The following is a 66,921-nucleotide window of genomic DNA, read 5'->3' as shown; positions in this document are numbered from 1 at the left end:
TCGACCACAGAGAGCGGTCTACAGTCCACAGCAATCCATCTCGCCAGTGAATTGGTCAGTTTGTCTGACGTGGACTTTGACATTTTGTATCTGAATGTGAACCCCGACATGTGGTCGAGTGTTGGCTGGCGACACTGTTTGCTCGTACTAGGAATACTATCACATTTAGCAGCTAAATTAACATTACTGACCTGCGCGCTGGCCTCAACATGTTTTTCGTTGAGGTAGTAACGAAGGGTGGAAGTGCTCCTGCGATAAGCAAACTCCTTCCTTTTGTTTGTATTTCCATCTGGAAGTTTCTTGTACTTAAATTTCCCATCCACCAGCGTAGCCTCTTCCGTCATCTCCATCATGCTCATCACATTGTGCGTCAATATAATCTGTATGCCTGGAACTCGTGCACCGGTGCAAAAGTGTGATTAAAACGCGTTAATTTTTTATTTCGTTATTTTTCCTGTAATTAATTAATCGAAATTAACGCGTTAAAGTCCCACCCCTAATATATATAAGTTCAGTGAATGATCTGAAAATGGCCCGTTTACGATGTACAGTATGTTCAATGCAGTCGTTTAGTTGTTTTGTGAAACACTTTTCAAGAGGCAGAAAATATTAAGCACATGAGCCAAGATGAATCAACAATGGCTTTATTTACCAAATGTATATAAATTCAAACACTAAGAAATCCTATGTACAAAGCAAATTAATTAAATTTGCTAACTAGATATACATTTAAGATCACTGTTAATAACAACTCAGTCGTTAGATGAAGTTAAATGCACTGGGATGCATTTAGACATGATTCGTTATATTGTACCAAAAAAAAAAAAAAAAAGTGCAGTTAAAGGTTTGAAGACGCAGTTTCAAGGAGAAGCTCAATCACACAAGAGTCAGCCTGCAATGAAGCCAGTGGGAAATGTGTCTGTAGTGCCTTATTTTCAACGTCCATAGACAGCAATGAATGGCCTTGGAGGGAAGAAATACCTTGTAGATGATCTGATTCACAGTAGCAAATTAAATGTACAGATAACTGTTTAACAATAATGATCAATAATTATACACTCAAATGGTGTCTGACTTCCTGGTCATGCCAGCATACTTGGATAACAAACTGTCAGGAAACCTCAGTATTTCAGTCACCAGGAGGTAAGTTTCTGCATGGTCAGTCTAGGGTCTAAAGCTTGACATTTGGTAGGTATTTGGTTTACATGGTTTGACCAGCAATTTTTTTTTCCCCTTTACACCAAAACTGATCTTTCACTTCAGAACAAAACGATGGAGTGTGTGTTTTCTTTTCCTGAAAACAACTTTAAAATAAAGAAAACCATTAGGTATTATATATACTATATTATATTAGGTATTGTATATTTAAAGAATATATACAAGTCACAGGATATAATGTCTTCTGAATTTCAATTTAGCCTAATCTGGCAGTAGCATGAAAGTTAATTCATTGAGGAAACTTTGCCCTAAACCTGGTTGTGGTTTTTAAATACACTGATCCTAATTCATCACCAGAATATTTATCCTCTTCTGAAGTTTTCCTTCAATCTTTGCTTTCTAAGCAACTGAACTGCAAGATGAATCTGAAGGTGGCAAAGCCGGCTTTGGGACAGCTGACCTCTTCAAGCAGGTAAGTTTGCCAGTCTTTTTCAGAAACTGCTAGGTGAGCACTACACACTTGCAAATCAGCAGTGAGAAGTGTGTTTACTGGGGTGTTTACATCTATATGGAAAGCGAATAAAAATAACTACAGTATTTCAAGTTCAAGTTCGGTTTATTTGTCACATACATAGTCATACACAGTATAACTCCCAGTGAAATGGTGGTAAGGAAGTGTGGTAAGGAAGTGTGGTAAGGAAGACAACAAAAACGGTTTCCACAATTTCTAATCATCTTATTACTGCAGTTTGTAAGTGCACAACCTCTGAGCTGATTGCTAGGAGCAAAAGCTGGTTTGCTTCTCTGCTGATATACATGTGCTGCCACTGCCTTCTTGATAGTGGCAGTTCGTTTGCTACCTGATGCTTGGAGAACTTTACAGTAGTCACATAATCCATTGCTATGCTTACCAATGACTCCAAAGTGGAGTGCAAAGCTGACCTCAGTATAGCTAGCAACACACTTCTGTTTCTTCTACTAAACAGCAGACTGTTGGTGACATTCTACGATGACAACTTCCTTGTTTTTGTACCACTTCCCCTACCAGGTGCCAACTAGCACTTTCTTTACTGCAAATCCATGAATATATTATATGCCCTGAATATGATTATATGCCATGAATATGATTATATGTGGATTTCAGGCAATATGATTATATGCCATGAATATATTATATGCCATGAATATGATTATATGTGGATTTCAGGCCAGTTGCAATCTCGTTACACAATATCCTCACAAGTGCAGGCATCCCACAAAATTGAACCTCATAGTACACTGTAATAAGGCTATGTAAAACAAAAAACAACAAAGGTTTCCCTTTCTGACTGTGCAGAAAAGTAACACTACTTTTCCTGTAACCATGGCCCTCTGTGGTGGTGTTCCAAAACCCTCCCTCCCCATTATATTGGTAGCCTATTAGCACAAATCCTTCCCTGGAAATGTAATTTAATTTCTGCAAGAATAACTTATGCAGATTTAGATGCAAATTTAATATATAAATACTTTTGAATGCAAGATGTCAATTGACTGTTTCGCATGAGTATCATTTTCTTTTTAGATGATCCACAATGGATTAGTCAGTGATTGATTTGACTTTCTATGCACCTTTAAGCAAATATTTTAAAGTTAAATTATGGAGTCCATTTTAACAACTGCACCAGCATTTCTCTCAGTTTATAAAACATGGGTGATGAGGTTGACATTGTAACATACAATGGTAAAAAATTTCGATTTGTTCACAATGACAAACTATTTAAGTCTACTTGTTTTCAAGGGGCAATTTTTATTTCACGATTTTATGTAAACAAAATAATTCTGAGTGTTTTGGTTTGGGGAGAAAACAAAGAACAGTTTTAAAATATTTTTAAAGCCCTGGAGAGCCTTAAAAGAAAAAGCTTAAAACAGACTGAAAGTGTTCTGGAAGAGTGCAATCAACTTAAAGCCATTTTATGCAATCTACACAACCACATTGTGTACATTGAGTCAAAACATGATGAACTACATCATAGGTACAGGAAGCACTGAAAATTAATAAAGAAAAGATTGAGAAGGATGAAAATGTTACCTTTACTGTCATCAAGTCTCACAAAGAAAAAGTCCCCATTGAAGATGCTTCATTGTGGCACAGAAAGGCAACATGCTGCTCTGTTTGTGAGGAGAACTGTCATGAGTACGACTTCTGGTGTGCTCCAAAAATGAACACTGTGTTGTGTGCACAAAGAAGTGCCACCACTCTAAACATATCAAAGAAGACAAGAAGTATGTTACAAAGACCGAAAGAGTCTCAATGACACATGAAGACCTGAAAAAGGAATAGGAAAGCAAAAGGACTTTAAGAGAAAATATTAGTTTTGACAAAGAACAAAATAAATAAAAACAGACCAGGAAGAAAACATAGAAGTCAAAAATACAAAAATGAATTTAGAGAATGAAGTAAAAGCAGGCCTTACTAAGACTAACTGGTAGAACAGGCCAGCAGTCCATCACTAGACTGTCTGAGATTTCACTAAAATCAGAATCTGTATTCTTTGTTTACTGTCTTGACTACTTGATTCCCCAGGCTGAGGAAACTCAAAAACATGAGTGGGCTGCAAAACTAAAGCAGCTCAGAAAAATTTAACCCGAAGCACAGGAACGTATTCAGGCAATAGTGTGACATTTTAAAACAGGCTTTGATAAAGTGACCAGTCTCCTGCCTGCTAAAAAATAAATGGAATGCATCTAGGAATTCAATAACAACACCTGTCTGAAGCCTGATGCAAATTTGTTCTTTTATCTTGAGTGTGTTCTACAGTACAGGTGGCCTGGGAGTAGGGGAGACCTTTAAATCATCTGTAATCATCTAGCAGACATTCTACTAGTGGGAAGGACTTTGCTCTTTAAAAACCAATGAGTTTGATTGACACTTTTGGTTTACTCTTTGGCATTGATAGCTGTGATTATTGTGTAGCTTGATTATATGTGTTTGATGTGTTTGTATCTTTATTTGCCTAGTGCTCTATGTCCCTGTCTGTAAGGCTTTTTCCCCCCACATACCCCCAAAACCAGTGATGGGCAGATGAAGCCTCTTGAAGCTTTTGCGGCTTCTTCCTGGAAAAGGTCTGACGCTTTGAGGCATTCAGAACTCAGAGCACAGCGAAAAAGTGTAACAGTGATTTAAACATGGAATGGAATTTGATGACTTCTTTGTTGTAATGCTGTACGTACATAATTAAAAATATACTACAAGGCTGTGTCTTCATTTTGACATATCATGCTCAGCTTTGGTGTGGATAACAGCAGAAATGCAATGCATACAATTTAATATCAGAAAATTGGTCAATACACTCACTAACCTGAAGAAATACTTCACAATAAACATCAGGATCAACAGATTGGAAACAAGTGAAAATCATCAGTATTCAGGTGATGGGGGACCAGGAAGTGGGTCGTATTTGACTGGCTGTGACAGATTGTTTTGAACTATTAGGATATTGAGAAAAGGTTATTTGTCAGTAATAACAGTTGAGTAATATATATTTGCATATAGTCCTAGAATTATTCAAAGTGTGTTGGACAGCAGAACGAAACAGAGGGTGAAGTATGTTACCACTAATTCTGCAGATAGTGGAGGAGCAGGACTACCACTGGTCCTGTGTTCGTCCAGTTGATCAGGATTGCAGAGTCCAGTGAACAATGAACAGGTGAATATCTAGAGGAGCGACGGCTGTGTCAAGTGTGGCAATGTCAAGTGTCTGGACTCACACATGTAGCAGAATACAGATAAGGGAAGAAACTAAATCTACAGGAGTGTGTCAGAACACCATGGCCCAAAAGTTCCACCATCTTACAGAATGAGTAAAAACCTCACCCATTGAAGAAGCTTCCAGAAAAAAGATCTCACTACACACAGGGAGATGAAGTTGGAAGTGAATGCAGCACAGAGCAGAAGACAGAAAAAACAAAGATATCAGTACAAGTGCCTTGTATCCATCCAGTCACTCCCAAAGGCATTTGTGTGACTGTTTGCTCAGTATTTAATTAAGAGCCATGTAATGCATTACAGATCTAAGCTTTTGATTTTCTTCTCTGTGACCCTGGTTTCCAGGACAGTGGGCTGTCTTAACATGCCCCCAGGATAAGCATGACAGTACAGTGGGAGATAAAACCAATAAGATGATTAAAAGACTTGCATGGACCTATAAAAAACCAAAAACAAAAAAACAATAAGTTAGTAGCCATCAAATCATATTCTTCCAGTGGGTCGTTACACTGCACTGGCTGGAGGAGCTGCCAGGGCAGAGGGAGTTTAACCAATCCACTGTAGAACTGATGAATGTAATGGACATCATCAGTGAATTCAGTTCATGGTGATGGTCATCAAATTGGCTTATCACTTTATATGTCTATAAACATCCTGCCCACGGCTTTAAGTGAAAATTGGAATAATTTAAGGATCCGATTTTTGCTTTCCAGTGTTAGTGCTGAAGCTAGTGCCAAAATTTATCTGATGACCTATTAATTTCAAAAGATCACAGAAATTTAACCACAATAATCCAAACATTACTGAGTAAAGCATAAGCATTACTTCAGTACCATCACATGCTGTTTACAACTTTGTCTTATTTCATACAGTTAAACTGACCTGCAGTTTAGTGGGGTAAATATTTACCAAGAATGACCACATGGTGAAGACAGAGGTCACCCGGTTTATTCTCTGTGCGGGAGTAAGGATGTTTCCTTATAATTTGGAGGTTTCTAGATTCTTGTTTCCCTGTAAACTTTCAGACAACACACAATCTAACGATTGAAAGGTAAAATGAAATTAATATTTCGCTGTTTCTCTTTAGTGAAAAGTTCTATTAAAGGGCCTACAAAGCGCAGTTCCGGCAGCCCAGGGCTCACTTGTACAATTATGTTTTACTGACTTTTGCATGTGTGCATGTATATTCATCATTGCATATCATTAGTCATACCAGATGTAGTAGGGTTGGTTGCTGTTTGTCTTGAGATTGGGTCTTTGTTAGTGTGTTTTGTGGTCAGTGAGGAAGTTAGCTAAGAGAGTTTTTGGTTTCCATTACAGATGGGGCAGGACTCGGGCTTGTAGTTAGTAGGGGTTTTTGTTTTTGGCATTGGCCAGCCTGATGTCTGTACTGGGGTGTGTGTGCGTGTGTGTGTGTGTGTGTGTATCATTGGCCAGACTAACATCTGTACTGGTGCATGTGTCTTTTGTTGAGCATTTGGTCAACAAATATTACAGACAGTACACTACTATCCAGTAGTGTTACCATTTCATCTTTATAGTCTGATTATCTAGTCTTTTAGAAACCACCATACTGCTGAAATTGAATCTGGGACAAAAATATCTGGTTCAAGAAAGAACAAGTTAAAGCTCAGGATATGATTTTTTTATTTTATCAAAACTGCTCAAACAACTTTTGTCCAAATATCACTGAGTAAAGCACATTACTCCAGTCCCTGCCAGATAAAAACCAGTGAGTTATGATTTTATGATAAAAGATGCAGTGCATGGAGACGATTGTTAATCATCATCCAGCCACGCTTTCAGCTTCAACTGAACTCCAGTATGAGAGCAGATTATTTTCTCGAAGCCCACGACCTTGTCCTGGCTTCCCACAATCATGGTCAGTGTTCACACATCCACAGGATAAATGCAACATTATAGTGGCACTTAAACCCATAAGAATTGCTAGACTCCAGATTGCTATCACATCCAAAAATAGGCTATGAAGCTACTAGCCACCAATCAGTGGTCGCTACATAGAACAGCAGTGTTAGGAAGTTTCAGTCCAGACGGTTTTCTCAAGACAGCCTGGAGAGGTCAGATTTTCCAACCCTGCCTGCACTCCATTCCGTTCTTGCCCTGTTAAAGCCATCGAGTGAGGGTCCAGGCCCTACCGGCGGGCCGTTACATTGTACCGACTGGAGTAGTTGCTCGGCAACGGGGCCTCCGGTCTTGGAGCGCCGTCGCTTATAGGACCTCTGCTCTGAGTGGCTCTTCAGGGGCGGGAGACCATCGCACAGGCGGCTGCACGGAGTGATGCCGCAGAAGGAAGGCTCGTCCGACTGGGACGAGGCTTCGGAGCTGCCCTCAGATGGAGGGTCCCCGAGGGAGAAGGGAAGGGGGCCCAGGACACAAGCCGAGGACGGTTTTAAGTCCAAGCCTTGGGGAGGGCAGCCATTACATGGCAGTGCCCCATTGGGGACAGAGAGGAGAGTGGGAGTTATCGTCTCTGGTATCCCTCTGGATTTCATTTTACAACGTTTCTTCTGAAAGAGGAAAGAGAGCAAGAGTGTTACTCAAAAAATGTAAAAATGGCTTAAATCTGTCTGCAAAGTGGCCATAGTGTTTGCTGCCCCTTTGGGACTAATTGCAAGCATCTTTAACATGGAGCAAACTTGAAGGAAGATCATTTCATGTAAGTAGTGTCATGTGTACGTGACCCCTGGAGTTCCACACTGGAGAAATCAGTAAAACAGAAACACAATCATACCTTTTTATTTCCAGTTACTACATTGCAAGCTTCATGTGGACCTACAAAAAGGGCACAAAATAAACACCAATTGCAGCAAATGAATCACAAAGCACTTTGAATCACTTCAGCTCCTCTAGAACAGAAAACCCTCTCAATACACCTGACAGAGCAAAACTGATGATCTGTTTTTAGAGACATCATTTATATCAAGAGAAATAAGCGTTGCCATTGCTAACTTTAGAAACTTCTTTCTATCAGTTCAACAAAATATAATACTAATTCCATGAGTGTTATGCAGTATTTTAAAAGGCTGTTAGCTGTAGGTTTGCTTTACAACAAAACACAGTTTTACCTTCAGTAGGTAGAATCTGCCCTGATGACTGTGTAAGGGGAAAGGATGCCCTCCTCTTTGGACTCACATCTTCATAACCAGGGGAAGCTCTGAAATGAGAACATCTGGACACAACTACCCAAAGAAATGCCAACACACGTGTGTGTGTGTGTGTGCGAGCGCACGCTCTTGCACGCTCTCGCACTCATGTACACGAGTAAGCATGTAGAGTGTTGGGAGACTGACCGCTCAGGGCAGCAGTAGCTGTAGGTCTGTGTCAGGGACACATCATGCTCTGTCGATGGCCTCTCAGTTGACACGCAACAGAAATTGGTGCAGACCACCAGGCCGAGCAGCAAGCAGAGGATGAGACAGAGCAGCAGGTAGCTGTGTCTATCAGAGACCTGCACAACAACAAAGAGGATGAGACAGAGCAGCAGGTAGCTGTGTCTAACAGACCTGCACAACAACACAGAGGATGAGACAGAGCAGCAGGTAGCTGTGTCTATCAGAGACCTGCACAACAACAAAGAGGATGAGACAGAGCAGCAGGTAGCTGTGTCTAACAGACCTGCACAACAACACAGAGGCATGTTTAGATGGTAGTGGTGCTTGTGAAAAGGCTCACATCACAGCCTAGTTATCGGCTACCTCTGTCTGTAGCTGGCTCACTCGCGCAGACAGATTCAGAAGAAGCTGAGTCACGTTCTCCAGCTGCCCCTGCAGGACCTGGATAGACTCGGTCTGTTTCTGGTCCTACAGGGAATAAAACAAATGTAACAGCGATCTTCAGCCAGCCTTCACTGATTGCTATACTGGAGAAAAATATATGAAAGCAGTGTCCGCAATAACTGTTCACTTAACTGCGCCAACACAGAGAAATGCCGTCACTGAACTTTGCTTCATTTACTTTCTAGTCTGTTAGGATCTCAAGTAGTTAAAATAGTTAAGTAATTTTAGATCTTGCTGACCTGTTCTTCTGCCATCCTTGACGTGTTCTGGAGTTTAATAATGGTTTTGTTGAAAGCCTTCTGCATCTCCTCCATCTGCCTTCGATACCTGTGAAAGCCGAGACAACGTATATATTAAAAAGAAATTTAAATAAAATTAAATTAAAATGACTAAGGACAAATCAAGCACATGTAGTATAAACTCTAGAGGTTAGAGAGTAACCTGTAAAGTTCTGGGGCTTCCCATTCTCACCTCTGACTGAGCTGTTCTAGGTATCGGCCACTGAGAGACATGTTCATCTCCAGGGCCTTGATGCGGTTGTTGAGTCTCATGAAGACAGACTCCTTCTGGTTGGAGCCAGGGACTGGCGCGTCCGTAGTGCTGAGCATTTCAGCATAGAACTCAGTGGGGGATGGCTGGCTTGGCTGACCATTTGCAGCATGGCCCCCGAGAGTCATGTCCTCCAGGAGCTCCTCACCTCTGGGCTCAGCTCCAACCGCCATCCCATCCACGGGTGCTGTTATGGGCATAGGAGTAAATGTCCCAGCGGCAGCTGCAGTCCTGGTCATAGCTGGTTGAGAGGACTGACCTGAGGGGGTGGAGACAGGGCTGAAGGGTGCCTGGTCCATGGTGTCGGTCATCACACTCACTCTTAAGGTGTCTTTTTCAGCACTTGATTTCTCCGGTGCAGACTGGGGCTTGGGGTCATGACCTGCTTCATCCATTCTGGTGGCTAAAACTGGAGCGGATGTTGATACTAAGTGGGAGGTAAGGACGGAGGTGTTTTTGAGCTTTCTTGGTTTCTCTCTGCTCTGCACCTGTGGTGGGAGCTGCTGGTCAGAAAGCTCCGTGGCTGAAGGGGCTAGGAAGTCTACAGCTTGGGTGGCTCTGGAGGCAAAAGTGTGGGCGGACGCAGGCTCCAGCAGGGTCGAGGTTAGACTCGGTGCAAGATCCACAAGTCCCACTTCAGGCTTGCTTTCACTCTCAGGGAAATGTGGAACCACTACCTGTGAGGTGGAAGCTTCCGGAAGGGAAGAAGCCTCCACCGTGTGGAGCTCCTGCGTTATAGATGATGAAACCACAACTGGAACTGGTGTGTGCGTTTCCTGCCGATCCATGCTGGGTTGAGATTGTGACTGCTGTCCATTCTTCCTCATCTCCTTTTTCCTCTCGAAAGGCAGCAGTGGGAAGCACTGCTGCAGAAGGTGCTCTTGAAGAGAAAGGACATAAGAACAGCGGTGAGGAGTCAGTTCATGGCACCTCACACTCTCCCATACTCCTGAGTACTGCCGATCCCGTTCTGCCTTCACTCTCTGCTCCTCCTCCTCTTGTGTCACGGAGCCAGGGGGCTGTTCTGATTGGTCTGAGGCCTCTGATTCCTCCCCTTCCTCTTTGGGCAGCAAAGTGACAATCTGCTGTTGGTCAGGGGACTCCGGGACAAGGGACCCTACAGCTGGCAGCACTGCTGAGGGAGTCTCTGGGAGCGAGGCCTCACCTCCTCTGTCTTCTATGATAGGAAGTGTCTCTGTGATTTCATTAAAATTATGCTGGTCTGTCTTCAGCATCTCTAGCCTGAGGAAATAAGAGAAGTGAAGGAATGTTTACCCAAAGAACTATGAGTAAATAAACGCTTACACAAGCTAATTAGCCTCTATTGGTCAAGTAATCTTAAGTTTTTATTAGCATATTGGCAAAGCTCTCCTATATGCCATCCAATAAATAATGCAACCTTAGTAAGAATAATAACACAGAGTAATAAGTAATGCATCAGAGGCTCCTAAGACAACAAGACAGCATCCAAGTTGTTTTCCAATTAAATTTCCAGTCTTTTAATGTTAATAGGCTTCATATTTACAGAACTCACATAATATCAGAGGGGGTGGTAGGGGTTGCCGGTGTTCCTGATGTTTCTGTCAAATTTAGATCTAGAGAGGAATAATTGCCTGCCAAACATCAAAGAAAGATGTAAATACTTTTATGTTTTGGGCCTATTTGGCAATTTTATTGGCATTTATTTTTCCATGCCCTTATAGAAGCAAAGTGTACCTCATGGGTCAAACTCTTTAAACCATTCACTGGTGTGTGTGTGTGTGTGTGTGTGTGTGTGTAGACTGTACCTCCAATCCCATCTTCTGGATTTCCACCCAATACATTGGAAGCAATGTTGTTCACCATATTTAGAATAGCATCTGTAAATATACAGCATAGTCTGTGTTTATAAACAGTACAAATAACCCAATTATGCTATAGTTTATTAACCTTTGGCTACTAGTGGTTATGTAAAAAAGCCAGTATACTGTAAATGTTAGTTTTATTTTACCCTGTAATGGTTCATGCTGGACTTTTTTTTTTTTGTTTTATTGCCAACATACACTCTTCAAAAAGAAACATAATGTCTATTATTATGCATTATGTATCCGCACTCCATAACTCCCTCTTCCCTTACTTCTACTATTTTGTCCACTCTTCCTCACCCTGATGCTCTGTCTTCTCTCTCTTTGGATACAGTTACAAATTCTTTCATTTCTACACTCTCTCCTCTAGACCTGCTAAGTCCTCCCCACCTGCCCCCAGCCAACAGAAACACTTCGCTGCTACAGGAGAGAACTAAGGACTGCAGAGAGGCAATGGAGTAAATCTCACGTAGATTCAGAACTCAGCTCATACCAGTCTCTCCTTTCCAATTTCTCACTGGAAGTAACATCCGAAAATTCATCCTACTACAGAGAAAAATTCGAATAATCAGCATCTGATCCATGCAAGTTCTTCACTATTTTTTCTTCTCTCCTGAATCCTCCCCCTGCCCCTCCTTCCTCATCTCTTATTCCAGAGGATTTTATCACCTTCTTTGAGAAGGTTGCAGCAATCCAACAGTCCTTTTCCTTTGTTCCCACTCCTCCAACCAATGTGTATTCCCCAACATCCAACTCTCTGACTTCTTTTTCTCCTCTCTCCTCAGATGAAATTCTTCAACTCCTGACTTCCAGCAATCCAACTACATGTCCGTTGGATCCAATTCCTTCCGCTCTGTTCCAGACAATCGCAAGAGATCTGCTTCCTTTCATCTCTGTCATAATCAACAACTCCTTATGTTCTGGATATGTGCCAACTGCATTCAAAACTGCCAGGGTGGTACCAATCCTCACGAAGGCCACACTTGACGGCTCCAACGTTACCAACTACAGACCGGTATCACTTCTCTCTTTCCTCTCAAAAGCCCTCGAGTGTGCAATTTATAATCAATTGTCTCTTTTCCTCACCCAGAACCACCTGCATGAGCCCAATCAGTCTGGCTACAAACCAGCACATTCTACAGAAACAGCCCTCATAGCAGTGACGTAAAAACAGCTGCTAAAGTGTCATCTGTTTTTATTCTTCTAGACCTTTCAGCAGCCTTTGACACAATGAAAAACAACATTCTTCTCTCTGTTCTCTTCAGGCTTGGTGTGACTGGCTCTGCTTGGAGATGGTTTCAGTCCAATCTGGAGGGACGGTCCTATCAGGTGACATGGAGAGGATCCACATCCAAACCATGTAGACTCTCTACTGGTGTTCCACAAAGCTCAGTATTGGGCCCCCTTCTCTTCTCTTTGTATACTCTTTCTCTTGGTGATGTAATATCTTCTCATGGTTTCTCCTACCACTGCTATGCTGATGACACTCAATTACTTCTTTCTTTTCCACCCTCTGACATACAGGTCTTGAGATGTATTTCTGCATGCTTGACTGACATCACATCATGGATGACAGCCCACCACTTGAAGCTCAACCCCAGTGAAACCTAGCTTCTGTTCATCCCAGGTACTCCCAACCGTTACCATGACCTCACAGTTTTCTTCAAGAACTCCCTGGTATCACCATCCGAAGCTGCCAGTAGCCTGGGCAGAACTTTGGACAACCAGTTGTCGTTCTCAACTCATGTTTCTAATTTAACCCAGTCTTGCAGATTCCTCCTTTGTAGCATACGAAGGATTCTGCCCTTTCTCTCGCAGGAAGCTACCCAGGTGCTTGTGCAGTCTTGTGGTCTCAAAACTAGACTACTGCAACTCACTACTTGCTGGTCTTCCTCTAAGAGCCATCAAACCTCTACAACCTGTCCAGAATGCAGCAGCACGACTGGTCTTCAATCTTCCGAAGTTCACACATGTTACTTCACTGCTGTGCTCCCTTCATTGGGTCCCTGTAGCTGCATGCATCAGATTTAAAAGCTTGATGCTTGCCTACAAAGCCAAAAATGGACCAGCCCCTTTATACATGAGGTCAATGTTCAAAGCCCGTGCCTCGAGTACTTCAAACCTCAAAAACGGCTCGGCTTGAAATACCTTGCTTCAGGTCTCATGGATGACAAGCATCAAGACTATTTTCTGTCCTGGCTACAAGATGGTGGAATGAACTCCCACTTGCTGTCTGGACAGTAGAGTCCCTTGCAGTCTTCAAACGCAGACTGAAGACCCATCTATTTACAGAATATTTAAAGGACAACTGACCCTGCTCCTATATTGACTGACTAAATTAATACTTATTGTAGGGTATTCTTGATGTTGTTTAACAAACTCTAGCGCTTATTGATTATTGCACTTATCATTGCTTAAGATAGACATTATGTATTTTGTACTTCTAGGTATCAACATTAATCCCTGTATTCCACAGTATTCTAGTTCAATGGTATGTCGGACTCTAACCTACTGTACTGTTTTAGGATATATTCTATGAGTAAATGACAAAGCCCTTTTGTAAGTCGCTCTGGATAAGAGCGTCTGCTAAATGCCGTAAATGTAAATGTAAATATTAAACACAATGCATTCATTCCTGTAATCAAATCAGGCCAAGAAACAAATAAGACATAAACAAGATGTCAAATACCATGACACTCACCTTTGGCAGACCCGATTAGATTTTTTGAAGTTTTGTCATCTGAATGTGCATATCTAGGTGGGTCATCTACAGTTAAAGAGAAACATTTAAATTGTAGTATGACAGTACTTTCCTATATGCAACTGCCAATAGCTGCTAACATTAAATCGGTGACTCTCCACCCCAAGCACAGAAAAGACATATTCAAACTGACAGCTGATTCTCCCTTGTAATGCATATACAGAAGGATATCTCAGAAGGTTAAACCAGAAACCAGAATGTTTGTCTGGAGTCAGCATTTCTGTGGATCATTACTTGACTACTGGAGCGTAACAGCTAGGCCTCACCATAGTCGTCATCCTGGAAAGGGAGTCTCTCCGATGGCTCTGAGTTAAGTTCATACTCCTCCATCATACTTGTGCCAAAAACCCTTACATCACAAAACAAAGAGGCAGACACAGACCTTAAAGCAAACCGCACTTGACTCCTACTGATACTGATATCATTTTATAAGAGTTAGCAATGCACAGCTTAAAAGTGATTTACATTATTAAACATGTGCCAAAGTAAAATGGGCAATGTGGTATAATGAACAAAAGAAGGCAGAATAGTTTGAAACTATTAGGCAGCCATGATAAACCATGTTGGCACAATCTATTTAACATTTAACATAACATTACCTACATGTAGAACAAAAATGACTAAGAAAATCTATGGATTTTTATTCTTGCTGGTACAAAAGAGTCTGATTTTCCTTCCCCTATATCTACTTAAGGTTACAGCATTTTGATTTTCCTTGTTTTGCTTACACCAAAAGATTGACTATCATTTATTATTTTACAGGCAAAAGAATTTAAACTAAAATGTCATGTTTTACTTCAGTCAAGCGAGGATAGTACACGTAACCTAAATCATTAATTAGACAGAATGCGTTCTTCAGTCCATCCTGTTTCGTGTGTTATGAAACATTTGGCATCCGTTACCTGATGAGGCTGAGGGGACAGAAGTGCTCTGACCCGAAGTGTGATAGCAGCTCCACCTACAACAACAACAAAAACAAGAATGACACCACCCAAAAGCACCGCCTCTATTCAGACACCAACCTGTGAACAAACTATAGAATAATAGGAATATTATTCATAAAGCAGGTACACACCATTAATTTCATAAGTATTGCAAAGTCATATAATGGGAGATAATGATGGACATTTCGTTTCCCTAACCTACTCTACTGAGAGAAGCACGTGCTGAACAGGTACGGGATTGACCAACCTGATTGTCCAAAGTACTTCAGAACCCCCAAAATTGTGTGTGTAGTGACACAGAACTGAACAAATGAAGGGAAGCAGAAAAACACTACCAAGTTGCCAACAGAAGGAACCAGAGAAGGTGGAGTTATTGAGCTGCAGTCAGGTTGGAGTTTATAAGCACTCGACTCAGAGCCTCCATTACAGGTCTTTGTTCTGATTGTAAAATACAAAATATTTGAACTTTTATCACAAAAAGGGCCCATAATGGCTTGAGTCTCCTCCCTGAGTGCAGCTTGTGTTGCAAATGGCCCACTTAACATGATTTCAAAACCATGTGGAACAATAAAAAAATGAGTCACCTTAGATAAGAGCACCCATTTACTATGTACAACACATAATTCAAAGTTAGTCAGTGAAACAAATAGAGTGAGTGTATAAGTATTGTTATTTTAAAAACAACACACACCCAACACAGCCTGCCTCATGAAGAAATGACCTGCGTCGTGCATAGTCACATGAATAATTTCATAGTGCACTTCGGCCCAACACGCATGACTACCAAGAGTCACTAAAACAAAGCCTCCAGCAGCAGTGAGTAACTATTTAGCTGAGTTGTAAGGAAATATCTACTGACCACAGGGCATCATCTGTGCCAAAGTCAACATCAGACAGCCTCACCCAGGAGACCCAGCTTTAGTTTCACAGGTAGGTGCACAGTTCAGAGGTCATCATTAAAGTATTCAGGTGTTTACTCAGTAGCTGCTGTTAGGTCTGAGATACCTAAAGAGGCTCATCACATTTTCCTGAGGGGCTGAGTTTAGGAAATGCATGTGGGAAATGACTTCAACAGATGAGTGAGAGCCTCATACCACTACTGCACTCTGCTTTCAGGACCTTTTAAACATTTCTACACATTTGGAGATTGTTTGCGGCCAACCTGTAGCAGAGGTGTAATTCAGCTAAGTAAATGGTGACTGACTACATTACAGTCCCCCAACACCACACTCAGCTTTGATCTTTTCATCTATGCATCCAAGCACATCTTAGGAAAAGAGGAGGGCAAACCTTAATGTACTTGGTGAACATCTGAAGCAGAAAAGAGAGAGAGAGAGAGGGGGAAAAAAGAGAAACCACTGAGAGGAGAGATACACTAGTAGAATAAAAGAATGGAGTTGCTGATTATGGCTTTAAACTGACAAATGAATCCTACCCAAATACTACCCATGAAGAGTAAAGAGATAGGAGTAATGTATCAGAAGATATGTGAACCGATCATGAATTAACACTCCAATTCTGAAAAAGTTTATACTAAACATGAGATACCTGTCTGAGACATTCACAAACCTTAACCGCAATGTGGTGAAAAGCATAAATCTAACCCAAAACAGTTCTGTGCAGATATGATTCTTTGTGAATGTGGCCAGAGAAGCGGCCAAATTAGGTTTAAACACAAGCGGCTCCATTCCTTAAATCCTCATGTACCTTGACGTATTTTGCATATAGGTGCTCATCCAGGGGAAAGCTCTGAACTGTGCGCTCATCACGGGCATGAAACGTCCCAAGCTTGGCCCATTTGCTGGTTGGATATCTGTGGACAAATCACTCCATTATTTCCTGACTATTTGCACAATACATTTGTGGAATATTTAAACGAACACTGATCATGCACCTATCAAAATGTCATACTACTGTTGAGTAACTGAACACATTGTTTTGTATTGTTTGGTATTGCAGTTATAGTGGTCTGATGTAGTTTATGCTTATTTTGCATTTCTTCTAGGTATCAGCATTGATTCCTGCATTTCATCAGTATACCAGATGAACTGTATCTTGAACTCTTGACATACTGCACTGGCTAGGATACATTCTATTAGATGACACACATACATACATATATATACATACATATATATATACATATATATATATACATACATATATACATATATATATACATATATATATATATATATATATACATATATACATATATACATATATATATATACATATATACAAATATATATATATATATATATATATATATATATATATATATACACAAATATATATATATATATATATATATATATATATATATATATATATACACAAATATATATATATACAAATATATATATATATATATATATATATATATATATATATATATATATATATATATATATATATATATATATATATATATAAAATTATTCTGTATTTACAATTACAACCAATACCGAAGACCAGTAAAATAAAGACTGAGGCAAGCTCACCGAGATCAATAACAACAACTATAACACAGTAGGAAAGGAAAGATACAGCCCCTCTCTATCTTAAAGGAAACTTTTTAACCTGGTCTCTCCGGCATTCTGATACACTAGATGGTTGATAATGGGAACTAAAGAGTGGCTGGTAATGATAATGACAAAGAGAAATACCAGTGCTATGAGGAAAACTACCACCAGTGATGGCTGAGTTTTAGATCATGTACATCGTAAGTGAAACTATGTGCCAAAACTGTCTGAGGAATCAGAGGGCCTAACTGAATCTATGTGAACATCATTTCAGCCAATGTTTTCTGAACAGAAAGCTAATGGACCAACGTATTCAGGCAAGAAGATCAGCCAATGATCAACTAACGATCAGCCAATGATCAGCCAATGCAGGCCAACAGAGCAGACCATTCAGTGAAAAACCAAAGGTTCTGACCTGTCACTGATTGAGACCAGGAAGTCTTTGGGAGTCGAGGAGAAGAGCTCAAAATTGGCAATGTCCAGCTGTTTCACCTGAATGGGCTGACAGAGTTCAATGACAAACCTGGAGGTGCACAGAGAGGAACAGAATGGCTGAACTTGAAGAAATGGTGAGTTCTGTCATTGGAAGAGGAGCAGTGATTGAAAAATGGGGAGGGACATGAAGAAAGATCAGGAGAAAGGCAACGGTGAAGTATAGTGTGTGGAGCTGAAGAAGCAATACCACTGCCTTGTGTGCCACAGACTGTTTACAACACATGCTGACTTGCACTACCTGCTAACCAACAACATTACAGCAACCAGGTTCCATCCTAAAGGTAAGACAGATGTAGCAAGCCACTTACATTTAAATAAAAGGATTCAAAAAAACTATTACTAGTCCCACAAATAGTCTAACTACTAGTTCTAAGTCTTCCTCTACTTAGTTCAGGAGAGGCTGTGCTTGAATAAGTCTGACATATAGCAGTATAACAGGAAGCAATCTGATCCTGGAACAGTACTCCCACAGTAAGATTTACTGCGTCAATTCAGCCACAGGAAGCACATTCTGCATGCAGTAATTAGCTCACCATATCTTATTGCTGCAGGGGTTCAACATATACATATCCATGTTCTCCATTAGGATGGCCGAGGTGCTCTACCATATAAACAAGCAAACAAACAATTAAAAAAGGCTACACTATGACAACAAAGATTATTATTCTGAGGCTAGACTTCGGTCTGCTAAAAAATTATAGTTTGGTTACTTTATAGTTGTATGATGAACTTGCTCTATCATGTATAATAAACTACTGCTCACACTTTTTGGAGACTTACTCTTCAGTGAAACAAGGCATCATCACTATAAGCCTGCCAGCTGTTTAACATCAGTGCCATATACAACCCTTACAATCTGTTATATAGTGAGATGCTTTGAATACCTTTGCCTCAGGATTAGAACACAGGATTTTGGCTCCACATTCCACAGAGGCATAGTTTGTAGTCTTCTGTACTTTCTTAACAGTGCTGGAACCACCATTACAGGAAGTGTGTGTAGTTTGACCTGGTGGAGTTGAAACAAAATAGTGTTATTTGAGTAATTTAGACACTGAGATCATTTCAAGGAAATAAGAAGCTGAACATCAGAGAATTCACTCAGATTAGTAATTGTGTTCATGTGAAATAGAACAGAGCTGTTGTAAGTGTTAACTGAGTACACAATCTTACTTTTTTCATTCTCTACCTCCATCATTATCTTCTTCCACTCATCAAAAGTAGGAATGTCTTCCGGGTCTTTGCTGGGAACAGACGGATCTGATTCCATAGTGGTGTGAACATCCTGTCAATATTAAGAGATGTTCAAGTTACTCACAGTGCCTTGATCACAGGTACAAAAGCATGCAAACAAGAAGACTAACATCAGAAACCACAGAAATGTCTTGACTGCGCCAATGGGCTACAAGACAGCTTTAACATATTTCTGTAGGACCACCTACAGTGATGAGTTATTTGCCAGCCACATTCTGTGTTATTCTTTTTTCTGTTTCTTCTTATAAATGTAAGTAGCATAGCTACATCTGCAAAATGAACTTAGCGAGTAGCAGGGATAAGGGGCATCAAGCCAAAATGTTCCCATGGGCATTAGTTCATGGTAGCCATCTCGGATAACATGGGTCTGTGTGAGGCTTTCATTGTTTAATTATGACTCATGTTAGCATTTGGACCTACATCCATCATTATAACATGAGTCATAATTACATTTCATCTTAATTATGAATCATGTTAGCATTTGGACCTACATCTGTACACTGTTCAGTGTTCTTGAGATGTGCACCTGGCCAGGTTCTCGCAGTGCTACTGGAAGCACTCACCTGTACTTCCAACCTGCTGGAAGCATTGGTTCCTTGGTTTGCTCGGTCTAAAATGCCCTTCGTACCCTTCTCTGCTCCAGGAGTGCTGACATTCTCCAAAACCATGGGAAGACCACTGTAGCACAGGAATAGAGCAAGGCAACAGAACCTGTGAGTGAGGATTACTAGCAAATAGAGCAGATTATATCATGCTGACTTCTAGTTACTAGTTTTCTTACCTAGTTACTTGCCATTTAGGTCAGCATTTTGATTCAGCTACTTCCTTAAATGTGTTCTGTAAATTTTGCTCACACCATGTATGGTGAAAATACTGTCTCACTGGAATAATAAGCAGGTGTTGCATAATCTATTTTTCAAACTTGCATAACCTGACTTGCAAAAGAGATATTCTAATATTCCAAACCCTGGGGACCCTTTCATACTTTGGCAGGGTTTTTTAAAAAAAAACTATTTCATGTGTTTAAGCCAATCCAGAAGCCAAAATCTAATCGAACCAAAAAAAAACAAAAAAACAAACAAACCCAAACCGCCATTTCAAGAGACTTGCAGCCTGTTGCCATGAAGAGTGTAAATTCATTATAAAAAGTTTGATCCAGCACAGTTATCTGTGCCAAGATTTGAACTGCTGCACATTCAGCATTCTATCCAATCAGATTCCTCTTGTGAAGAGTTTCTCAGCTGGGTGAGGAACTAAAGGAGATGAGCTAAAACTGCACAGTAGTGGATCTTTTAATAAGCAGCTGTTGTCTTTTGGATTTTTAAACTACACTGATGCAAGGTGCTGTGTTGCTGGCATACCTGGCGAGGATTGTGTCATATGGAGGGCTTTCGGCTGCATCACAGGCAGCCGTGGAAGAAACAGTGTTGATGGAAGCAGAGGTGCAGGAGTCATCAGCATCACTGCGAAGGAAAAACAAAAACAACCAAATGTGGGAGGAGAAAGAAATTACAAATGGTTCACAACTCTGGTCTGTTTTCAGTAGTATTCACACATAATAGAAAGAAAGGAGATGCCTGTGTAAATGTATATTCAAAAGGATAAACACAGAAAGACATTTTGCTGAAGTTTTCTGGCTAGATATTAGTTGGTGGATTATAAAAAAAAGCCTTGAAATAGACAGATTTCACAGTTTAGTTCAAATCAAGGGCAAAACGTGTTTGATCTGGTTTTTGGCCAATTAAAAACAAAACAAAACAAAACAAAACAAAAAAAAACCAAAAAAAAAAAACTGAACAGCTCTCACCCACAGGGGACCAGCCCAGATAAGGCAGTGGCCCCGGAGGACAGGATGTCAGAGACAGGTGAGGACTGGCTAGCAGTTCCAGGCACATCAGGGACAAATGGGAGGTCTGTGATCCGAGATCGGATGTTCTGCTCTTGGGGAATGGAAGACTCTGGAACAGCCTGGTCTGGGTCAGGCTCAGGAACCCCTGTCTCTGGAGTCAACTCCACCTCTGCTGTGGTCCTCTCCACCTGCAAATACCAGATTTATTAAAATCATGCACCAGTAGCTCATGTGACCAAGCAGGTCACAGTAAGATGCTAGCAAGACTGAGGTTATGGGTTTGACTGCCAGACAGCACACGAACTGTCATACTGATAAACATACAGGTCACCTGCAAGATGAGCATCTGCCAAATGCTGTAATTGTAAATCCTTCTGATAGCATTTTGAAGGCTGTTTACTGGTTTCCTAAACAGAATCCTGGGTAGGTCAATAAAGGAACAGCTGTTGAACGCCCTGGTGGTGTGTGTGTAAATGTTTGTTCTTCGATGAAGCTGAGAGAACATTCTACTGAACATTCTCATGCATGTTTGATCAAAACAGTGAGCTTAAGATATCTTTTCAAGAATGCAGGATTTTAAAAAGAATCTCGCAAGTCAGATGATAATGGCAGCAGATAAATGTCACACCCAGTATGGTCATACCTTTTCACCTTTCTCTTGCAGTCCATTTTCCAGAGCTTGTTGCTCCTCTACTGGACCCATGTCCATCTGTGAGCTGTGTACACTAGTATGAAGGGCAGGTAGCTCCAAGGAGACCGTCTGTTTAACATTCACATCAGAGAATTAACAAAAAGTGCTCCAAAATGTACCGGCATCAAAAATCTACCTAAAGGTCTCCGAATTAAAACTGCATTAGAGCAGCAAGTCTTTTAAAGTGGCCTATGTAAGTGTGTATAACATTAAAAAAAATTTTAGTAGGTGCTATTAAGTGACTCAAACCTGGCATTCCAAACTAATGCTTAGAGTGGATATAGAGATTAGCAAAATAGTACAAGGCAGATTCCCCACACACAGATTATGTCAAATGTTGGAGAGGAACGAGATCTGCCACTAACAATGAAAACCTTAATGTGTAGGAGGAAATGTCCACTGCAGAGATAAATGTGCAATATGCCCTAAAAGAGAAACATGAGGAAAACGCATTATAAGAGGCTAGTGTACCTCGTCATCCCTGCTGTCCTGCTTGGCCTCTTCCTGCTGCTTAGTGATGTCCGGTGTTGTCTTGTTCTGTGGTCTGGGTTTGTCCTGCTCCGAGCAATGGCCATGTTGAAGAGGGTGCCTGAAAAGAGTCCACACTCTCCCTGTTCAAATTACCAATAATGCCCCATACACCCTAGCAGCAGAAGCAAGCAAGATCTCCAACAAATATTTCATTTCTGCTTTTGTCATCTTATCAATATGCACAATTTACACACATCACACTGTAAGATCACACCCATGACCGCTGCAGCAAGCATCATTGCCCATTTGAGTACATAGTGGTGTTGGGTACCTCATACCACCACTAATTTAAATATTACAGTTCAAGTGTCACTATGCTAAATAATGGCCTAACAATTGGGTGCTCTGCAGGGTACCATGACACAGCACAAAGTAGAAATGCTTTGTCCCTCAAAAGGCGACTAATAACCAGGGGGTCTGCATGACACTTATGATCTCAGCTTACGTTAAAACACAATGTCATAGTTTAATGACAGCACCTCAAACTGCATTCTCAAATCAGAAGACACGAAGGACAATGTCTTGTCAGTGAAGAAGTGAAGGAACCTGGGAACCATTGCCAAAGCTGTCTTGGCTAATTCACCCTCTCCATCAGTAACACAGCCTCACTGCACTACCATGTAATGCCAGCTGCCTGAAACAGTCGTCCAATGACAGGTTACATTCCTTCCAGAGAAGGGTATTATATTCCATCTCCTCTCTCCTGAACACTGGTGGTTTTTCCATGAAAGACTGGCTCGATGTCAAATGGTTGGGTGAAGTCCACCTTTTAACCAGACCGCAAACGTGGCATCAACCACACACATGGTGCAGGTGGTTGGGTGAAGTCCATCTTTTAAAGAGACCGCAAATGTAGCATCGACCGGATACATGTACTCTATAATCTGACTTGTCACCTAGACTTTCAACCTGAAACTACAATGTGAACTATGTAGTGCCGGAGCAAGTTCATGTCTGGGTTTAACAAACAGAATTAATATGTCAATCACTGATCTCTTGCAGTTCAAATAAGAATGTTCTATGGCTAAGGTATCTGGGGAGAGAACTCCCTTTTCAGCCTTACACATTGCTGTTAAAGACATCTAATCTATTTGGATTAAGACACACAACATGACCTTCTGAACTGCACTGCATGTGTAAGATTCGATAAGATACGGTTTTGCTCCTACAGCACTTGTGTGTGTGTGACGATGACTCCACACATCCTGACAGTAACACTAATCCTAGCCTTCATAGATATATACAGAAAATACACATAGCTATCCAAGTCGGTTTCTTTGCATCATTGCCTAGCCTATATTTGTTTTGCTCAGTGTCCCAATACAGGAATGCCAATCACTCTACATGAAAATCTAAACGAGCTCACCCATGTTCAGTAAAGCATGCCCCGTTGTGAATGAACTGTCTCACGGTATCTTAGAGTGGCTAGCCCTAAAACGTTCATTTTCAAATAGAAGATACACATATTCTGGCTTTGGACCGTTAATGTACCGTATACACTTCCTTTCTGGAACCACTTGTAAATTAGTTAGCGATAACTTCGAAGCTGACAGGTTGATCTTTAGGAAATTTGAAATGACAACTGTCATGTATTATCGGGAGATACGTTACACCACGCTAACTATCCAGCAGTCTTCTTCAACATGCTAACGTTTGTCTATGAGTAATGTTCTAAAAATTAGATACTAGCTCTATCTTGCTAGTTTCTATGTTAAGTTATGAGACAAACGTTACTCTTAATCGTGTGTGTGTGTATGTGTATGTATGATTAATTAACGTTAAATGGCTAGCTAGCAAGATATAATCTCTGAGAACCTACCACACTGTAGACTGAAAGCTAGCCAAGTTAGCTAGCTGGCTAGCTAATGCTAGTGCGGGCAGGAGTTAATATGACAGCTGTCAGAGGAATACCTAGCTAACCTAGTTAGGATAGCTAGTCTAGGTAGCCAAAGCTCTCAACAAGTTTGAGAATAAACTGTGCTTACTTAGTACTAGACGTACATTTGGCTACTCACCAACGACACAACAATACGACGTTCAGACAAAAAAATATTAATTTGAGGTTCTTCATTATAGTCCAAAAGTGGGAGGCAACATTGTTGCTATCGTCTTCTTTTATCCAATAACGTGTTCCAACTGTTACAACCAGTTGTCAGAATTATGTCACAACTATATAACAGTTTAGTTTGTTAAATTAAGTCAAATCCGAATTCTACACTATAAGGATAAGTCTGCCTACCTAAAGTTAGACGTAGCTAGACAGAGAGCTAGCAGGGTTTTCTTAGCTGAGTCTGTTTACGTGGACCACGAGAAACACCGCGCGACTTCACGCGACCGTGTCGCCTTGACTCCAAGGACACGTGTATGTCACGTGGTACACCAGTTACGGAAGTAGCTATATCGCACGGTCGTATCAAATTCTGTTATTTTACACAACGGGGTGCAAAAAAAGCACCATGATGTGGGGATCAGGATCTAAAAGTGTATGATAATGAATGTTTCTACACTATATTTGGTAAATAGGCATATCCATCAGCTTTTTACCTTCCTATGGTATTTACAACGGTCCAAAAAGTCACGTGACCTTCCAACCAAGACAACTATTTAAATATAAACAGGGAAATAGCTACGAACAAAATAAAAATGAATTTCTTAGATAAGGAATTGCTTGCTTTTTACATTAGTCGAGTTAAAAGTACTTATTGTCATATGCATAAGGTGTAATAAAATAAATCGATAAATGTCTTTAAAGTAAAACAGTATCTGCGATGGTAAATGTATGACAGAAGAGTGCAGCACAGTCTAGCAATACACTAACAGTTCTTCGCTGGTTTGAGATAGCATATGCAAGTTATAACATACGACTGTTCAGTGACTTAAGTCCAGATAATAATGTAATAACTATGATCTAAACTAATCTAAAGACTGAATGTTCATTTTAATGCTGTGTATTAAACTAAAGCTGGCAGAGGCTTACTTAAGATGAAAGACCTTCAGGGATAAACTGCTGCATGGTGAGAGTCCCACTTATTTATTCAGAAATTTCTGAATTTATGGCAGTGATGAACTAACCTTTCAGTTCCTGCCATCTTAGTGTTAGTATGTCATCACTCTGACTCACTCTGGGAATAAATGGCTGCCCTCTGCTTTTGGAACAAGTACAACTATGGGCCTATGGATGCAGAGTGCACCTGGGGGGGGGTCAAATAATATGAAATGTGATGTCATCTGTGCAGGACCTTACCAGTGGCTGCAACTGCAGCTGAAGGGAGTCATCCACATGCAAACAGCCTGCAGGCTTGGGGAGGAGATGAACACTTAACACATACACTCCAGTTCTTGCCTCACCAATCTCCTGGGGCGTCATAAAGCGAGTGGAGTCCAGTCTGTCCAGTGGGGAATTGCAGATGAGCAGGAGGCACCGAATGTCTTTGAGAGGAGGACAGAGCTTAGAACAAGGAACTGTACTGTGGCGTGCCACCTTTACGCAGACCTTTTATCTGTTCCCACTATGAAATTTCAAGTCAAGATTAAGTTTATTTGTCATATGGTATGTATGTCCAGGACAATGCTTGTAGTGAGGGTCAGGTAACTAAATGTTTTTTAGAGAAATGACAGACATGCACCTGCCAGCTTCCACTGAGTAGCTTGTCTGAACAACTAGGAAAAAGAACACTTATATTTATCCTTCGCTCTTTAATTCGTGACACTTCTGAAGGATGTGCCTGGTGGGAAGTCTGGGACAAAACACGGGACCATTCTGGGACAAAACATTGAACATTCTCCATACTTGCTGTGAAAATCGTTTACCTTGTTCACTACACACCAAATGCTTGGCAGAGGCGAATATAGCTGAGTGCAATGTGGTATTTGTATCTAAGTCCTAAGACATTGCTTTTTCTTTTCTTTTTTACTTTAAACTGGTTTATCCATTACCCCTGCACCGTCATATCTGAGTTGAGCTGAATAAAGATAAATACATTAAATCCAACTACTCTGAAATGTCTGTTTTAGAACTAAATAGCCAAGCTTGCTGTTTGAATAGGATATAAACTCTAATCAAGCTGTGAAGTAGCATAATCATTGATGGCTCTGTCTCTGGTCTTATGGAGTATTGGTAACTTTGACCAGTATACCTCAGAATATTTTATTTTACTTGTCTTTAACCATGTCTGTCCTCAAGTTATTGTACACGGTTGTCTTGTTTCAGATTGTTCATGCCCTAACCAAGCTTATCGTGCCATCTTGTGTGTAAAACAGATATTGCAGTAAAGTAGAGCTCATCCGTAGCATTAGGCGAGAAAATCAACAGCTAAGCAAAGATCTGTCATATTCTTAAATATGGGCATGCATAAGGGTAGCGCACAAGCAAAAGATATTTAGTACAGCACAAAAAAATGAACTTCATTTTATGATCTGGTAAAATATAGCATAATATTTTACTTCCCAAACACATATTCTAACTTTATTTCCCCTTTGTTGAATTACTTCTAAAATATAGTGACTGAATTCTTGGCACAACTCAAAAATCATTTTAATAAATATAAAACTAAATGTGACTTCAATGTATTTGCAACACACTTATCCTCATTTAATAATTGTATTGCTACTTCTTTAATTTTTCTAATGTTTAAACTGAAGCAACACAGGTGTAAAGTTACTTTGCCATGAATCACCATGTTATATCACAGTGCTATTATTACCCTTTTTCCTCCATAGCAATGCTGGACCTCATTATGCACCTGAGTGCACACCTTTACCTGACTGACTGTACACTTTTATCTCCCTGTGTATCTTAATCTGACTGTGTACCTTTACCTGACTGCGTACCTTTACCTGACCGAGTACCTTTATCTGAGAGTACACCATTACCTGACTCTACACATTTACCTGAGTAATTTTATCAGAAATTACACCTTTACCTGAGTAACTTTACCTGACTGTACACCTTTACCTGAGTACCTTTATCTGAGAGTACACCTTTACCTGACTACACATTTACCTGAGTACCTTTACCTGAGAGTACACCTTTACCTGACTGTACACCTTTACCTGAGTACCTTTATCTGAGAGTACACCTTTACCTGACTACACATTTACCTGAGTAACTTTACCTGAGAGTACACCTTTACCTGACTGTACACCTTTACCTAAGTAACTTTACCTGAGAGTACACCTTTACCATGCTGACAAAGTACACACAATGATAGCGGTCTTCATCACGTTTATTGAATTACATAAAGAATATAATCACTATTACATGTCCCTCGAAAGAAACACATTTACAAAAGGGAGGCAAATGTCTTGATTTCCTCCACTGAACAATATTATTCCTTTATATATATATATATGTATATATATATATATATATATATATATATATATATATATATATATATATATATATATATATATATATATAATATATATATATATATATATTATATATATATGTATATATATATATGTGTATATATATATATATATAGAATATATATATATATGTATATGTATATGTATATATATATATATGTGTATATATATATATATATATATATATATATATATAAAATTTATTTATATGTATCTATGCATATGTATATGTGTGTATGTGTAACACTGTTGCGCTCTGTTGCATATTATGTAGATTGTTTCTATTACTAGCTTTGGCAAAACTGATTTATTCATGCCATTAGTAGTATGAATCAGAGTTCTGAGATACAGTAAGAGACAGTAAAAACAGAAGACAGATTTCAAGTACCATTGTGTACAAACAAAATCAACTGCTTGGCTCAGCAGTACACTAACGTACAGAGACTCACAGAAACAACACGTCAACTGCCCACTTAAACTGGTACAAGTCTAATTATACTTCTAGTACACAATTTATTGGACCTTTTAATGGGTATGCATCATATGGAATGAAGGTCTAGGTAGCCATCATGGGGTAAAAGCAGATTTAGGAACAGGAATTTGAAAAATACGTGAATATATTTAAAATTGAGACAAGGTGAAGAACTGAATATATTCAAACAGCTTTGTTAAAGGGCATCAGAAGAAAAATAACATTCACTCCCTTCACAAAAATCCATTCTAACAACTCGATGACAATCCATTCTGAATTGATGAACTATCCAGTGTCTAATTAAAATGATTAGTTTTTAATCTAAACACATTTATGGCTCGTATATGCCACGTTGCACAGTTACTGTATTACACTGAAGATACTGTATTTTATGAAGCTGTAGGGATCTTATTGTAGAAGGTTTCCTGGAGCTGTGGGGCATGTGTGGGTTGTGAGCTAATGTGTACAGTGGCACAGAGTGCATGACGACGAGGCAGTAACTGTGGGCCAGGTTTCTCTCCTCAGCCTGCCTTCGGGCAGGGCTTCTACAACAACACACGCACATACACAGAATCACAACTAGGTAAGCTAAGGGTTTCACGTTTCAGCATCAGCAGTAGTCATGGTGATCTTGGAAGCAAAAAAATAAAATAAAAAGCACACTAAGTAAACACACTGGCAAAACAAACATGCCATCAAACAGGGCGTGCACACCACAAGTCAGCATACAGAACACCCCCACACACACAAACACACACACACACAAACACACACACACACCCTCATGTACACTTACACAAACACATGCGCACACAAATCGTAATTGTATTCTTTATCATTTTCAAATTTGTTCAAACATTGTCACTTAGAATCACTCATTTCACTCATTACATTACATTACAGCATTTAGCTGATGCTTTTTCTCCAACGCGACTTACATTTATAACACACTTATTCTCTCTCTCTCTCTCACACACACACACACACACACACACACACACACACACACACACACCTACCTACAAAACACACACGCTCACAAACAAAACATGCACTACAAGCAGCCTCAGTGCCTAACTGGAGGCTGGTGAGCCCAGCACGGGTGCTGAGGATTTCAGCCCAACAGGAGGCTCGGTGCTCGGAGCCTGGCTGGCAGCCGGCTCGGGCCCTGGCCCAGCGCATCCGGATCACAGGCGCAGAGACACGACACGGAACGAGCACGGCTAAAAACACGGACACTAGCACACTGCAGCAGGGAACACGCACATGAATGCACCGGGTCAAAGCAGGACCGGTAGAGCTCTGGGAAGAGCAGTGGGGAGATAAAGAGTGGGCCATGCGGGAGAGGAGGCGAGGGGAGGCGCCGGGCGTTAGGGCCGGGGAAACGATGTGGGTGCCTGGTCCGAGGGGAGCGGTCCTGCCGGGTGGCTTAAGGAGGGACCTGCCTGGTGGGAGAGGGCGGAGGTCTGCGGCTGAGGCGGACCAATGAGGAGGAAGAAGAAGCATGTCAACAGGAAGGGCATTAAAGACGGATGGCGGGGAGGGTGACGGGGGCGAGAGAAACAGGAGAGAATTAGTGAGACAGAACAGTCAGCTGAAGTACAAAAGGTTTTGTAGAAACAGGCTAGCACGTACATTAGTAAAGAAATGAGCAGCCCAGCCAAATGCAATTTCCTCATTCTGCACATTTAACAAACTTGGATTGGATTTCCTCGAACAACATCGCTGCTACCGCTATCGTAACATTTGTATCGTAACCTTTCTTCTTGAAGCTACTTTTAAAGCTTGCTGCTGTCGTCCCTGGACCGTCCTACAGATGATCAGCTGGTTAATACACAGATTTGAAATGCATATGAAGAGCAGAAGAAAGACAGACCCGGAGCAGAGGAAAGGGAAGACAGTAACACCATGGCGTAACCAGTTACACCAGTAGCACCATTCTCCAGGGTTACATTTCATCCCATAGAACCAAATGGAACCGAGTCCCATAAGAGTTCAGCTCATTCTAGTTGGTGTTTTGGTCTGCAAATTCTAGCCATATAGTGCTTATATTCACTCCCATAATGACTGCCCTCAGCACCATCAAAAGTACATAAAAGATCAATGTAGAATCTAACGTCTGATCTGTTTCATATACAACAGGCGTGAACCTTTGTAAACATGGTCATTTTACCAATATACTGTATTTGAGCATTTTAGGAAGTTATTCTGACAACTTTTGATTTCTTTCGAGATTTTTCTAGCTACAAAACATGGTTTGCTTTTTGTCACAAATAAACTGGCTTGTAGATGTTTGTTTACAGTGTAGGGAAGATGAAGTTTGTTGTTTGAATTCAACTACTTCCTATGTGTGTTAAATTATTGAGCAGCTCTATTCTATCCAGTACTTCTATCCAGTACGCGCACACACACACACACACACACATACACACACTTATTCACTCAGACTCACTGAGCACACTACTGCCTACTCAGATTTCTCTTGCAAGAACTGCTCTAGGAAAGACTGAATTCTTGAGGAGATGTGGGCGAGTAATCACAAAGGGTTGGTAGTCACAAAACAGAGAATCGGCTGCTAATTTCCTTCCTCTGCTTCAAGTGTCTTTCTTTCACCTGGATGCTTCTGAAAGGTGTTCAACATCTCAGTAGTCAACCAACCAGCACACTTAAATCTTCTGGAACTGACGCTTCTAAAAGACTGTCCAACTCTTGCAGCAGCGTATGTGATGCTGCATTGTTGTCTCGGTGACAGGCTGAAGCACACAGGCTGGAGGCTGTGCCTGACCTCTCCAGTACTGTCAGAGTGAGCTGCTCCATTATTTAATTCACCATCAAGGCCTGAGCAGTATCACTCATTATCCAGAGTGGACACTCTGTACTTAACCAAAACCTCACTAACCTCTCTTACTGGGTCCCCTGTAGCCCAATGCAAACTGTACAATGTCCACATAAATCTGTAATATACTGCAAAAACTACAATTACAGTCACATAACTGTAATGTTCTGTAAATAATAGACAGTTATGTTTCTTCAGATTCTGCTCATAATCTAACACTCAAATATTCAACACACTTGACTCATGTACCCTTGACTCATTTAAACTTATTCTCTTTACCCTTCTTATTGTATACTCTTTTCTCCTTCTCTCTCTCTGTGTTTAATGTCTTACTTTCTCTTGAATGTGTGTAATAGTCTGTGTGCTTGTCTGGTCCAACTGGTATATGAGGTGCGCACATACTAACACAAATTCCAAACAAAGTGATTCTGATTATGCTACCTATCACAGCATGTATCCAACACTTCTTATCTAATACATCATCTCAGCTCATCTTAAAACATTGCCTCTGACAAGAAATAAGATCCAATGTGGCAGCTATTTTGCTGAATTTCTCCAGCTCTTTATCATCATTTTGGAAGGCTAGTTCAAGTAATACTAATGAGACAAATGAATATGCAAATGCATATGTAAATAGTAATTAGTAGTGCCAATCAGCTTGTTGAGAATTGTTTTTATTATCTGTTAGAGATCTTAGAACTAAGATCAAATCAGCAGTAAGCATTCAGCTCATACTCCATTAAACATCTCCCAGTTAACCATCTCCCACTGTGGGCTATAAAGCCTGGTCAACACTACATACCTGAGCCTCAGGTAAGAGCTCACCTGGGAACACTAGGGGGAGCCCGGTTGGGGCGGTTGGGCACCTGGGGGCTGTCGCCGCTGCTGTTGAAGGGTCCCAGAGGCCCCGGGCGTGATGGAGGCGGAGGGGCCCCTCGACCAGCAGGCCTCTGCCCTGCAGACATCCGGCGTGGAGCAGTGGGGCTGGGCGGAGGAGACCTGGGCAGGAGGGTACGGGAGGCATGTCTAAGCCTGAAGCCTTAACCAGAACACACAGAGCACTGGAAGAGCTGCGAAGGTCAGGACTTGGATGATGCCACAGACAGTGACAGGCTGACCAAATCCAGCTCTAACAGCAATAACCACATCCATAATTAGTTTTTGTCACAGGTGTTGATTACCGGTACCTCTGGTACACCATGACATGGAGAGACTGGAGATCAAAGGTCCAAACATGAACATGATCGGCGCGTTCACCTGCGCCCGCCCCCCTGGCCAGTCTGCAGCCAGGAGCTGTCCACGGGCGGGGGCAGAGGAGTGGTGATGGTGGAGGTGGAGATGTCCCCAATGATGGCTAGCGCCTCCTTCAGGGCGTGGTGTGTACGCAGCACTTCTTCGCGGCGCTGCACCTGCTCCTGGGACTCATCCATCAGCGCGTTCTGGTCGCCGGCGGAGTATAGCTGCGCCAGCAGCTCAGCGTTGATGAAGTCCTTCACCTGAGGAAGAGCAGGCAACACAGTTTCCTCATTGCTGTACCAGGAGCCTTTTTATGATGTGGCCTAACACATAAAAAGAAACCAGCATTCATTATTTTGCACCATATTAAGTGCTGGCAATAAATACTTCAACCCCTTTACACTGGGCATGGTGAGCTAATGTTTTTCCAGCTGTAAAAAAACACCAGATTCCATTAGGTTTGAGACCCATTATATTAAAAGGTGCTATGTAAATGCTATATATTATTAGTAATAGTGGTGTCATTAAAGATAACTAGTACCAGTGGTCACAGTAGTAGCAGAAGTAACATTATAATTAGGAGTAATGGTTAGTTCATGAAGGAAAGTAATCCGGTGTGTTAGGAAAGGGCTATGCTAAGCTGTCTAGGGTGATGGCTCTGTAGGAGAGGAGTTCCCCATCTGTGCCTAACCCACTGTAGGGATGAACCTCACATTAATGATCATCAGGTGCATGATGGTCTTGGGCATCAGGTCGCGGATGCACTTGTTGACAATGGCCATGTAGGACTCCACCAGGTTACGAATGGTCTCCACCTTCCTCTCCAACTGGGGGTCCATAGAGAAATTCTCAGAGGCGCCAGAACTCTCACTCTCCACCTGAAGAAAGAGAGGAAGGGAGATTCCAAGAGAAGTGGGGGAGGGGGTTATGAGGGTGAGATAACAAAGAACAGGGCCCCACTAATGATGCATAAAATGTAGTTTATCATATAGGGTTAAAAAAAAACAACTGAAAACCATAGTACAGCCAGTCAACATTTGCTACCACACTCATAGCTTAGTGTAGAAACCTTCCACAACATCACTTTATTTCCATAATGAGCTCTCCTCTTAACAAAAAATGAAATACACTTAGTGAAATCAGATGTAGCCATGTTCTACCCCATGTTCAGTGATGTGTCGAATTTTGCGTTTTTCTGCTAGAGTTAAACTTAACATATTACACTCCTTCATCCACTGTGGGGAGAGCACAGAACTGCATCTGTCCTATGAATTTTAGCCCGTGCTGACCGAAGATTTCTCGGGGTACACGCCAGCTCTTAGCAGAGAAGCTCTCCAGCTGTCCACCTCCTCCTGGGTGTTGCACGCCAGTTCCAGGAAGCGATTGTCCTTGAAGACATTCCTGAGAGGCAGAGCAGACTGATCAGCAGGAACTGTTAGCCCAAAATGCTAACAGGATGTAAAAGCTAAAGTCATTAATCATGGCGCAAGGTTACCAACAGTTACCAAGGAAGCCTTCATTTATTTATCGATTTATTAAAATGTATTTCACTACAAAGTAAAACAGAAAACAGAATGCATAAAACGTGCCTTTAAATGTGATTTAAATGTAATCAAAGTAATATATTTTAAACGCATTTTAAAAGTAATCCTCTCACCATTGCTGACATGGTTACTGAAATGTGGTTAATCCATTTTCCAAACACCGGCGTTTTAACTCGGACGAGTGTCAGAGGGTGACGGGCCTACCGTTGCTCTGTGTTGAAAATGGCAAACATGTGCTTGCTGGACATGAAGCCCTTCTCCACATCCCTGACCTTCAGGTTGTCCAAAGGCAGCATGTACTTCTTCTCCTTCTCCTGCGGATTAAAACCAAAGCATCCAGCAAAGATGTCAGCAATGGCCTTTAAGGACAACGTGCCAATTCACCCACTAACAAGTTATGTTCGGCCTGGTACGTTTTGTCGAGTGAGGTTCCAGCCTATTGATCTGAGCCTTTCAGAAGAAAGTGACTCCTGTGGAGAGTGCAGCAGAAACTCCACATTACACCCTGCTACAGTCTCTGAGCTCAAAATCTAGTGTCCACAGCACGGAGGTGCCACTTTGTTCCTGAACAGCTCTAACCCTGCCCACTTGGGTGATTTCCCTGCTCTAACACAGCTAATAACCTCGCAATTAACCGATGAGTCAATATGAAGTGTCTGAGCAAGGGAATGAGCAAACGGTGCTGGCCCCGGGCCCTCCACGGCTCCAGAGGGGCCCCGCTGTTCCAGCCAGCACGCTCTGATGTGCATTCAGGACATTCCCACCCAGCTACATCACATCACTGGGACGAAACTCTGGACCTGCAGAGCAAGAGCTGCATGGCAGTTCCAGCCATGACAGGAGTGAACAAAGTGAATAAAAGTGATTAGCGCAGAGGCCTGGAGGTATGAAAACACAGAAAGAGGGAATCTTTAAAAGAAAGAGACATAAAGTGTTATAGGAGGAGCAGAAGGAGTACAGGGGAGTGCAGGGGAGGTATGAAAGATCAAAGTCAGAGAAGGGAAAGAATGAGAATGAGAGAGAGAAATAACACATGTGGAAGACATTAAAACACGCTGTGGTTAAGGAACACCATTGTTTCCCCTCTGAGCACATGCGTGTGTGTGCGTGTGTGTGTGTGCGCGCGCGTGTGTGTGTGTGTGGTGGTGTTGGGGGCTTGTGGTGTCTATGTGCTAAAGCATCCAGATTTTACTGTGTTAGCTTACTGTACTGTAGAGAATAGGGAGTAATATATATGGTTCACAGAAATGAGATGAGGGACTTCTAACTGCATACACCAATGACAACAACCTAGGTCAAAGTAAAGGCTGTTGTGGTGACATTGTGATATTGGACACTTTAACAATATATGGTAGGATTGTTTCAAGATTTGTAGTTTTACCCAAGTTTAAGCCAAATATTCTCCACTTTCCTCTTGATTTATTTCTTAAATGTGCCCCCTCCCCCTCCTGAGAGGGCCCCACTTCCTGCCCCAAGTTTTTCTTGGGGAGAGAGAGTGAGGGAGAAAGAGAGGGAGAGAGGGAAAAAGACAGAGTGAGAGAAGAAGAGAATGAGACGGAAAGAGAGAGTGAGGTGAGAGAGAAGGAGAGGCAGAGAGCAACAGAGTGAGGAGAGAAAGATTAAATGACAGCTTGGCATTAAAGTCTAAACATCTGGTAGTACTTAACAGCAGCAGGAGAGAGAGAGAGAGAGAGAGAGAGAGAGAGAGAGAGAGAGAGCACAGTCAGAGTGTGAGAGCCAAGGTCCGATGGGGAAAGCCGGGAGTGACTCCGCTAAGCTGACACAGGGAGAGGGATCCCAAGAGGGCAGCGGTGTCTGGGGACGGCAGAACGATAACCACCACAGAGTCCTGCAGAGCACTCTGTGTCTGGCAACTTGGTGGAACCGCTACACGTCCATGCCATACGAGGAGGTGCAGCTCCTCCCTTTTCTCTTGCTCACTCCCACTCTCCCTCTTTTTCTCTTTTCTTTTTTTTTCCCCTATCCCATGAACGCCCCGCATCCCCCGCACTCGTCCGAGCGAATGTGCCACGTCAAGGGTGGACAGTGCTGGTGCAGGACACTGACAGGACTAGGGGAAGAAAACCAACAAACCTGGGGCAGGGTAAACAAACAAACAAACAAACAAACAAACCGATGCGTCGAATGCTGAGAAACGGAAACTGCAGCTCTGCTCTCTGCCCAAAAAACGACGGACTACTCGCTGTCTCCAGCTCCCTGAAAGGAGGAGGAGGAGGAGGAGGAGGAGGAGGAGGAGGAGAGGATGAAGAAGAGGCAGCGGTGTTCCCCTGCTCCGTCTGCCCAGTGTTCAGACTACCTGTTCATGGGTATGCTAGTGTACAGTAGTCTGCACATTGGTTAGACTGGGTGAGGATGCGACGCCGCTAACCGCCAGGCGCTGACTCACAGCCCGCGTAAACGACAGGACTTGTCTGCTTTCATTCCGGCTCTTCGGTGTGTCAAAACTGTACGTCAAACTTTCACAGTTCTCTTCTGTACTACACTACCTTTCACACATCCAACACCGCTTTAGGCTTTGAGCAACCCGGTCACTCGCACATCGCTCAGAATTTGATTTGAACGTTTTGGTGGAAAACCTTTAGCACCACTAAGCAAAAGATTAAATTATGTAAAATGTAAGCTGCTAACATCCTTAACTAAAAGTTAATTTAAATTTGTGTGAATTATCTGACAATGTGCCATGACAATGCTTTTAAAGTGTAAAGTATCCAAATGAAACACAGGAGGCCCTGACTAAGAATACCCTCTGGTTCGCACTGATCAACTGTTGAAAAAAACCTTTGGAATGCTGCGGTTTTCCAAATGTCAGTGAGTGTAGACTGTTTTGCAGCCAGCTCAAACACCCTGCAATTTTATTGCCATCAAAGAACAACCAAATCCGAAGAATGGATTACTTGAAATATCTTGACTATGTAAAAACATAACATATTTTATTTTTATGTTTGAGTTACTAACATCAAAATAAAATATAGTAATTCCAGCTCAGCTATTATTATAATCAAATAATTTTACACAAATATAAAGTGGTTGCTTACATTAAAGTTCAAATTATTGATTAAAAACAATATTTAAATCATTTAAAACATGGAACCTGTTTCAAGGTTCTGCAAAATCTAAACCAAAAAGCTGAAGTGATGACAGTGATCCAGCTATGATTCTTAAATCTTTTCATAATTGCAATAAAAAGTCTCCTCAGCATCCCAGGAATGTGCTGAAACCTTAACAAACAGCCACTTCTAGACCAGTAACTCTAAGAAGAAATATTTAGTGAGTTTCACTAATCCTTAAACTGACGCTTGTACTTCTACACTCTGTGGATTGAACCACTGCTGAGTTTCTCGGTCTGTAGCTGTTTTCAGACACATCCAGGCTACATTTTATTATGACCGCTCAACAAGTATACGGCTTGTGTCTGGTCCGTATGACATGTTCATGACTGGATTTTTGTACAGCAGAGTAGGTGGAAGAGTTGAGTGCACCATTTCCCCTGCGACTGTGACCTATTATAATCACAGTTAAAAAATAAAATAAAACATTTTTATAACCATGATCAAGTCATGGTATAGCTTGGCCCCTTTCACAATCATTTAGGCACCTTGAACAAATGAAAGTTAAAGGAAAATAGTTTGGTCACCGTTTTTTTTTTTTTTTTGACTGCCAACATAAACTCTCATCAGCTAGGCAAACACAAATATTATAGAAGAGGGACTGGCTTTGGCAATTTCCTTTAGCAAAGTCTTATTATCTTATCTTGTCTGACCTTATATTGTCCTGTGTTTTAAATTAAATTAAATGTAAAACCTCCTTTGTGAAGATCAGTTAAAGGGGTCCAGTACCATTCTGTGTGAGAGGCTGAATGTTCCCATTTTAAGGAACGCTTCACCTAATGCTACCATTGCTAGTGAGGAAGCAAATATAGTGGACTCATGCTATTTACATTAACAAGCCTCCATTAGCCAGTGATGAAGTGCCCCTTTAAGATAATGATTCTGGCAGCTGCTTGGTGTTAGTTCACATGTAAATATGAATGTGGTGTAGTGCTCGTGCATGTGTGAACACGAATATGGTGAATGTGGTGTAGTGCACATTCACGTGTGAGGATGAATGTGGTGAATGTGGTGTAGCGCTAGTGCACGGGTGAATATGAATATGGTGAATCTGGTGTAGCGCTAGTGCATGTGTGAATATGAATATAGTGAATGTGGTGTAGTGCTTGTGCATGTGTGAATATGAATGTGGTGTAGTGCTCGTGCATGTGTGAACATGAATATGGTGACTGTGGTGTAGTGCACATTCACATGTGAGGATGAATGCGGTGAATGTAGTTGTAGTGCTAGTGCGCGTGTGAATATGAATGTGGTGTAGTGCTTGTGCACATGTGAATATGAATATGGTGAATGTGGTTGTAGTGCTAGTGCGCGTGTGAATATGAATGTGGTGTAGCGCTAATGCACTTGTGAATATGAACAGTGTGAATGTGGTGTAGTGCTTGTGCACATGTGAATATGAATATGGTGAATGTCACTAAGATCCTGTCCAGTGAGTGAAGTAGTGGATCTTTTCTCAGGCTTTAGATCAGTGTTGTTAAACACTAGACTGCATGAGCTGGATTTTATAGCCGTTCTCTGAGAGCATGTGGGGCTCACAGATTGGTAAAGGTGACATGTGGAAACTGTAGGGCTGTGTAGGATTTGCTCAAAGCAAGTTGATTGGCTGCCGGCATTTTACATAAGGCAAAAAAAAGGAAAAAACTATAGATTTCTGAGCCAAGAATGTGTGTTAGCTCAGAATGGCTGACAATAAATATAGAGCAGGTATGTTTTTTAGTCAGCATGTGTGCATGTCTGTATGTCAGCAGCAATATGAGAGAATCCAAATGAAGAGAGCATTATATAATTGGATTCAGAGAATATTTAACAAAGTCATCCAATAAAGCAATCTTTTATCATCATCACTGACAACAGAATGGGTCAAACTCTTTAAACCATTCACTGGTGTGTGTGTGTGTGTGTGTGTGTGTGTGTGTGTATGTGTGTGTGTGTGTGTGTGTGTGTGTGTGTGTGTGTGTGTGTGTGTGTGTGTGTGTGTGTCAGCTCCAGTGAGCTCAAGAGCTCAAGCAAATGCTTCAAGTCTAAATAAATTGGAATCAGAAAGCAAGGAGGGAGAGAGAGAGAGAGAGAGAGAAAGATAGAGAGAGAGACAGAGAGAGAGAGAGAGAGAGAGAGAGAGAGAGAGAGAGAGAGAGAGAGAAAGCAGTAAAGAGAGAAGAGACAGAGAGGAAGTGAGAAAAAGACAAGGAGAAAGCAAGACGGAGAAAAGAAAGAGATTCAAAAAGAATCAAGAGAAAAACAAAGCAATTGTTCTTAAAAAGTATTCAGTCAATGCAAGCTACAGGGAGAAGTGTCCACTATAGGGAGAAGTGTCCACTACAAGGAGAAGTGTCCACTCCAGGGAGAAGTGTCCACTATAGGGAGAAATGTCCACTACAGGGAGAGGTGTCCACTCCAGGGAGAAGTGTCCACTATAGGGAGAAGTGTCCACTCCAGGGAGAAGTGTCCACTATAGGGAGAAGTGTCCACTACAAGGAGAAGTGTCCACTATAGGGAGAAGTGTCCACTACAAGGAGAAGTGTCCACTCCAGGGAGAAGTGTCCACTATAGGGAGAAGTGTCGACTACAGGGAGAGGTGTCCACTCCAGGGAGAAGTGTCCACTATAGGGAGAAGTGTCCACTACAAGGAGAAGTGTCCACTATAGGGAGAAGTGTCCACTACAAGGAGAAGTGTCCACTCCAGGGAGAGGTGTCCACTACAAGGAGAAGTGTCCACTATAGGGAGAAGTGTCCACTACATGGAGAAGTGTCCACTCCAGGGAGAGGTGTCCACTACAGGGAGAAGTGTCCACTATAGGGAGAAGTGTCCACTACATGGAGAAGTGTCCACTCCAGGGAGAGGTGTCCACTATAGGGAGAAGTGTCCACTACATGGAGAAGTGTCCACTCCAGGGAGAGGTGTCCACTACAGGGAGAGGTGTCCACTATAGGGAGAGGTGTCCACTACAGGGAGAAGTGTCCACTGAACTCTTCAGTCAGTGCTGCATTTTGAACATCTAATGCTTTAGCTGCACTGTCATAATATAGAATTACAGGACACGGCAGAGAACATATTATTTAATTTCTGCCACAATGTATGCTGGTATAATTGTACATTAAATATTAGTGAAGTAGGTTACTCTCTCTGTGTGTGTGTGTGTGTGTGTGTGTGTGTGTGTGTGTGTGTGTGTGTGTGTGTGTGTGTGTGTGTGTGTGCATTTTTGCTACTGCTGTGTCTCAGTGGCTTGATGGTGGTGCACAATTTGTTTTTGTTTCTTTTCCCAGTGCACAATTTGGGTGATGAGGCTAATGAGACAGCAGGGGCCAGAAGACAGACTGTGTGGGGAACACCAGACTAGGTGGACTTGGAGCAGCAGTTGTGGTGTGTCTGCCTGTCTACACTTGCTGTGCAGGACATCAGGGAGGCTGTACAGCAGGCACAGACAGGCAGACAGACAGCAACCCACCAGGAAGGACAAACAGACACCTGGACCAGCCGGTCCCACACGGAGCCCTGGATTCAGCAATCAGCAAGAAGGCAGCACATACGACTCTCTCGTGGCTCCTTTCCTTTCTCTGTATATCCTCACCGTGACTCACAAGTACATAAGGCCAGCCTGAGCTGGTGGTTGTGGGAGTCCTTCCCTTGCACAAAGGCACCTAAGCCTGAGCTGCACTAGTGGTGCTGCGATAACATGCACTGCTCCAAGCAAACGCGTCAGCTCATTATAAACGTGCTCGAGTTCTGCCTCTGGAATTGGAAAAATGAAAACTGAAATGAAAAAAAAAAGAAAAAATGGGAACATGCCACAGAACCACACAGGACTTCAGCACTGGGGTCCTGCATGCATGCGACACAGCAGTGAGACCCACACGGAGACACACCTCGTCATCCTTGAACCAGGACAAACTTTCTGCCGTCAGCACGAACCAGTACTCCTTGGCTCCACCTTTCATTATGCTGATGTTGTTGATGGTCAACCAGCCCTTGCGAATAACCTGATCAAAGGTCAAAGGTCAAATGTTAGGCAAGTCTCATGGAACACATGTAGCACAGAACATAAAATTAGATATCCACCATTGGCATCTCATGGAAAACAAGCCATTTATGTGTGTATAGAGTGCTTACTGTGAAAGATCATGGTTAAATAAAAATCTTTAAGCACTGCAAGAATTCAAGTCCAGAAAGTGTAGTGTTTGTGAAAGAGTGATTGTTGCCTGGTTACTCTCAAAACAGCCATTCACATATTAGTACAGAGACATGTGAGTGATGCATTGTGGTCCCTGTACAAGCAACACAGATCATGACAAAAATAGACAGCAAACAGTGAACGTGGTCTCTAGAGAAACTTTAAAATCAACACTCAAACACCTTAAAAGTGTATCTGTTGTGCATCTGTGTATTTATACATATATGTGTGCTACTGTCAAGAGGCTCTGTCCAAAGCATTCCAGGTTACATGCAGTATGACAAGCGTAGTTTCCACCTAAAAGAAACGGATCCCTAGACTACACTGAAAGTGGTGCTTAGACATGTGTTTCAGGACACTAAACACACTTTATTTCTTACAGTTCTGCCAGAGGCAGGTGGAGATGTGGGCTGAGAAAGTAACACTCAGCTAGCTAGCTAGCTAGCTAGCTAGCTAGATAGATAGATAGATAGCTAGATAGCTAGCTAGCTAGCTAGCTAGCTAGCTAGCTAGATAGATAGATAGATAGATAGATAGATAGATAGATAGATAGAAATTGGTAGATTAACACGAAGCACAAAGCTTCTTGCTCCATCTAAAGCCAGCACACCAGAACAGGTGATTTCAGTAAAACACCACCTGGTTGGAAGCTGGTGATAATTAGCCCCGAGTCTGAGCTGAGCACTGCAGGCTTCTGAGGGAATGACTTATTAAACTGTTCAGACAGACTTACCTGAAATAATTCCAATTCCTGAAACATGCCATGGATTTTTTATCATAACATAAATTAACTAACTATACAACATCCAAAGTAAAATGTCCATTTTAATGAAATTGTATTGAATGAATAAAACTGAATCTGTGACAGTCAATTACACAGATTTCTGCACATAGAGCCATTTTAAACAGATTCCTATATGTCTTTAACACTAACCCTAAGACTTTTTATGAATCGTAGATTTTAAAAACTTTGCTAATAGGCCTGAACTATTTTTTACAAAATGGCTTAGCCCACGTGTAGAAAACCGATGTGAACAGATGGTGTCCTTACTTACCTGGATGTCCTGTCAGAGCAGAAAACAAGGTAGCACTTCTTAAATGAGGGAGGCATGCATGGGGATGCTCGCTCACAGAGAGGGGTAAGGTGAGAAAGAAGACACTGGCCATGATGACATAAAAAAGAGCTCATGAAAAGAGAAAAATGACTGCACCGAAAGCAGAAGCAGAACTTTGGACATGACAAAACTGACCAGTGCAGAACTCAGATCAGTTCAGATATATCTAACAGCACATCAACTCAAACCAGCACAACTCAAACCAGTTCAAATAAAATGAGCAGGTACTGAATAGATAAATCAGACTGGTGGAGTCAGGCTTTTCATTTGAGAAAAGCAAAGTAGCAACAAAAGAGCCTGACGATATGTGCAAAACAAACACACACACACACACAAACACACACACAATGCTCACTTGGTTTCCTGCAGAACTTGTCTTGTTTGCTTGGCTGCTCCGCTGTTGGGCACTTTCATTGACAAAGAAAGACAGAAAGAGGAAAATTGGCACAAACAGAGAAAGAAGAGAGTATATGATCAGAGATGACCGAGTGCCAGGTAAAGCAAGACTACGTCAGGCTTGCTTCAGATAAAAACGCATTAGCGCTGACCACGATCCCCTCTGCACTGTGACTCGCTGTACTAGAGCTCAGGCCAGGTCTAGGCCTCCATCATATTTACAGGATACCTACTTGGCAAAGCCAATGAAATCCTCATGGTTGGTGTTGATGTACGCCAGCTGGACATCAATCAGCAGCAGAACCTGAGGTAATATGTAAAGAAAGAAACGTCCGTGAACCACCACCCAGGACTTCTCATCATCCGTGTCCATGTTTATGTATAACTGTAGGACATGAACAAGTGATCAATTGAAAGTGTATGTGAGTATGAGGATAGATAAATGTTTGCCAGGGTATGTTTTTGTGTGTATGTGTTTGCAACATAGGTTCTCTTCATGGCTGTTGAGGGCCCTGACGTGTAATGTGTGGGGTTCTCCACAGGTTTGCTTGGGCTTTGGAACATTTACTTTTACAGCATTTAGCTGACACTTTTATTATGAATGAGTATAATTTGAGGATTAAGGGTCTTGCTCAGAGGCCCAACAGTGGTCACTTGGCAGCACTATGGCTTGAATTGGCAATCTTCTGATTACTAGTCGAATACCATAACCACTGAGCTACCACTGCCCTGCTGGAACAGGGTGAACCTCCAAATGGAGCAGTGTGCAGGTGTATGGCAGGACTGGCACTGGGATCCAGTAGGACAGGACTGGCACTGGGATCCAGTAGGACAGGTGGACATTACCTGCTCTTTCGCCCGACTCTCCCGCTCTCGAATGTGGGAGGTGACAATTCGCTCAGTCTCCTCCCTCAGCATGGGGAATGTACCCAACTAGGGAGACACAGAACACACATGAGCCCAGTATCAGACCAGACAGAGAACACACATGAGCTAAGCATCAGACCAGACAGAGAACACACATGAGTCCAGTATCCGACCAGACAGAGAACACACGAGTCCAGTATCAGACCAGACAGAGAACACACATGAGCCCAGTATCAGACCAGACAGAGAACACACATGAGCCCAGTATCAGACCAGACAGAGAACACACATGAGCCAAGCATCAGACCAGACAGAGAACACACATGAGCCCAGTATCAGACCAGACAGAGAACACACATGAGCCAAGCATCAGACCAGACAGAGAACACACATGAGCCCAGTATCAGACCAGACAGAGAACACACATGAGCCCAGTATCAGACCAGACAGAGAACACACATGAGCCAAGCATCAGACCAGACAGAGAACACACATGAGCCAAGCATCAGACCAGACAGAGAACACACATGAGCCAAGCATCAGACCAGACAGAGAACACGCCTGTTTGTTTGTCATTTCAGGCAGGAGTCGAAGCAGCCGAGAAGCTCCAGATGCTTAATGTAGCCTGGTTTGCATTCACCATGTACAGTGTCTTGCTCAAGTATTCTACTTCCATAAAAGTCATCATATCGATCTAAATTATAAATAACACTTTTTGTGCTATTATATTTATTTAAAAAGAAAACTCAAAATAAAATCAAAGTGATATTGATTATATGAAAAAAATTTAGTAACAAAAATTAATAGCTAAAAAATGCTGTACTCAAGTTCTGTGCAAAGGAAGTGCCCAATGTCCAGAGATGAAGGACAACACTCTAACAGCCAGACTACGATTGGCCTCTACCTGTGGATCATTAAAAAGATTAACTTTTTCTGGATAAAAGACCTGAAAAAAGATAAAAGAAAATATAAATAATGGAGCCATTGAAGTACCATTGGTCACAGAGTGAATATAAAGGAAAGCTGTGAAAAGGAAAACCAAAGAGAATTTTAGGGAAATCAGAGATGAAGTTCTAGAGAAGTGTTTGGATATCCCCGTGAACACTGTTGGCTCAGTAGTCCAACCAACCAACCTGAACATCCTGGAGGGAATCTGCCCAGAGGAATAGATGAAAATCCCTCCCAAACTGTGTGGCTCTGGCAGAATCCCACCCCAACAAATTCCCTCCAAAACTGTGTAACTCTGGTAGAAACCCACCAACAAACTAGTTTTTCCTGTTATTGCTGCAAAAGGTGGATATACAAATTGAAAGCATTTTTTTCTCTTTTTCTTTCTTTTTAAATATCTGCTGACAAATAAAGAATTTTCAGGGAATTTATTTTAAGGGAATATTGGATTCCAATAAAATGTTTCATTTGTAGTCCAGATTAATCTGACTTTTAAGGAAGTTAAATCAAGGTGCTTTATATTAACTTGATAGAAAGAAACATAAATTGGCTATACAGCTAAATGCTGTAAATGTAAATTGGCTATATAAAAAGTACACCTACTGTAAAACCTTTAAGTACGACAGAGGATTTCTCTATGAACACCAATCATATGTGGTTAACATATGTGGTTGCAATTGTTATGTAATTGTAAACATATTTTCTAAATACGATGACGCGCTTGCTTGCTTGCTTACTATAATACAGAGCCAGTGGAATGAAAATGGACTGCTACGACCGCATTAGAACATGACTCTGATAGTAACACTGCATTACTGGCTATTTAAATTAGTAAATGTTTCATATTAATGACATGAATAAGTGATGGGCTTAATCTAGATCACACTGGTACCTACACAGACTTCACTATTATATGACATCGGTAATAAGTACATCACTGTTCATTACTTCAGAATGACCATCCGGTTATTATGTCACTGGAAACCACACAATGACGTGCTTTCAGCCATTATAAGATTGAAAGTGATCTGTTGTTTACATTAGCTCTTCACCAGTTACTCACAATATAATTATGACGTCAGGAGCCAATGAAAGGTCCTATTGCTTCTGGCTATTTTTTTTTATTGTAAATGTCATCAGCAAAGAAGAATTGTTGACAGCAGACTGATTTGTCAACTAAACTGCTAGGATTAATGGGAAGTGCCAAACTAGATAACTCTAGTTACAGCCCACTGGGAGACTGCCACAACCTGTACAGTCCACTGGCAGACTGCCACAACCTGTATAGTCCACTGGGAGACTGCCACAAGCTGCACGCACACCACCAGATTCATAACCTGGGTCTCCTGCATTCAGACATGTGGCATCTGGAGGGGCTTGGCCCTATCCGAGGCCAACGTGTACATTCTAAAATGCTTAACAGATAGCTTTAAATACATATTTTTCTAACATTTTGTCTTACCTTAGAATTCCTAATTTGATCAAAAAAGGAATTTCAAAACGTTTTCAAAATAAGCAGAATTTTTTTAAAGAATTTTAATAGCTTTGAATAAAAACCTTTGTTGGGGTTACAAAGATAAGAAATACTGTCCCTTATAAGAGTAGTGACAGAAGCAGGAGTCATTTTTACCTTATTGGCACACTGGCGGACCGTGTTGATGAGCTCCTGAATGACCAAGTCAATGCACTTAATGCAGGGCTCCTTCAGTTTCACAATCTGCTTCTTTACAATGGCCTCGAAGGCCATGTCAGGGGTAAACAGACCTGTCCTGGAGACATGAACACAGGCACGGAGCAGTGAATCAGACCTCAAACAATCGCACGCAACAGTGAATCAGACCTCATACAATCACATGCAATAGTGAATCAGACCTCAAACAATCACAGGCAACAGTGAATCAGACCTCAAATAATCACATGCAGCTGAGAGATGCATGTGCAACCCTGGAACTGCAAGTAGTAGTTATGACAGCTATCTAGTTTCCAGTTCATTCAAGAGCCCATTGAAAGACCTGGTACACTAAATACCATAATTCAGTCTTATCAGTCAGAGCTAAGTCAATATTGCTTTGCGGGTTTGGTTTGCAGGTTTTGTATTGTGTCACTACACTCTCTATTTCACTAACATGCCCTCCTTCTTAACACAGCAGGAATAATCATCTAATGCCATGTATTGTGCAATATGGAGGAGCAATCACTTGCTGCTGTGTGTAGTGGAGTATAGAATAGTAATCAGCTGATTCCCATGTATAGTGGAGTATAGCGGAGTAACCAGCTAATTCCATGTATAGTGGAGTATACAGAGTAACTGGCTAATTCCATGTATGTGGGAGCATAGCGGAGTAACCCATATTCCGTGTATGGTGGAGTATAGCGGAGTAACCAGCTAATTCCATGTATAGTGGAGTATAGCGGAGTAACCAGCTAATTCCATGTATAGTGGAGTATACGGAGTAACTGGCTAATTCCATGTATGTGGGAGTGTAGCGGAGTAACCCATATTCCGTGTATGGTGGAGTATAGCGGAATAACCAGCTAATTCCATGTATAGTGGTGTATAGAGTTATCACCTGATGCCGTGTATGTTTTTGATGGCATAGCTGATCTCCCGGCGCATTTCTTTGTCATCACACTCCATCTATGGGTCACAGATGGACACAGACACGCAGTCATTACACTTGCCATTAAAGTGTCTGCTCACTGTATACATTTAGACACTTTCTACTATTTTACATAAGAAGTCTTTGTTGTACTAGTAAAGAACATTTCAACACTGCCAGGCATAAAACATGAACATACTATAGTGATGATACTAGTTCTCGCTGAATAATAACACGTCTCTCTGAATGAAATCACTTCTCACTTAATGATAACATGACTTACTGAATGATAACATGTCTCACTGAATGATAACACTTCTGAATAAAGTATGTGTTGATCATAAAACCTTTCACTGAATGTTAACACTTTTTACTGAAGTAAATATCCAAACCCAGCATGCTTTTTAAAATAGACATTGTCACAAAACAGCTTGATAGAAGTGTGGAATGAAACGCTTGATAAGCCCCCCCCACACACACACACACAAACACACACACTTACCTTAACCAGCTCAAAAGGGAAGCGTTCGTGGAAAATGCGGTTGATTTTGGCTCCTCCTGATAGCTCAACAGTGTCCACCTGATCACCAGATCCCTCAATCCGTTTCTCAAAGTCCACCGCAAACTGCTGCACCATCCTGAATGGCACACAGAGACACACACGCACATGCGCACACACAAATGCACACACCCACACTCCTCTTCTAAGACCTTAACAATAAAATTCCAGCCACTTGAATGAAGTTGGTGTATTAATTACTGGAAACGGTGAGGATGAAAAATGTCTTTTAATACTTTAATGCCTAGAGAAATCTGATTGTTGCATTGTGTCAGCCAGCTTGGATGTGTGTATTGTGTTTTAATGTGTGAGTAGGGGCCCACTGGATGGATGAGCGTGTTTTGTTGTTTTAGGACGTGCTAAGTAAATTTGTGCTGTTTTTCTTATATAGGTCATTGCAAATGTTTGTGTTGTGTTGTGTCAGTAGCTGGTTGGACATTTATGGTGTATCATGTCATGTCATTTTATTGTGCTGTGTTGCGTCATATTGTGTTGTGTTGTGTGTTGAACTGACTGCAGGAGGGCCTTAGTCTTGCGGGACGGGTCGTCCGGCCGGAAGTGACGGTATTCCTCCGCCTCCTTGTCCAGGGCGAGGACCTGAGACTGCAGCTTGCTCCGAAATGCAGGCAGTGTGTCCCGGATGTGATTGGTCAGTTGCTATGGACACAGAGAAGTCGTCAGGAGAGAGTGTGGAAGTTAACCAGTGTTCCAAAAAATACTGTTTGCCATGGGATGAGGGCACCACAATAACTAGAAGCTTGGGTCCATCATTATCCCGGAGATCTACATCTACAGTAGTTCTGCCACTAGTCTGACACACCTGCCTGAGCTACAACAGCATGTGGGCTGAGCTGGGCCTGTTGGATCTGGGCTGGGACTAGGCTCTATGAGACAGCCCCTCCACTGACTGAGCACTCACATCTGAGAGTCAGTGCAGAGCAGGAATGTTGAGAAACTAAAGAGGAGATTCGGTTCCTTTGCTAATTGGGACTGCAGACACAGAAACAGATACTGGATAAGCAAAACTATTCTGCTGTTGCAGAAATAAATGTTTGCTTGTAAGTTGCAATAATGGAACATTAATTTTAATTTCTAAATATGTAACTTATGGTGTGTCTATTTTTCACAACAATTAAATTGACTCTGACTACAAATGAATTCAACACATATCAATAATATCTTAGAAAATAACAGAGCGATATTAAAAATTCCTGTGCTCTGCTATAGCCTAATTCTTGACTTATATATACCGTCTTAATAGTACCATCTACAAATCTCCTTAGATGTCTCAAATTAAATCTTCAGACTAAATGTATTAGCTAATACTATTTTCTCAAATCATTCAGCAGACATGTTGTTTTACCTTATGTGTTACAATACACACAACCAAAACTGTGTGAGTTATTTCTTCTGTTCCGTGTCTTTCCTGTTCACACTCTAGAGGAAGTCCCCAGGCAGAGAATGGTCCCCTCAGGCTGTTACCTGATTGAGGGTTTTCTGCAGGTGGGGTGTGCCCATGCTGTCAGCCAGATGCCTGTAGCTGGGATGGGTCAGGAAGAACTTTCTTTCTGCGGCCAAAGCAGCTTTGATGTCCTTCTTTCCTTCAATATCCTTCTGACTGCGGTTCACCACTCCGATATAACCTGAGAGGTGGGGAGTGCAACAGGGCAAGAGAGAAAATGAAAAAGAGAGTGAGAGAGACAGAGAAAAAAAAAAGCAGACTTGAGTAAGGGGCAGAGACTTTTTGAACGTTAAATAAACCAAAAACAAAAGTGATCAAATGAGTTAGGAAAGAAAATTGGTACAAAGTTGGGTAGATAAATATCGGGAGCAGCGGTCTGTGGCTCACCCCTGCGCAGCGGGAGCAGCTTGTTCTCCAGAACATCTTGAGCATCAGTTCCCTCGTCCATCAGGTCCAGCTTCGTAATCACGCCGATCGTCCTTAGACCTACAGCAGAACTACCCCAAGGTCAGACTGGAACAGCTGCTGCGCATCAGTACAGTTTACAGTCTTGACGGGATTAATGAGTAACAATTTTCTGCCTTTATTTTGAAGCTGAATACTATAATGTTGACCAGACTGTTGGCCATATAATTGGTTACAATATTGGGATAGTAAAATAACCTCTTTTGTCACCATAACCGCTGTGGAAAAGAAAGGTCTCATCCTTCATTCCCAGACTACCATGGGTCTTCGTATCTCGTCAGTAAGTAACACACCACAGCTACAACCATTAAGAACAATGTATTTCCAAATGACGAAATGAAGTTTAAATGGAAAACATGAAGATTTTATGGAAAAAAGCACTTCTTGTTCCTTTAAAAAAAAACCTTTTGTTAGGAAAAGCTGTTTTCGTTGCCTTGGTTTATAAATGTCAAACAGAACAAGCCACTGGAGCTTGAGAGACAGTTTCAAAAAAGACCAAACGTCACACGGTGCAGAGTTAAACAAAATCTGAACTTCAATCAGATTCAGAAGCCTGCGCTTTTTACTAACCACCCAGCGGCTGACCAGACCCTGCTCACATCACTCTCGACCACCACTGACGTCCTAGCGGTCTCACCCTGAGGGTCCACGTCTTTGGCAAGCTTGAGGGCGTCGGAGTTGGCCAGGTCAGTGTTGGCCGGTGTGACGGCCAGGATGAGGCAGCTCTCCCTGGTGATAAACTGCATGATCATGTCCCGGATCTGCTGCTCGATGTCTGCAGGCTGGTCGCCCACCGGCACCTTCGTGATGCCGGGCAGGTCAATCAGGGTCAGGTTCAACACTGCACACAGAAAAGAGGATTCAGTTCGGTCTGAGTCGGTTCGATTCAGTTCAGTTAACTTCAGTTTGATTCAACTGCATTCTGAGTGCTTCTCATAAAAGGCAGCATCACAGAGGAGGTTTACCTAGCGCAGGAACCAAAATTAGTGAAGACAATTGTGACCGAACAAAACAGTGAAAAAAACATAGGAGGAGCCAACACTTGAAAAGCCTAAAAAAGTACACTTTTCTAAGTATTCAGCTGAGAATTATAACCCCAAAATGCTCAAGTCACTAATAATATTAAAATTAAGTTAGTTAAAATTATGTAACTGAGCTTGTGTCAGTTGATCTTGATAACTTTTCTTTGTACTTCCTAACTTTCCTTCATGGCCTTTAGCCTTTTTGAGTGAAATATTACCTGAAAAGGCTAATGACAAAATGCTGCACCGTTAAGTCTTATTAACATTTTGATAATTTTGATTAATGCAGGCTGCACTTTGAATTTTTGTGTAATTTTGAAACACCTCTGCTCAAAGTCATGTTCTAGCCATGTCATCAGGGCACTGGAGGAGCCCTCCATGAACTCTTTAGAGTTGAACATCTTTGCAACACAGATGGCTCAGTGGCAAAGGAGCTGGTCTGACAGCACACTGAGCATAACGTGCAGAAGGGCACAGATATTAACAGCAACTGACTGGTGTGGTTTGTTTACTAGAGTACAGCTAATATCTATTACAGTCAGTATTCATTTTTTGCACTGTTAAGCATTTAGCAGTCTCATTTCCTTAATATCATTTTCACAGGTCACAAGCATTTTAGAGGAGAAGGGAGCATTTACAAAAGAGGTCCTCAAAACTAATAACTGTTGTTCAGAAAATGAATCAGAAAGTCAGAAAAGGAGAGGAAATCTGATTCCCTGTGAGTGCATTTACATTTCAGTTCTTGTATTGTGGGTGAAGAGCTAAGAGCCTGTGTTTTTACACTGGCACACAATTCTGTGAATCTTCAGCTGTGGGCAGTTGGTTACGAAATGAGGCAGAAATCAAAAATGCGCGTCTGCCCTTATCTGCATTTTCAGATTTGATTCTTCATTACATAACTTCCAAGATGTCTCTCCTCTTATGCCTCAATTTTATATAACTCTAAATGACCAATGTTTTCACATTTCAAAGGAAGTCACTGTTGTAGAGATCCACCATAGTAAGTAAAGGAAATCTTCAGTGCATATTGCATGCAGATGCAACCTGGGTGAATGTACAAAGTTGAGGTTAGACGCTACCATGTGGAGAATACACCCTCAGGTTGATGGGGACAGGGGAGATGCCCTTGTTGGCTCCGGTAACACGGTCCGTTTCCGCCTCAATCTCCTGGCGCACCTCATCGAAATCTGTGAATTTCTTTCCTTTGCAGTGAAGAAATTCTCCCCACTCTGCAGGTGCATACAGAAAACAGACTGAATTTAAAAGCTATACTATTCACGAACACTTCTGCATGCATATATTATAACACATAAGAAATTATATAAGTTGATTTAAATGTTAAAAGGAAACTGATTGCTTTAAATAACTGGATCTACTTTAAATGAGCAATTATGCACTAAAAAGGTCACCATGCAAACTTCCTGTCTGTTGTGTCATAATGAAGCTGAGCAAGAGTCTCTCTGATTTGATTACTGAATGCCACTGTAAACCAATCACAGGCTGCGATAATTGCTGCCTGATATTGTTTAACCTATCCATATCTGCAGGACCTTGTAAATAACAGGTGCCCTGTCTAAACACTGAACAAAATTACCCTGCAAGTGAATGTAGTGAAATGAAGTGAATGTACTTCTAGTGTGAGGTGACCAATTCGCAGTGACTATACATTTATTTGATAGGGCAAAGGAAATGGATTATGACAAATGCATTTCATGGAAGCATGTACATCTGTATTTACGTATGTTTGTGTGTGTGTGTGTGTGTGTGTGTGTGTGTGCATGTGTTCATATAAGCAGGGGTGCTCACCTGTGATAGCATTGATAAGTTGCAGCACTAGAGGCCTGCGAGTGACAATCCCAGAGCCACGAGGCAGAAAATCCCTGAAAAATAATGTACCCTATAAGAATCCCTGAATAATAATGTACCCAATAAGAAACCTTGAATAATAATGTACCCAATGAGAACCTATTAATCATAATGTAACCAATGAGAATCACTGAATAATATACCCAGTGAGAATCCCTGAATAATAATGTAACCAATGAGATTACATGAATAATAATGTACCCAATGAAAATCTATGAATAATAATGTACCAAATTAGAATCCCTGAATAATAATGTACCCAATGAGAACAGAAGCCGCAGAAGGAAGCGTGAAAGTGGACTAACAAGGAAATTGGGCTGGAGTTTATGTGACCTGAACTTGAGTAGCACTAGTATTTTTTTTTAACTGACCCAGAAAATTGATCCCTCACAAAGCAATTAGCTCAGAGGAAAAAAGAACTTAGCAGTCATTAAGTGGCATGCGGGTAAAGGGTTACTGCCATAATAATGACATACCAAGAAAAGGTCAATTATAGGTGCCCATTCAATATCAAAGGATACAAAGGCAACACCACTCTCACCCAGTGTATCCAGAGTATACCGCTTATAGTTTATAAATGCTAGTGTTCTTGCAGAATACTGGTGGCAGAAAACTAGCACAGTGTAGCAGAATCTGAGCAACACACTCCCCAGCCGCTTGATTGGAAACACCTATCCTACAGGTTTCATAGATGCATTTTATCAGTGTGGCTGCATGCAGTTGTCCATCTGTTGTCATACACATATTGTGAGAGCCTCTTCACCCTGCTGAGAATGATCCGTTACCAAAAATACCCGGCCAACAGCGTCCCTGTGGTCAGAAACTGCCCACTGATGAAGACAGGAGGATGGCTGGCAATCTGTGCATGCTAACAGATGAGCTGTAGATACCAAACCTATTCCTATGAGGTTTGTCTTAAGGAAGGTATTTCTAACTCAGGGGCTGGAGTTGATTTTAAGCTGAGATTGTGTGGCTCTGTTACGTGTTGCATAATGTGATGTGTTATTTATCTGTTAAGTGCTAAATGTATTATTTATGAGATTAAACAAGAGTGAGTTTTTTTTTTTTTCAAAACATCTGCTCACTAATGGAGCTGTTCAGAGACAACGGAAATGTAACCTAAATACTGCCTATACTGTGTTAGTATAGAAGTAGGCTAATAATAATAATAATAATAATAATAATAATAATAATAATAATAATAATAATCAATTAATACGAGGATATGCAATGGAAGGCGTTCAAAAAAAAAAAAAACCACGCCACAATATTCTGCCAGTGGACATCAGAACAGACATCGTGGATGCGGGGATGCGACGACCTTCACAATATCCGCTTGCAGTACTTTCACGTAAAGTATATTTGTAGGTCGGCGAATCTGCGCATCACGCACGAGAAACCTGCGCTATTGCAAAGCATCCCGCGCGTTCCTGTCCTCGCGGGTATCGCCTTATCAAAGATATAACTGAATAACAGTATACTCGACTTTCCTAGCTTACTTTCCTACGAAGTTCTCCAACACGGAGCTTTTCCCGGCGCTCTGCCCTCCGACAACCGCGATCTGCGGCAGGTCGAGGTTGCACGCTTGGCCGATGCTACTGAATGCATCCTGCAGGCTGTTGACCAGCGGGATGAGGTCCTCCATACCCCGGTTACCCATGCTGCCGGCGCGTTAGGGGGGCGAGCGAGAGAGAAGGATGCGGCGCTGTCTTCGTCCTGGCTAGAGAGGCGGTTGATGCATACACATCTAGATGCACACTGCCCCGAGCCAGGCGTCTATTCAGCTAAGGAAAGAGACAAGAGCAATATTGCGCAGTTGCTTCACTCTCCGCGACATTGTTATTTTCAAGGGCATCGGGGAACATGAGGTGCCTTTTATTACCTAATTCTAGTGCCGGCTACTGCTTATAACTATAAAGATGTCAGAGGAAAAAGGTACTGTGGCATATAACGTGGTTCTGTGCTACGTTCAAATTCATTTGCAAGGGATGCTCGATGGTAAATCGCGCGACAATGAACACTGCCTTGTTAATGACATAATCCACAAAAGGAAAGATTTACCGCTATTCCGGTCCAGATAACCCTTCTTCCAGCAGTTCTGCGGCGCGTCTTCACGAACCTTTAATTCCCAAGGACTAATCCCGTTACTGAGGCTGGATATGAGGTCGAATAACATACAAGTATAGGGTTCACGTCTCTTGGAAAGGCCTGTTGCTTTATATGTGTCTTAATGGATCCGAATGGGCACATCTGTGCGTCAGAAGGCCATTTCATCCTAAACCCATATTCACCAATGACAGATTAATCGCTCTTTAACGCAGCCGCAATAATTACGACTCGTGTTGTGGTGGACGGATGCAAAATGTGACCAATAAGAGATCGCCCGACTTTCGAGGGTACACGCTAAGAGATCCTATAGGAAGAGATTTGAGCACAACAAACACGCCCTTTTTATTACATCGTGCAGTCAACGCCGTGAGTCACGGCTGCGCATGACTGCGCATTACGGAATCCCACAGGCTGGAAAATTTCATGTCGACATTATAAAATTTCATAAGAGCCACTAAGGGTCCTGACCAAGTGAATTCATGGGTCTTATGTTGAAATAAATATCATTGCTTACTGACAATTATAACCAGGTCTCATGGGACACACCCAAATTTTGGTCACAGCTGGATGCTGTGATGGAATTAGTGAGACCACAAGAATGCGACAGTCACTGGAACTCAGATCAGTTCGGAATAATAAGATGATCAGAAATGATAATCGCGGATAGATGCTAAATTTAGAAGGCAGTGTTATACGCACAGGCTACTAATATGCTAAATCTAAATGACATGGGCCTATGATTACTGTGGTAGGACTGTCAGTTCTGGTCATGCCTGTTCAAAAGGAACGACGTGGAGAGAACTAGCAAAGCAGTTTTTTAAGTAAAGGCCGTTAAATAAATGCCTGCGTCAATTTTTATTTATTTATTTATTTATTTTTTATTTATTTATTTTTTTAATGGCGCTGGTGTAGTATCTCTTTGTTACCAGTAGGTGTCAGTATTTATGAAAAATGACTAAATAGGTTTTCAGGGGAATCTTAGCCCTTTCAGTATAGTTTGGAGCTCTCAGGAGACATGGGCCTACATCAAAGTACACCACTCTCAGAGAATGAGATCAACCAAATACATTCACTTAACTGCCTAGATTTTATCAACACCACCGGTAACCATAACCTTTGTGTATATACATTATAAACATATCTCATGTTGCTTTGTGGTTTAATTTAAATTGTGAGATTTTTCGTATCATTCTGTTTACTTTAAGATCCAGAGGTGACTTGATGCTGCTCGTTTTACAGCACAGGGAGTTGAGGGAGAACCACCAAAATGTCAGTCCTACACATGCCACCAGAACATCAGGACAGTCCTACACATGCCACCAGAGCATCAGGACAGTCCTACACATGCCACCAGGACATCAGGACAGTCCTACACATGCCACTAGAACATCAGGAAAGTCCTACGCATACCACCAGGACATCAGGACAGTCCTACACATGCCACCAGGACATCAGGACAGTCCTACACATGCCACCAGAACATCAGGAAAGTCCTACACATGCCACCACAACATCAGGACAGTCCTACACATGCCACCAGGACATCAGGACAGTCCTACACATGCCACCAGAACATTAGGACTAGCTGCAGCCTCTCAGACTCCCTCTCCCTGCAAATTGTATGAGTGGGCTCAGTTTTCCTGTAGGCCTGGGACAGTCTGTAAAGAGGACATCAGCTTTTGATTTGCTCTTAATAGCACGTTTGTCCAAAACTCTGGGGGGTTTTTTGTGCCTAAATTGTAGCATTTCCCCTGATGGAATTGTCTAGCATTTTGTAATAGCTTTACAGTACGGGCACTTGTGTTTGTTAAAAACTCTTTACACTTTTCCACTTCTAAAACATTCATGCATAGATATGGCTTGATTTTATGTTGCTGCATGAAATCAGTACAATGCAAAGTTTTTAAAAAATCAGAATGTGACTTCTGATCTTCCCAACTAAACCTACATGTCCATTCAACACCAGCATTTCTTACAAACAGTGAAACTGTAGATCTTCATTCAACTCACTAGCTAATTACCAAACCGTTCCAGAGCTGAACCAGGTGTGTTGGAGTGTGTCTGTCTGTCTGTCTGTCTATCTATCTATCTATCTATCTATCTATCTAAAGCCAGAGATAGTCAGAAACAATACTCAGTGCCAAATTGGTATTAAGGGGTATTATGGTATGCCAAGAAAATATCCCCCACACCATTATATCACCACCAGCCTGAACCACTGAGTCATGCTTTCATGTTATTTTGCAAAATTCTGACCCTTCCATCCGAATATCCCAGCAGAAATTGAGATTCATCACACCAGACAGCATTTTTCCAGTCTTCTGTTGTTTGTCCTATTTTGGTGAGTCCATGTGAATTGTAGCCTCAGTTGCCTGTGCTTAGCTGACTGGAGTGGCGAAAAGTGTGTTCTTCTGCTGCTGTAGCTCATGTGCTTCAAGGTTCATATGCTGCGGAGACCAGGGCAATCTGATGAAAAGTGGGCTACTGGAGCAAATACAAGACACTTGTGGATGAGAGTGGAGAAGAGAGGACTGTTGGAAAGCTACTATGCAAGCAGGATGTGCAGAGTATGTGGGAACTATGGTTGCTTCAAATCCCAACATCTAGACTAACTCCAAAACAACTAGTAGCTCAGTGTTCCAACATCTGCAAGTGGCAACTGCTATCACATCCTGAGACTGACAAGGTACATATGCTATGGCAAGGAGGAGCCAGGACGACAGGTCAGAGGGGAGATATCATCATCCCCACAACCTGAACTTGGCGACCAAGGCCCAATGAGTCCATGCACGAAGCTCAATACTAGAGCTGCTGACCTGAGATTGAAAATCATGACTATGTTGGACAGACTCCCAAGCCTTAGCAGACTACCAAGACCAAGTGAAATACCTGAAAGGCTGCTCGAAGATGTTAATGCAGCTCTACAGACAATCTCTACTCTGACCATTGCTGAAACTAACAGACTAATATATGCCACAGCAACAGTGATACTTGAGATTCATGGTTACAAGATGAACACCATCAAGGAGCAGTATCCTCCATGGAGAAGGAGGTTGGAGGCCAAGATAAAGGCCACACAGAAAGATGTCAGCCAGCTACCAGAAATGCAGAAGGTACAACAAGCTGTCCTTGCCTGAGGCCTTGGAGACTTCCAAGCAAAGATTAACAGCTCTGGCTGCCCGCCTGAAGACATACACACAAGAAGTAGAAGTCAGGAGAATAAACAGGATGTCCTCCAAAGTGTACTCTCTGAGTTATCAACACCTTTGCCCTGCCAGTCATCAGGTACCCCACTAGCATAATATAAGATGGCCAGTGCTCTGAAACTGTACACTAAGTGGAAGGAGGGGAGCAGAGGACTAGTGAATGTCAAACAGTATACAGAATGAAATAACCAAGATCCAGGAATACACCAGGATAATGGCCCCAAGTGACGAAGTGCTTAGTGAGTACCTCAGACTCAAACCCAAGGAGGATAGAAATGAGAAGGAACAGGGACCATCATGGAAGGAAAAACACCTGCACAGTATGTACCATAGAGGAAGTGGCTAATGTGGAGAAATACTACCAATGGCTGAACAAGACTGGATTGAAAGAGAGCACAGAGACACTAATCATGGCAGCACAGGAACAAGTGCTGAACACAAGATTTACCACAGACAGGATCCCAGATGCAGTGCAAAGATGCCCCTGAGACAATCTGGAATATAACAGCAGGATGCAAGATGCTAGCAGGCAAGGCATACATGGAATGCCATAACCAAGTGGCTGGCATAGGGTACAGAAACATCTGTGCTGAGTACAAGTTGGAAGTTCCAAAGTCTAAGTGGAATATATCCCTAAAGGTGGTGGGAAATGACCATGCTAAGATCCTGTGGGTCTTCCAGATACAGACAGACAAGACGGTAATGGATAACCGGCCAAACGTAGTTGTGGGGGACAAACAGCAGAAGAGGGCCATAGTGATAGATGTGGCAATCCAGAGTGATAGTAATATCAGGAAAAATGAATATGAGAAGCTTGAGAAATACAAAGGATGGAAGGAAAAGATAGAAAAGATGTGGGGGGTGAAGGCAACTGTGGTTCCCATGGTATTTGGAGCACTATGGGCTGTTACCCCTAAACTGGGAGAATGGCTCCAACAGAAACCAGGAACAACATCCAAGATCTTGGTCCAGAAAAGTGCAGTCCTGGGAACAGCTATGATACTATGCAGGACTCTCAAGCTCCCAAGCCTCTGGTAGACTACCTGAACTTGAAGGAAAAAGACCACCCACAGGGCAAGCAGGTAATTTTCTTTCATATATATATCAACTTCCAGTTTTATTAGATTCTTGTATTTTAAGATTGACCAGTGATCGTACTGGTCACTGGCCAATCTTACACATGCCCACATTCTTATCATATAGAAATGCTGCACTGTACTGATTTTTTGCAACAACATAAAGCTCAGCTTTATCTCTGTGTGAATGTTTTGGAAGTGGAGAAGCAAACATGCTATTAAGAGCAGACCAAAAGCTGACACCATCCTTGCAGAGTGTCCTAGGCTTGCATGAAACCTGAGCCCACTCATACAAGTTGTAGGGAGAGAGGGTCTGAGACGCTCAGGATGCAGCATGCATCCCAGACTCTTGGTCAATGGGTTTCCTGCACGTGGCTGATGGTATGACACCCCCAGACCCCCAACTGGCATATGTAGGACAAGTCTATATTCTCTGGTAGCATGTGTAGGACTAGTTCTAATCCTCCAGTGCCATGTGTAGGACTGGTCCTAATGTTTTGGTGGCTTGTGTAGTACTAATGTTTTGATGGTTCTCCCTCGACTCCCTGTGGTGTAAAACGGGCAGCTTCGAGTAACTGCTGGAGCTTAAAGTAAACAGAACATTACCAAAGAATCCCACATTGCAAATAAAACCACAGCTGAGCAAAAATGCAAGTTAATATTCTCTTCAAAGTATAATGACTGACATTTGTCCACAAAGGTTATGCTTAACTGGTAGTAAAATGTTGTCTGTGTGTGAAATGAACACATTTTATACATTTGTCCAAGTTGTAGCTGTTGTTATAACACATGTATTAGCATGTCATGTGCCCTTGTCCTATACACTGTTTCATGTGTGTTTTTGAAGTAAGGTGTTTGCGATGGATTTAAGCAATGACAAAACCACACCATAGTCTTGGTCTGGAGAACTCATAGTGGTGAAGAGGGAGACTGCCACACAACTCTTAAAGCTCCTATGGGACTACAGCAGCCTCTTGCCCACCAGGGCTGAAATGTGAGGAAACGTGTTGTCAAAAATTACGAATTCTGATCTAGGGTCAGTTTTTGCATCTCCTACCCAAACAAACATGATTGTTTTACCAAAGGTCAGCTGACCCTGGACCACAGCTTTATAGAAATTTGATAATTTTCATTTTAGAGTGAAAATAGAGAGATCATTTTCACTTTAGTTCATTTTAGTGATTTCCACACATATTCATAGAGAGGCTGATGATACACCATTGGTTGTTTTCTTCATCCTGATTCCCTGAGATGCGTACAAACAATATACATGAAGCATGTCAGAGTGAGCTTGTTTCTGTCTTTTCCTGCTCCAAACGCACCTGTCTCATCTCATTAGCTAATAAACAAGCCTGTCATGAGATTCAAACCAATGTGACGATGCCGGGCAGTGCTTCTCCTGGACCTGAAGTGGCCAACACTGGCAGAATGTGCAGCGAGATGTCTGCTGTTCTCATCAGAGACGTCTAGCTTGCAACTGCGTCTGGGCCCTAGAGCAGCAGAAGCCTCATAGGGCATTCAGACAAGATGACAACATCCCCAGCCCTTCTGCAGCGGATACGTCTCACCTTCCTGCACGGTCCTGCTTCTGCCAAATGCACATGTTGGTTCACATTATAAACACAAAGTCAGCTGTAAACACAGACATTTCAGGACACAAACATGCTTCTCTACTCATACCTCTACCCTTCAGGGCTAGAGCCACTCACAAGATCACACCATAAATCAGTCTATAGGACTGTGTTTATGTACTGTGGAGCAGTTATTATACATTTCAAGGACCTGTATTTACAGGCCAGTTTACCTCAAGGGATATTCTTAGTAGCTTCCATTACGCAACTTTTGTTTGGAGTTAGATTGAGAAGGGTGAGGGGAAACACCAGTGACAGAACTGGGCAGAGAGAGACAGACTGTGCTGTTAGGGAATGAGCTATGCTTTGGGAACATCTGCATTACAACCAGCCGCATCTGAATTTTCTAAACCTCAACCTCAGAATGTGACACAATCATGAAAATACCTCCTAAGACCCAGACAGTCGACATCCTTTAATCTGTTAGCCAAGAGCAGCCCATCTCACACAACCCTCTCACCCCCCCAAAACAAACCACACCATGTTTAGCACAAATAGACCACTACTTATGCAACTAATGTCAGAAAAAAACACAGAGCCTGTGTAATAAAAAAAAATGTCATTTCACAGTGTAGCACAGAAACACTGTGGTTTACAGTACACAAGAAAAACTCCATGAGGTCTCTCTCATGCATCTGTGGTGTTAGAACAATTGAGAGCAAACACCAGTGGAATTCTCTGCACACCTTGTTGGAATATGCAGTTACACTGTGATTTGGCTCATTTATTCTCTATAAGTGTATAAAACATTAAAAGACTGCAGCTGTTGTGCACTGGCTCATTACTCTATCTTGGCACTCATTGAGGTAGCTTAGCTTGACAAATGGAGCTTTTCGTTTTTCAGCTTTTGGTTTTATATGTGGTTTAGTTGTAGCTCTCCTACAACACACACACACACACACACACACACACACACACACACACACACACACACACACACACATATATTCATACATACATATTATATATAAGCTTGAGAGTCCTATGTATCTTAGCTGCTCCCAGAATTGTTTTTTATTAATTTTTGGTCTCTCACTTTTCTTTCTCTTTCTATCTCCCTCTCCTGTCCTCTCTCATCTTCCCTTTCTTCTCTCATTGTCACGTCCCATGCTTCTTTCCCCTCCCACGCTTCAGGAGTTGATCTTATAAATCTCTGTCTCATTGCCTTTTCCAGCTCAGACAACATCCAAGAGTACAAGGTAGCAGCAGGAAAAAAAAAAAAAAAACACCAACTTTGACAGCTCACAAGAGGAGAGGAAGTGACTCACAATAACTCAGTCGCCTGGCGTTGCTGGAGGCCATGGTTAGCAGGGTACTAGGGGTCGAGGAAGTCCCCCGGGCGGTGGCTGGGGTAATGAACGCATAGGAGATGATGTAGCTCCTCTGGGAAAAAAGCAGATGCACAGGCAGATGGCGGTGCTCCAGAAGCAGGTGGAGGAGCTGACTGTGGAGGTGGAGAGGCTCAGGGAGAGGCCCTGCCCACTCATGCAGTCTACAGGCAGCCTCAGTCTCATTAGTGGCAATGATGAGTAATTCAGAAAAATCAATCTCCCATTATGGATTACGAAACAGGAAAGGAGAAAATATGAAACTGGGGTCCTTGGATAAGGAATGGCATGAAGTTGGAACTGAAGTTAGTTTGTTCAGCTCAGCTTTAACTCAAAATAGAGCTTGACAAGTTTATGAACCCAGCTTTACACAATCCTTGTCTGCAATGGGAGTATTAATATGACAAGGCAGCTTCAGAAGTGTGTGTGTGAGAGAGAGAGAGAGAGCGAGAGAGAGAGAGAGAGAGAGAGAGAGAGAGAGAGAGCTAGAGAGAAAACAGATAGAGCCAGAGAGAGAACCCTTATCAGATGGAAAGATTCTGTTAGGCAGCATATGAGACCTGAAGACAGCTCTTTCAGTGTTCTATCATTCACATTTGGCTTTGTGGGAAGCCATCTCTGAGTGAGCATGAGGTTGGACTGTGCTGTGGAGACATGGAAGTTTAGTTTCATGCTGATTTGTTTTTGGCTAATAATAGTTCTCTGGAATAGTATGGCTGCACATATAGGGAATGCCCATTGGGAATACAACTGTTTTCCCAATGGGCTTGTTGTTTTACAACTGTTTTACCATCCTGTGTTGGAGAAGGGCTCTCAGATTTAATCATGTAATAACAGTCTGCAGACATTAAAGGTGTGTGTGTGAGTGTGAGTGTGGATTTGAGACGAGGTGGACATTGTAACCAGGTGTTCTTTTGTTACCAAATGAGCTTTTGTATCCAAGCATTCCCCATAAGGACAGCTAATATTATGGGCCTATATAATTTTCACATCTATCTATCATAATAACTATTCATTCTTTTCAAGGTTTTACAATTTTCAAAGAAAGACTTGATGTGGTGCTGAAGAACTAAGACAATATTTATTTTACAATATTACAATATGGTTACCTTAAGCATTTATTTTTTTGTTAATAAACATTATAATTTTTGTTTATTTAACCTTAGCCAAACACACTATAATTACTGTACTAATTGATAAAGATTGAGTATTTAGAAAAAAGGCTTCATAATGAACTGGAAACAGGTGAGTTAGAACAGGTCCAAATCTAGACTGAGACTACCACACCACAGATACAGGCCACTGTAAACATTACAAAATTACTTATAGAATCACTGATTTAACCTAGATCCCATTAGTAGCGGCGCATTGAGTTGAAGGCGGAGCTGTCTCAGGACGTACTACTGTCACATCATAATGAGGTTTTAATAGAAATAACCATTCCACATTACCAGCTTTCTCAATAAACTAGCTTTCCTCTTTCTCTCCCTATGTGACAGAGGTTTGTGGGGAGGTCATTTCTGTTGTAGAACCTGAGATCCATCAGATGTTGAACAGCATCATTGGATAGTACTGGCTGTGGTTCTAGGACACCGAGTCCTCTCGGTGTCCCGTACAGCACGGACACCGTGTGGCACATAGACACTGTGGGCAGCAATGTCTACAGGAGCCTGGAGGAGCTGCATGGAGGTCATGGAGAGCATCTCCATCTACTACCGGTGGAAGTGGAGCTCCACCCTGCTGCACTACGACCTGGCCTTGGAGAGAATGTCTGCCTGCCTTGACCTGCCCTGTGCTGGCTTCCACAGCCATTTCCCCTGCTCATGAGTGGATACCCTGATATCAACCTGGCCATGGAAGAGAACAGACCTGTAGACCATCTACAGTACGGAGAGCCAGGAATGCCATCGTCCTATCACAGCTGGATACAGGCAGCCTGAATGTGACACAGAGTTTGGAGACCAACATACGCAAAACAAGGTAGCGAAGCCTTTATGGTGTGTGGCAGGCTGTACACGGTGGCCAGCTACAGCACCAACACCACCACCCTGAACCACGCCTACAACATGTCCAACGGGTGGAGCACAGCCGCACGTGTGGCCTTCCGTAACCCCTACTGCAAGAACAGCAGGATCGACTACAACCCTGCCAAGAAGAAGCTGAACTGGGACAGCTTCCACATGGCGGATGACCGATGATGTAAAACTTGGCAGAGCGAGCAGGCTCTGAGAAAGAGAAAATGACAACTAGGAATATAGACGCTGACACAGTACAGCACCTTGAAAATACCAAACACTATTTTCATGTTTTCATTTTGCTAGATGGTGATACTCAGAGCACTGTAGATCACTAGGAGGAAAAAATAATTATATCCGAGACAACAAACAGTAACAACAACAACAACAACAACAAAAAGCTTAATGATTTTTTCAAGGCAGAGCACTTATTAAAATAGGCAGTAACACAGCACACAACTCATAGATAGAAATACTAACTCCATTCAGATAACCGAGGGATGATGGGAAGCTGTGTCACTGTTGTTCGTGGCCAACATGTTGGCCTTCACACAGAGGTATTATTCTACCGCTAATGGCTGTCCAACATCATTGTATATTGTTGCACAAAGTATATGTATTCTCTAAATACCAAACATTGTAAATATGAACTATTGTGAAAACAAACAAAAATTTTTCCTTTTCAAATAAGTATTTAATTATTTTTTTCTGATAAGCTATAAGCATTAACCTGCTATTTTGTTGTCTAACGCTGGTATTGTGTTGTCTAATAATGATTCATATATAAAACGTAAAACCTTAAACATGTGATTCAGTCCAATACTGAGATGTAGTTGTCTATGATTTACACAACGATATAGAAATATAACGGCGGAGACACAGCTTCGCCTGAAAATGACTCACAGTTCAGTGCTGTGGTGCTTGAGCGCCATCTACAGTGTTTGAATAAAAATGCACATGTGAAGCGTGATTATATAAGAAGATTCCTATTTACGTATGCAAATATAACAGCGGTAACGAGTTGCTACTTTTAGGTATCATTTAGCATGTCATAAGAATGGTTGGTTTAAGTGATGTATTCATTTCTAATCCTGAAGGTAATTTTCAGTATTTCACAGCACAGATTAGGATGACTAGCAGGTATGGTGTTAGCTCAACAGATTATTAGGTTACTAGGCAACCCATGGCTGTCTGCTTGTTCCACTTGAAACAGAATAAAGCAGACATCTGATCCACCTGGCCTCTTGTTAATTTATGTAACAGATGTGAGACCCAGGGCAAACAGGTCTCTCAACAAAGGGTTAACGTGTCCAGGACCACATAAAGATAGAGAATTAAAAACATGAAGTTGATTTGATAAAAGTCAGACTTGTTGTCTTTTAAAAAAAGGACCTAAAGTTAAAATGTAGCAGTAAAGAGTAATAATTAACTAGAATAAATATGAGAATGAAAAGTGTCTGTTTGTATTTTAAGTGCCATGATCTAAATGCATACTAGCAGTTGTGAGAAAACTGATATATTTAATCTAAATATTACACTTAATGGCCAAAGGCACTAAGTGGCAGCTCTATTAAAGCGGCTTGATCCTAGAAATGGTTTTAGTAGCCCTTAAATTCAGTAAAATATTAATGTCTCAAATACTGACTTAAATCAACCTGCATGCCATATTAATGTTGCTGTACACTGGCTAATGTCGTCCCACACCTAATCTGGATGTGAAAAATGTATTAAAGGTGTGAAAAACACAAAGAAGTAACAAAAAAAGCATCATTTATCTTAGTCTATGCTCTACAACTGGTCTATACTAGAATTTACTATAGTAGTCCCAGATTCCAAGATGAGGTCTTTGACCTTTCTGAGAACATGGGGCCAGTGTAGGGTGAGATCCATGGGTTTATCCAAGATGTAACCACACAATTAGGTCTCCCTTTCCTTCATGGCTTCTCTGATGACTTGAGTGACCACACACGCTGGTCTACACATCCAGGCACTCCAAGGATTCAAATTATACCTAACTAATATTTTTTTCTGAATTAGACCTGTATGGAGACTTGCAAAACATCAGAGACAGGGGAAGGGATGCAGAGAGAGAGAGAGAGAGACCAGAAATCAGAGCACAAGAGAAAAATGATAGCTTACTGCACAATGAAAACTGCCGCCGTTTCACTAATGAGAAAGAGACACACAGTGCTAACAAGCCAAGGTATACCATGACCATCAACTGGATGAACGTGGGCATGACTGACACTTAAACGGTTCACAGCTGGCAGCCGCTACAATTATTCTGGACGCATCGCCACCAGCGTTTCTTGTCGCTTGGGACGATGGAATTTTACATTTGTTCTCAAGTTTTGAAGGCCTCCTATAACTCCTAATTCAAATGAAGTAGTCTATTTTACCTTTGACGTCCATGTAACAAGCCATAACTTTAAAACTGCATTATCCTATGAGCACATACAACCTTACACAGACTCGAATGGAGTGAATTGATTTCGACCAAGTGACTAGTATAAGACATAAAAGTCTGCACCGTCCGTTATAATACGGTTCCCATAATGTGGTCACGCTGCGGACACTGCGAGCATGCCCCTTTGCAAGGACATACCACGCCCCCTTATGATACTACGCCCCCTTTCTTATGCCACGCCCCTTGTCCAGGAGCGTTCCCCTTTGCCACTAGTTTTCAAGCACTAGGAAGTAGCCTATTACCTTTTCACTGTGTAACAATAATGACATTGTTGTGTTCTGAAAAATTATAGTTATCACTACTTGTTATTGTAGGCTACTGTCAAAATTATTAACTGTAACTGGGCCGAGCTTGTTTGACTTTGAGTTCAGTATTGAACGATAGGCCTATTAAAAGCCTTTCGTAACATATGTTCGTATTTTCAGACCTTCCGTAATTATGGCAATTACGTGTATGTTGATTGCTGAACGATATTAAAAAGTAACCGACTGAAAATATTAACACATCTGGCAATATTTTATATGACTCTTACATGATTTACATTGTTTGAAAATGTAGCTCATGCCTTATGTGTAAATTAACAAAATAACAACGAAATAGATGCGACTATATTTTATATAACTATGGATCCCAGCTATTATGAAAGTAAACTTTATCATATTGTAAAAATAACAAGTGAAGTTAAATTTATCAATAAAATAAAGACTTATGAGTAACTTTAAACTATAACGGAAGTTTGAATATTGATTCAATACGTAAGCAAGCGTTGTGGGCCTAAATATCACTGGTGATCAAATCAACCCTTACACACAATTGATTTTAAAACATTTTAATAAGCGTGACACCTGGGGAGACTGAACAGTCAATAAAATCCGGCTTGTGTGTCGG

General features: G+C 41.7%; 3 protein-coding genes and 1 pseudogene across 9 annotated transcripts in view; 2 read left to right on the top strand and 2 right to left on the bottom strand.

Annotated features, from left to right (window-relative positions):
- LOC113567607 (uncharacterized) overlaps positions 1 to 256 on the top strand; it is an 8,187-nt gene extending 7,931 nt beyond the window's left edge. The window contains exon 6 of the transcript XR_004775269.2: positions 1 to 256. This exon is cut by the window's left edge and continues 94 nt beyond it. The gene's annotated coding sequence lies outside the window, so the exon portion shown is untranslated.
- Positions 257 to 6,533: 6,277 nt separating this feature from the next.
- On the bottom strand, positions 6,534 to 25,496 carry LOC113592214 (SUN domain-containing ossification factor). Of its 6 annotated transcripts, none has more exons than XM_081694767.1 (24): positions 25,385 to 25,496; positions 22,081 to 22,198; positions 21,562 to 21,678; positions 20,877 to 21,106; positions 20,431 to 20,532; positions 19,633 to 19,747; positions 18,989 to 19,100; positions 18,703 to 18,824; positions 18,352 to 18,419; positions 17,739 to 17,846; positions 16,506 to 16,611; positions 16,089 to 16,109; positions 14,757 to 14,812; positions 14,121 to 14,203; positions 13,795 to 13,860; positions 11,037 to 11,108; positions 10,784 to 10,862; positions 9,172 to 10,491; positions 8,940 to 9,027; positions 8,620 to 8,724; positions 8,215 to 8,372; positions 7,990 to 8,078; positions 7,656 to 7,696; positions 6,534 to 7,431 (listed from the first exon to the last, which is right to left on the bottom strand). In XM_081694767.1, the coding sequence occupies exons 1-24, from the start codon at positions 25,420 to 25,422 to the stop codon at positions 6,964 to 6,966; spliced, it is 3,882 nt and encodes a 1,293-aa protein (XP_081550893.1). In that variant the 5' UTR covers positions 25,423 to 25,496; the 3' UTR covers positions 6,534 to 6,963. The 6 variants fall into 6 exon arrangements, with proteins under 6 accessions (XP_081550893.1, XP_081550896.1, XP_081550895.1 ...); XM_081694770.1 differs by lacking the exon at positions 25,385 to 25,496 and adding an exon at positions 24,380 to 24,479; XM_081694769.1 differs by lacking the exon at positions 25,385 to 25,496 and adding an exon at positions 24,142 to 24,466.
- A 2,665-nt stretch (positions 25,497 to 28,161) lies between these two features.
- On the bottom strand, positions 28,162 to 54,570 carry dnm3b (dynamin 3b). 2 transcript variants are annotated; one of them, XM_027033002.3, is made up of 21 exons: positions 54,263 to 54,569; positions 53,701 to 53,985; positions 52,142 to 52,215; positions 51,415 to 51,564; positions 49,951 to 50,154; positions 49,236 to 49,334; positions 48,869 to 49,029; positions 47,901 to 48,043; positions 47,330 to 47,465; positions 46,798 to 46,865; positions 45,858 to 45,996; positions 43,259 to 43,345; positions 42,646 to 42,716; positions 42,372 to 42,423; positions 40,597 to 40,710; positions 33,806 to 33,915; positions 33,347 to 33,458; positions 32,771 to 32,935; positions 32,079 to 32,317; positions 31,647 to 31,820; positions 28,162 to 29,457 (listed from the first exon to the last, which is right to left on the bottom strand). In XM_027033002.3, exons 2-21 carry the CDS (start codon positions 53,859 to 53,861, stop codon positions 29,415 to 29,417), a joined length of 2,502 nt encoding a protein of 833 aa, XP_026888803.2. In that variant the 5' UTR covers positions 53,862 to 53,985; positions 54,263 to 54,569; the 3' UTR covers positions 28,162 to 29,414. The 2 variants fall into 2 exon arrangements, 1 of the variants encoding a protein (XP_026888803.2); XR_014115774.1 differs by lacking the exon at positions 28,162 to 29,457 and having other exon boundaries at positions 31,682 to 31,820; positions 32,009 to 32,317; positions 54,263 to 54,570.
- An 8,637-nt stretch (positions 54,571 to 63,207) lies between these two features.
- LOC113592210 (myocilin pseudogene) lies at positions 63,208 to 63,780 on the top strand (annotated as a pseudogene).
- The last annotated feature ends 3,141 nt before the right edge of the window (positions 63,781 to 66,921 follow it).

The sequence above is a fragment of the Electrophorus electricus genome, chromosome 13, assembly GCF_041902795.1.
Source record: "Electrophorus electricus isolate QZ-2024a chromosome 13, ASM4190279v1, whole genome shotgun sequence".
Lineage (NCBI taxonomy): Eukaryota > Metazoa > Chordata > Actinopteri > Gymnotiformes > Gymnotidae > Electrophorus > Electrophorus electricus.
This window is presented reverse-complemented; position numbering and strand designations above follow the sequence as displayed.

What these genes read in the sequence shown, in the direction of transcription:
- LOC113592214 (XM_081694766.1), bottom strand. Translation starts at nt 24,211, where the DNA reads ATGAAGAACCTCAAATTAATATTTTTTTGTCTGAACGTCGTATTGTTG. An exon ending in TGCAAGAGAAAGGTGAAAAG is followed by an intron (nt 21,107 to 21,561) that starts GTATGACCATAC and finishes TGGTATTTGCAG; the next exon opens with GTGGAGAGGACCACAGCAGA. An exon ending in TCCAGAAGATGGGATTGGAG is followed by an intron (nt 10,863 to 11,036) that starts GTACAGTCTACA and finishes GATGTTTGGCAG; the next exon opens with GCAATTATTCCTCTCTAGAT.
- dnm3b (XM_027033002.3), bottom strand. Translation starts at nt 53,861, where the DNA reads ATGGGTAACCGGGGTATGGAGGACCTCATCCCGCTGGTCAACAGCCTG. An exon ending in AAGACTAAGGCCCTCCTGCA is followed by an intron (nt 47,466 to 47,900) that starts GTCAGTTCAACA and finishes TGTGCCATTCAG; the next exon opens with GATGGTGCAGCAGTTTGCGG. An exon ending in GATTTCATTGGCTTTGCCAA is followed by an intron (nt 42,424 to 42,645) that starts GTAGGTATCCTG and finishes TGTCAATGAAAG; the next exon opens with TGCCCAACAGCGGAGCAGCC.